At 38.2% G+C, this 72,089-nt stretch overlaps 1 protein-coding gene across 2 annotated transcripts; it reads left to right on the top strand.

Annotated features, from left to right (window-relative positions):
* Positions 1–18,333: 18,333 nt before the first annotated feature.
* Positions 18,334–28,474, top strand: ZBTB14 (zinc finger and BTB domain containing 14). 2 transcript variants are annotated; one of them, XM_036757670.1, is made up of 4 exons: positions 19,510–19,561; positions 20,370–20,423; positions 23,503–23,587; positions 25,490–28,474. In XM_036757670.1, the coding sequence occupies exons 3-4, from the start codon at positions 23,585–23,587 to the stop codon at positions 26,831–26,833; spliced, it is 1,347 nt and encodes a 448-aa protein (XP_036613565.1). In that variant the 5' UTR covers positions 19,510–19,561; positions 20,370–20,423; positions 23,503–23,584; the 3' UTR covers positions 26,834–28,474. The 2 variants fall into 2 exon arrangements, with proteins under 2 accessions (XP_036613487.1, XP_036613565.1); XM_036757592.1 differs by lacking the exons at positions 19,510–19,561; positions 20,370–20,423 and adding an exon at positions 18,334–18,382.
* Positions 28,475–72,089: the final 43,615 nt, after the last annotated feature.

The raw sequence follows: 72,089 nt of genomic DNA on the forward strand, positions 1-72,089 counted from the left end.
CATCATTGGCTTTACTTTTCTATTCTCTTTTCCCTTCGTGTTTTTTCCTCTTTTCAATCTTCCTATTCATTTCACAGAAATATAGAATCCTAAAGTTGGGAAGAAACATTTACTCCAACTCTCGTTCTTGACCTTCCTTTGTCTATTACTCTTGCTCTCACGATTGGCCATCAATAGGTCCCAAGTCAAACACCACTTGGTCATCTTTGGGCCCTGATTGACTTAGAGTGAACGTAAATACCATATTTCACCACATAATTGTTGCTGATTTTATGCCAATTTTTTTTTTGCAAAAAAGTGGGGTGCAACCATTATGGGAAGCTTTAAAAAATTTTTGTACCAGTATTACCATATATGTTGTTAATGCAATGGGAAGATCTTTCCCATCCATTAATAGGCTTATGTGACCTGCTTGAGTCACATGGAAGCCTGAATCACATGAGCCTGTGGTGGGAGGAGCTTGTCGACCAGGTGGAGCAGGAAGGGGTGTAGCAGGAAGTGGGAGAGAGGCAGAGCTGGGAGAGAGACATTGGGAGTTGTAGCTTGGAGAAAGAGGAGGCAGGCAGGGAGAACAGCAGCTAGCTTGAGTGAGAGAGGGAGTGATTTTGCTTAAGGGAGTTTGTGGCAGAGGGAAGGCTTGGGGATAGTGGCGCCCCCTGCATTGATAATGTATATAGATTTCTTTGTTGCTATGATGGATTTGGCTTTCTGGTATTGGAATAAATGTTTTGGTTCTGTCTTCCATGGAGAGAGTCTGCTATATCTTGTGATTAAAACCTGGGAATTCGCCTGCATATGCATAGCAGTTGCTGTGGGTATCGTGTTGGGGATGTACCATATCATGTGAATTACTCATGGCAGCATCACCTGCCTGCCACCTCCCCTTGCACCTATGGCTCTTCATTGGGTCGAGTGACAATACCATTAATACTGCAGTGCTCTAAACAAACCAGACAAGTTGGCTTTCAGAAATAATACTGATAATTTTTGCACAAGAGATAAATGCTCATACATATGCCACTGGTGAATACATTGCTGCCCTGTTTACCTTTTAAATGCATGATGAGCAGAATCATACCAGGAGATGATTACATGATGAAAGGTTATAAGCCAATTTTTGGACTGAAAAAATAGGGTGCAGCAATTATGCAGTGGCAATGATTATGTGGTAAAGTACAGTAGGAATTGTTTCTGTTTTGGCTAGAAGTACTAAGGGTCTTCCCCTCCCAGTTTGATTTTTTTTCTAGACTAGATTAAAGAGGCCATTCTTTGCCTCATTTTTTCACCTAGCCTTAATCACTTAATGGGAGTTGCCTCAGTCAAACTGAGACCTGCTAAAGACCTTACCTTTAAAAGGCCAAGTTTTCCCACTGCATCTGGGGCCATCTCCAGTCCTCCTGATGTGTATCTGGCCACTGGATCCAGATGGCTCCAAAGGAGAAAGTGAGGATGGTGACTTTGCACAGCTCTCCTTCACTTAACCAATTTACTTGCAAGTCGTGGCATCACCTCCATGATGTCACAGTCCTCTTTGAGAATGAAGGACAACCAACAACAAGAAGAATCCCTAAGTTGAGAAGAAACATTTACTCCTACTCTCATTCTTGACCTTCCTTTTTCTATTATGTAGATTAAACACTATCATCTTATTCCAGACAGCTAACTCTTACTACAGGTTTCTTGTTGGATCTTTTTTATTGGTTTTTTGAAGCTTCGTCTAAAATATTTTTGTATGGAAATATGATTGGACCCTATTAAAAATTTAGGAAGAAGAATTGGTGTGGCATGTAAGGGATTGGAATGGATTATCAAGTTTAGGATACAAGTGGAAATTTAGTGATTATATGTAGGCCTAGAAATTTGAGAAATTAATTTTTGTAAAAACATTTTTGAGAAAAAGTATGAAGTTGGTGACATGGCTTCTCTTTAGGCTCAATACACAGATAGAAAAATACAAAAGAGAAATGAGTGAAATGTACCTGTTTTATGCAAGCTATTCCTAAAATCATATCTGCTTTATAGATGTGACCACCTTATAAGATCTAAGACAAACATACTTTTACCTAATTCCACAGTGTATCTCATATGGAACATGTCACATTCTATTCTGTATTATGGTTCATTGTTGTCCTTCATTTCACAAAAGGACTAAAAAGACATCACTAGGCTAGAGTCAAGTTACTGTGTATCTGATTGTGGCTGATCAGACCAATATGAGCTTGGAATGCTCTACCACAGGTTGGGCACAAATAGTCCATGTGAACATTTGGGGTGGATTCTCTAAATTTGCACATGTCAAGTTTCTTTTGAGCTACTTCAGTTCTGCTTTTCTCATCAAGCACAGTATGATGAGGGTATGCCATGCTGAGCATTCCTGTGCCAGTGTCTCCCAAGTCACACAACCGATTCCAAAGTTCTTAAGAGAGACCTTGAAAGTATCCAAATGATTTGTGTAATGTCTTATTTTTTAAACTAGATTGTAAACACCCAGAGGGTAGGGATTGTGACTGATTCATCTTTGTGTTCCCAATAGCATCTCACGCAGTATCTAGTACATAAGACACAATTAAATGTTTTTGTAAAGACATTGATTTTCTATTTGCAACTTGGGATTTATGAGAAATATGTGCTATTAGTTTTTAGTTTAATATTTTTCTTTAATCTTGTGTTGGTAAGCAAAATGGGCTCTTAGCACTCAGTTCAACCAAGTGCCCTTGAAGAATTTGGCTTTTGTTTCCTTTGATTAATTCAGTGTCTTTCTTTGAGTCTTACTAGGTGCTAAGTCCCAGGCCCAAACCCCCTATTGGGTGCTAAGCCTATGTGGATGTGAAGCTCCCAGTATCCTAAGGGGAGGTGCTAACTCCAGAGCCAATCATAGCAGCCTAAGTTCTGGTCATTCAGATGACATTTGATGATGTCTGAAATGGTATAAGGGAAGACAGAGCCATTTGCTCAGGGCTCTCACTCTTGGTGGCGCGCTGATGCGGAGACTCCTGGCAGCTTTAGCTAAGAGCCCTCCAACTCGTAAACCTAGATGCTGGGACTTTGTTAAACTCTAGTAGCTATGTATTAGGATTTGAACAGACAAGATCTGTTTTTTGATGTTTGTAGTTTGTTTGTATTTTGCTCTGAAGTTCAGGGTGCTGGCTTTTCACCCTGAACTAAGTGAGTGATATTTGTATTCTGGGTTAAAGTAAGCTTGTCAACCCCTTAACGTTGCTTTCCTTAGTAAAGCAGATCAAAAGAACCTGGGCTTTTGCAGCGTACTGGTAGCATGCTTGTTGTTGGGCTTGTGTTAGTCTTTCACCCACACAACAGCTGCTAGCCAGATTGTTGAAACAAATCTTTCCTTAAATGATTGAAATATTGGATCTATAGGAGCCACATATCTGATTCATTCCACAGAAAGATAGTTTTTGAAAATAAATAATTATTGACATAATGTTTCAATAGCATCAAATAAGGGAATCATAAACGAAAAAAAATTAGCAGTTAGGTGGCACAGTGGATGGATAGAGTACTTGGTCTGGAATCAGAAAGACTCATCTCCTGAGTTCAAATCTGGCCTCAGACACTTACTAGCTGTGTGATCCTGGGAAAGTCACCTAATCCTGTTTGCCTCAGTTTCCTCATCTGGAAAATGAGTTGGAGAAGGAAAAGGCAAATCATTCCAGTGTCTTTGCCAAGGAGACCCCAAATGGGGTCATGAAGAGTCAGACACAGCTAAATATGAGAGAAAATTTTAACATTTAATTTAATCTGTTTTCCCATTGCCATATTCTGCAGTCTAACATCACATTTATTATTCTGGATTCATGTTATCCCATTTATCACTGGGAGATACTGGAATTTATATCCTTTTATTTCACTGAAAATGTTTTGTCTTGATGTTTTTTATTTACTTAAAAGTGCTACAAGATAAGGGTTCTTTCTTAGTTGTATTTCTCACTTTGGAGTTTGGTAATTTTAAATGAAAAAAAAAGTGTTAGGAAAAAACAATCATCTAAGTCCATTCTGCATTATCCTGAATTGTATGATATCAAGAAAATAAGGGAGAACTTTTTGAACTAAAGGATTTCTAAATAGCCCATGCAAATATTAAAGGATTATAGAATATAAAAGCTTTATAAATACTGACTCATGTATTATGAAGTGCTTCATGATTTAGAAATAATTTTTTCCAACACCCTGTGAGGTATAGCTAGTGAGTATTGTTTTTGTTGTTCAGTCATGTCTGACTCTTCATGACCCCATCTGGGGTTTTCTTGGCAAAGATACTAGAGTGGTTTGCCATTTACTTTTCCAGCTTATTTTAAATGTGAGGCAACTGAAGTAACAAGGTTAAGTGACTTGCCCAGAATTACACAGCTAGTAAAAGTCTGAGGTCAGATTTGAACTCAGGAAGATGAGTCTTCCTGACTCTAGTCCACTCATTCTATCCATAGCTGCCCAATGAGAGTGCTACTAACCCCATTTTATAGATGAGGAAACTGAAGCTCAGAGAGGTTAAATGATTTATTCAAGCTTAATCAGACTAGAACTCAGGTCTATTCTGACCTCAAGTTCATTCTCTTTCCTGTACAACACATTGCTTCATCACTATACCATCGCTTATGAAAATGGTAAAACCAGGGCTTGGACAGAGCCAATAACTCCCTACTGAGCAAACTTTGCAGCGGATAGAACACTGGGCTGGGAATTAGGAAGCCTCATCTTCATGTGTTCAAAGCTGGCCTCATACGCTTGTTAGCTGTGTGATCCCGGGCTAGTCACTTAACCTTGTTTGCCTCAGTTTCCTTATCTGTAAAATGAGCTGGAGAAAGAAATGACAAACCACTCCAGTATCTTTGCAAAGAAAAGCCAAAATGGAGTCATGGAGAATCAGACACGACTGAAAAGGTGACTGAACAATAACAATTTCATTTGCCTCCTAAAAATTGGAATCAGTTTCATCTTTAGATAAGGCCACCTGAGCTTGAGGAAGGAAACAGTTCATTTGGAAGATGATCTTTGTCTATTTGTCTATGGAAATGAAAACTGAAACTTGGGTTTGGATACAAAATGTTATAAGGGAGAAGAAAGCTAAACTGATTAGACTGATATGGCTTGGGCTGCTTCAAATGGCCATGACGAGTTGTCAGTCTCACTTAATTGAAATCAGATTCTTCTGATGAGGAATTTAAATCCTATTTTAGTAGTTAAGTTTAAACATGGCAGAAATGGAAATCACAAAACTGAAGTCTTATAATGGAGAAAATGGTGAAAAAGACATTTTAGCTCATTAAAGCCCTAGGAAAGTGAATCTCAAGTTTGTGTACCAATTTTACCTTGAATAATGAAAAACAGATGTTGCCATGCTTTGCTAAGACGTTTGGTAAATTACCATTAAGTTTCTGAAGCAAATAGATGACAAGATTCTACATGAGATAAATACCCTACAGTGAACTATGAACCAAGTGCCATTAAACTTCAAAGAAAATAAACATTATAGACTAGTTATTACAATTCTGATGACAGCTTCACGGAGCCAGCCAGAGAATGATGCATAAGTAGATTGAATCATAGAAAAAGGAATTTTACTTTAGCGGGATTTTGGTGTGTATTTCTAAAGGAGTTAAAATAGAAGATTGAATTTGGAATTCAAGTTGCAAAATCAGAAGCTGTCACTGCTTAGAGGCGTGTTGGTACATCGAGCCTGGAATTTCATGAATAATCTAAAGTGGGCAGCTAGATGTGGCAGTGGAAAGAGACCTGGGCTTGGAATCAGGAAGACTCATCTTCCTTAATTCAAATCTGACCTCAGACATTTAATGATTGTGTGACCCTGGGCAAGTCATTTAATGCTGTTTGCCTCAGTTTCCTCATCTGCAAGATGAGCTGGAGAAGGAAATGGCAAACTACTCCAGCATCTTTGCCAAGAAAACTCCAAATGGAACTGGTTATGAAGAGTTGGACATAACTGAAAAATGACTAAACAACAATAAAGTGTCTAAACTGCCTCTGATGCCCCAAAGTAGGCAAAGAATAATCAAAATGTATCAAGGAATAATACAGGTGAAATACTATCCTATATACCAAGAGTATTTAAATAAATAAAAATTTGAAGGAATGAATCTTGGCTTCTTCAATACAACACAAACAGAACCAAATGAGTGAAAATTAGTAAAATAATGAAATTTTGGATCTAGAGGACATCTTTTCTCAAGGAAAATAAACCACATATCTTCTGTAAAATGAAGGGGTTAAAGGAGGTGAGAGATAAACTCTGTGATCCCGCCCAATTCCAAAATTCAATGAATAACTGAATCTTCCAATTAGAGTGACTCTTAGTGGTAATGCAGTCAGTTGGATTAGAGTTTGTTTGTGATTAAGGTATGTAGCTGAACTTGACTAGGCAATAATCTCATTGTATGTTGCTCTGGTTGTCCTATATCTAGATCATTATGGAATATTCCATCTAAATGCCACACTTTAGTAATAATAACAATGGTAATTGGTTAGGTAGCACTCTAAAGCTTGACAAGAACTTAATGTATCTGATACCATTTAACCACTTTGTAAGGCATAAATTACAGGTATTTTCCTCTCTTACAGATGAAGAAACCATTTCCCTTAAATTGCCTAGGGCCTGAGATTCTGATGTTGAAATATGGGACCAAGTTGGTGCTGTATGTAAACGAAATGCTTTTGCAAGCTTTGGAGATTTCTAAGAACAGTTTCTAAATATGCCTTCATCTTCTGATGCCTTCCAGAATTTCATCAGGTTTTAGTTATCCAAGATTTTCTGGGTCTGTTTTGAAAGAAGTTGTGCTTTACAAACTTAGACTTGCTATTGGACCTGAAGCAATAGACAAAGCCACTCATTTTGCCTAGACAGGGAAAGGTGTAGATTTATTGCTGCTCTGAATGAAAAACTCTACTACACCTTCTAATACCTAGGGTTCATATAGTTACTTTAAAGTTTGCAAAGCACTTCACATGTGTTATTTCAATTGAAGCTTACAACAACCAAGGGGCTATTATAATCCCCATTTTACAGGTGAGGAAACAGAATCTGAGAAAAGTTAAGTGACTTGCCCAGCATCACATAGCCAGTAAATGTGTGAGGCCCATTTCTAAGTCCACAGCTCTTATCTATGGTACCACCTACCTTCTAAACTAGGAGCTTACAAGAGATCTCATAAGATGATGAAAACAAGGAGATGACAAGAGAAATGAAGATTATACTTTTTCTGGGTATTCTTCAGAGATCCTTGCTAATTACCTACATGAGTCTATCAATGAAAAGATGATTCATTGGGCAACCTGGTTTCCCCAGGGCCCCTCTGAGACAGCATGGACAGTGGTTATGTTCAAGGAACCTTCCTAATGTATAGCTCTATCAGGTCACTTGCCTGCTCAAAAAATTTCAGTGGGATCTCCATTGTCTGTGAAGTAACGTTCAAACTTCTTAGCCTGGCCAAGAAGTTCTCCACAATATAGTTTCTCAATATACTCCATCATTTCTCCCCCCTTTTTTATAGCCTCTGTATCTTAAGAAGGTCTGTTCACCGTTCCCTGAACTTCTCTCTTTCTTACACACTTGCATAATTTGTCCATGTCTCTGTTCCTGGAATAGATTGTTTTGACTTATCCCATGCCCATTTCCATATCTACTTCAATTCTTCTTATCCTCTGAGTCCTAGGTGCAGTGTGATCTTCTTCATGAAAATTTTCCTGATTTCCCCAGCCAGAAGCCTCTGTGACTTTTTTGGATTTTGTAAAGCAGGATCAAGGTGTGTGTAGGTGTGTGTGGCAGGGGTGAGGGGCAGGGAGAAGCGTCTTGTCTTGTCCATGTGTTTATATCTTTCTGTGGTGCCAAAGTCTAAGGTCAGGGAATGGGGGATTGAGGAGGGCACATACCAGTTTCCTCCAATACCAGCCAGCCCTTCATCAGCCAACAATGCTATTGGATATTTTGTGGGCAAGGCTCCTCTCCCCAACATGCTTGGATTTCCTGAATCTCCAGGACATGGCCAGAAGACCACAGGATTTTCTTTTATCTTCCTTTCCCCTATTCCCAAATAATATCATTAGGTGTTTTAAAAGAGATATACTATGAAGTATCATATAGAAATATACAGGGTATCCCAGAGGTCTTCGTGCAGTTTTAAGCTATTAAAGCTTTGATATTTAATCTATTAAAGTTTACAACTGCACTAAGGCTTTTGGGACATCCTTATACAATGGAGGTGGGATATCAGTATTATCATAACAGATGAAAAGGATAAGTTAATAGATTTCATATATTCTAATAACTTAATACTGATTCTCATGACACTTTTTCTACTTGAATTCTTTATTGTTTGGCTTTCTTTTGCCTAGTCTTGGTCTTCAAAATACACAATTCTTGTTCCTTTGCCAAGGAGTTGGCTTTATGAGGTAGGGAAGTGTCTGACTTTGCAATTCTCTCCACCTATATTTCACTTCCCACACAGCTTGTTCATTCAAGGCAAAACCAAACCAAACCAACTTCTTGAAAATCTCTCTGTCTCTCTCCCCCTTCTCCCCCATCTCTCTCTCATTTCTTCTCTCCCTCCCTCCCCTACTTACCCCTTTCTCCTCTTTTTATCTCCTCCCCTTCCGCCCTCTTTCTCCCTCCTTGTCCATGCCCCCTTCTCTCTCACCATAGATGACTGGGGATACAAAGACAAAAATGAAAGTCTCTGCCCTCAGGGAGTCTGTATGCTAGTCCGTTAAATTATCAGCTCCTGGAGGACAGAGGGAGTTTTGCCTTTCTTTGTATCCTCAGTGCTTCATATGGTGCCAAGTACATAGTAGGCACATAATAATACGTATTCACTGGATTTCTATTGGAAGAAGGTAAGTATCAAAGTTCATATTGAATATATACAAAATACATATGAAAATAAATATTACCTGGGGTGGGAAAAGAGGCAGGAAGGATACTAGTAGCTGAGGGCACCAAGAAAGACTTTGTGAAGGATCAAGAGGAGGTACTACATTTCATGCACAGGGAACATTATCATAAAAGCTTGGGGACAGAAGATAGTGTACTGGATGAGGAATAGAAAGAATAACAATTTGGCTAAACTGTAGAACATATGAAGAGAGCACAACTCTGATGGGCTGGCCATGTTGTTCAAATGCAAAATGTATGCTTGCTAAAAAGACTATTTATGGAGAACTCACACAGGGCAAGTGCTCACATGGTAGTCAGAAGAAGCAATAGAAGACAGAAGAAGGACACTCTCCAGAACTTTGGAATAGATTGTGTGACATGGGAGACACTGGCACAGGACTGCTCAGCATAGCGTGCCCACATCAGAGAAGGCGCTTTGCTCTATGAGCAAAGCAGAATTGAAACAGCTCAAAGGAAATGCAGGATGAGCAAATTCAGAGTATTTGCCCCAAATGCTCACACGGACTATTTGTGCCCAAACTGTGGTAGAGCATTCTGAGCTCATATTGGTCTGATCAGCCACAGTCCAACACATTAAAACTTGACTCTAGCACAGTGATGTCATTTTGGTCCTCTTCAAGAGCTAAGGACAACAACCAAGTAACCAGAATGAATGAAGAGTAGTAAAGCACAGTAAGACTAGAAAAGTCAGTTGGGACCAGGTTGTAAAGAATTTTAAATACCAAACCGAAGGGTTTTTAATTTGATTGTAAAAAGATAATGCGGAGCCACAAGTTTACCAAAGGTCATGGTCAGACCTATGCTATAGGAAAATCCCTTTGGCAACTGCCTGAAGAAGTGATAGGGATAAACTGATGCAGAATAAAGTAAGCTCAGCTAGTAAAACAATGTACACAACGGCTATAACAACATGAATGAAAGACAACAAACACAAAACAATGAAAAGCGAATGTCACAGAATTACAAAGAATAAACATGACCCAAATAAGCATGGTCCACCCCACCCCGGTGGACCTTCCTTACTCCCTCACTCCTTTGTACAGGTGGAAGGTCTATTATGTGGAGTATTACATGTATTTTCAGTCTTTTAAAAAATACATTGGTTGTTTGCTGATTGTTTTCCTCTTCCTTTTTTTCTTAAGAAAAAATTGTTACACTGGATAGCTCTAGGGAGAGGGATGCTAGGAGAAATTTAAGTGATGTAACAATAAAAGATATCAATAACACTTTTTTATTGGGCTGGAGAGGGGAGAAACTTGAGACAGATGGACCAATTATATTATTGCAACAGTCTAGGTGAGAGGTGATGATGGCTTGGATGGTAGTAAGTAAAGGGCTAGATTGGAAGTCAAGAAGACACTAACACATAAATAGAATAAGGTGGGGTGGAATGGAGAGGGGTGGTTGCATATGAAAGAAAGTGGAATCCTAGCCCCTTTATACCTTTTCTGTCTTCTTATACTCTTGTTCCTTTCATAACTTTATGATGCAACTACACTGGACTACTTACTATTCCTCAGACTCGACACTCTTATCTCCCATTTCTGTGTCTTTGCACTGGCTAGCCCCCAAGCCTGGACTTCTCTGCCTTTAGTTGCCCTTAAGTTTTCCCTTTCTTCATTTAGTTCAAATTCCTCCTTCTTCAGGAGACTTTCCCAGCCCCTCCCAACTACTATTAACTTCACAATTGATATTACTTTCCATCTAATTGAATATACTTGGCTATTTAAATATTATCTCCCTCCTTACAATTCAAGCTCCTCCAGGGTAATAACTGTTTATACCTTCTGTTACATCACCAGTGATTAGCCCGGTGTCTGGCACATAGTAAGCAGTTATTAAATGCATGTTGATTTAGCATCTAATTGTAAGGGTTAAAGGAGAATGAAAAGCTGAACATGTTTCGGGTTTTGAACCTGGGTAACTGGGAGGATGCTGGTACCCTCAACAAGAAAGCTGGAAGTTTGGAATAGAGCCACTTCTACTGGAAAGACACATGAACTCTGTTTTAGATAAGTTGAGTTTGAAATGCCTAAGGGACATCTAGTTAGAAATGTCCAATAGGCACTTGGTGATGCAGACCATCTCTTAGGAGGGACTGGGGTTGTGTGTGTGTGTATACACACATGTATATACACATATATGTGTATACATACAGATTATAGCTGCACACACACACACACACACATGAGAAAGAAGTAGTATACATGGAAGTAACTCTAACCAGATAACATTATCTAGGGAGGCTTCACAGATGAGGTGAATTTGAGGTAGGATTTTGAAGGAAAAGAGAGTTCATAAAGGACATTCTAGGAAGAGGAAATTGTATATGAGATCACCAAGATCTATGTACAGTAACAAACAGTAAAAAAGCAAGTGTATAGGCCTAGAGTGGAAAGTGTGAGCTTGGGTAGAGAAATAGGTGCTATTAGCATCGTTGGGGGCTGTCAGAGGGCCCTAACACTATTCATAGTATCATAGATTTATAATCAGTCAAGTATTTGTTGAGTATTTGCTACCTAGCATTATGTAGGTGCATTGAGTTGTTCATCCTTAGTACTGGAAGAGGACCAATGACATCACAATGTTGGGGTGAAGGTACAGTGATCAACTGTGGCCGATCAGTCCAATACCAGTTAGGAAGGCTTTACCACAGGTTGCACACAAATAGTCCATTTGTCTATTTGGGTTGGAGATGTCTCCAGCTTTGTGCATCTCACATTTCCTTTGTACTACTGTGATTCTGCTTTGCTCATAAAGCACGACACCTTCTTTGATGCCAGCTTGCCATGCTGGAGAGTACCATGGAGCATATGGAAGTATAAGGCATGGATTCTGGCTTTTATTGAAATTTATTTAGGGAAGGAGATAAATGGGATTCAGAAAAGACAATGTTTCATATATTCAATTATTAGTCAGATAATTTCAGATGAGAATAGAATGTAGTAAGATGCAGACTGATACAGCACAGAAATATACAAAGAAATTAGAAAAGAAATAAATGTGGACCACAATTATCAGGAAAGCCTTCCATGGAGGAGGCAGGGTTTGCTTGATCTTGAGGGATAGGTAAACTAAGGGGAGCAGTTGGAATCTGATTAGTAGTGATTAATAATGATAGCTTACATTTATATAGTACTTTAAAGTTTATGAAGCACTTTATATAAAGTCATTTGATCCTCACAACAGCTCTGGGTAGTAGGTCCTATTATCCATATTTTACTGATGGAGAAACTCAATCTTAGAAGTTAAATGGCTTGATTCACAGAGCTAGAAAGTGTCTGAGGCTGGATTCAAACGAGAATTTCAACACTCTGCCCTGTGCCATGCCTTTCTGATAAACTGAGTCGTGAATTTAATTTATGTTGAATATTAAAAAATTTGTTAGCAGTTGTCGAAAACAAAGTAGCTTTGGAGTTGCTCTGAGCCTTGTGAAAAAGGTGATGAATTGTAGGCATGTTTAGGCCAGAAAGCTGCTCTTTTGTAAAAAATAAATAAGTAAAACAAAATTCTGACTCTAATGAAGATATTACTCACTCACTATCAATAGGTCTAGTTTTATGACTAGTTTTCCCATTCATGATAGGTTTATGCTGATTCGTCCGTTTTCTCTCAAATGGACTCTCATGAAACCAGTAGCATGTAGTATAGATCCATAAGGGGTGGGACCCCTAAGGCTTTGTCCTTCAATGAGAAATTTAGAAGGTGCTAACATCATACTAAAATGATGTTCTTCCCCTTGGAATTTATTGGCAGTCTGTCTTATGAGGAGGACTTCAGCAGCTTAGAAACTTTATGGTATGTATTCCAGGAATTGTTTCTTCCCTAGTTGTCATACCCTTGTTCCTCCCCTCTTCCTCTTCTTTTCCCACCTATTCTCTTCAGCTGTGGCCAGTCATCAGGTAGGATAGAAACACCATGGTATCAAGTGAGGTAGACTTCCTTTCCATCAGCAGTTGTACTTGAGGTGAGCCCTCCAAACTTATTCCAGGAGCAGACATTACTAGTTATAGCTCAAGCATAGACTCTCTCTCTCTCTCTCTCTCTCTCTCTCTCTCTCTCTCTCTCTCTCTCTCTCTCTATATATATATATATATATATATATATATATATGTATATATATATACATATATATATATATACATACATATATATATACATATATATATACATACATATATATATTCCCTTAAAAATAAGTTTTATTGATACTTTTGGTTTGGATATCATAGTCATTTTTGCAAACAGCCATTTAACCCTCCCTTAAAATAAAGAAAAATTCAGCAAAAATGCCCAATACAATGAAAATTTCTGATCTGCCCTTGGAGCTTCCTACCTCTTGACTATGAGAAGTGTGTATTTCATTTCTTTTGCTTGGTACCTTAATTATTTTTTCATTTATTCAGTTTGATTCCCTTTTTGTGATCTATTACAGTTTTTTATTATAGTCATTATGTATCACATTCATTATGTATATGATTATTATGATCAGTATATATATATATATATTTTCTTTTGCAGCTACATATTTTTCTGTCTATTAGGTCATGTAACCCATCCCTTGTTTTTCTGAATTCTTCATATTCAAATTTTATGTTGCACAGTAATATTCTTTACATTCATATTGCACATGTTTTTCAGCTATTCCCCCAAATGATGACCACCCATTGTTTCCAGTTCTTTTCTGATGCAAAGAATATTAGTCTGAACTTATTTTGGTATACAGTTTGTTTCTGTTTCTTTTGGAGCATCTGTCTAAAGTGGGGTTGCTAAATGAAAGAATATGTACAATTTTTGTCATTTTTCTTGCATAATTCCAAACTGATATCATTTATACCACATCACATTTCAGCCAATAGTGTATTAGTGTGCCTGCCATTTACCTGCCAGTTTGCAGAGGGTAAGATGAAATTTCCAGTCCAAGAGACAACTGGAGAAGTACATTTTGTAATTGTCCAAGAGACAACTGGAGAAGTACATTTTGTAATTAGAGAACAGAACAAAGCTAACCAGCTCAAAGATTGCATAGAACCTGGGAACCTAACCTCATTAGCACCATACAACAGTCAGCAAAGTTAATCAGGGAACTATTTTATACACTAGAAAAGGCAAAGTCTAGGGAATCCAAGACATAATTTTAAGGATCAGGGAAGACTACCAAATGATATAATTGATTCTACTAAAGCTGAGATGTCAAAACAGAGATTAATGGGCCCTGTAGATTTTTTTTTTCAAAGCATGTTAAAGCCTGTGGGAAGAGACAAGAGGTAAGATGAGGTATAGCAAATACCTATCTGAATCAAGCCTTGTTTTATTAAGATAGGCATCAGTGGTGTGGTACATAGAGAGCTGGCCTCAAAGCCAGGAAGACATGAGTTCACGTTCTGTCTCTGATAGAGCTGTCAGTATATTAGGCAACTTTAAGACTTAAAATTCTAGATGTAATGAGTTTCACTACTCAGGGTTTCCTAATACCAAAAAATTAGAGTTCAGTCCCTGTCCCTAATTCCTCATTAAATTAGTTACTATATTTTGTAGGATGACTACCATTATGTAGTCATCTATTAGAGGCTAGTTTGAACATGGTAGGCACTTATTTATTGAATGAATAGGAGAGGAAGCACATAGAAGGAGACTTTGGAGTCAGGAGGGCCTGGTTCAAATACTGCCTTAGTCATCAACTAGCTGCATAACCTTGGGCAAATCAATTAACCTCTTGTAATATCAATTAACTTGGGACTTTTCTACTGTTTTAGAATGCTAAACTAATTAAGTGTCTTTGAGTCTTACTAGGTGCTAAACCCCAGGCCCAATGCCCTAATTACTAGGTGCTAAGCCAATGTGGGTATGAAGCCCCCAGGTCCCTAAGGGGAGTTGCTAAGACCAGAGCCAATAGTAGACGCCTAAGTTCTGGTCTCTCAGATGACATTGGATGACACCCAAAGACTGTATAAAAAGAGAGAACAGAGCTATTTGCTGGGGGCTTTCACTCTTGAAGGAGTGTCCATGTGGACACTCTGGGCAGCTGTAGTTAAAAACCCTCCAGCTTGTGAACCCAATGTTGATGCCTTCTTGGTAACTATGAATTATATTTGGTCTGTTTATAACGTATCTTTGTAATTTGTTTGTATTTGCTCTGAAGTTCAGGGTGCTGGCTTTTCCCCCTGAACCAAGAGAATGATATATGTACATGTTGGATTAAAGTAAGATTGTTAACCCCTTAATGATGGTTTCCTTAGTAAAGCAGATCGAAAGAACTTGTGCTGGCAGCGTTCTTGTTGTTGGCTTGTGTTGGTTTTTCACCCCCACAGCAGCTGCTAGCCAAATTGTTGCAACACCTCTCAGGTCTTCAGTTTGCTCATCTTTAAAATGAGGGAGATGGATAGCCTTGAATGTCTTTTCTAGCTCTATTTCCATGATCCTATGAATTTATATGATGTATGGAAGTGGGAAAGGAGTAGTAAAGAGACATCAACTCAGTAACCATAGTGTTCAAGGTTTGGTTACCATAGGTTACTATAATTGCATTTTTTTTTTATATTTTTAGGCGCATATGTCTAGAGATATCTCCAGACGTATAAACAGCCAATGAAAAGATTTCCTCTGCCCAATCTAATTGCATCCAAAGGGATTTTCCTTGTAGAATTAATGTTTCTAATACATGATCCACTAATTTTTTCCTAAAGCAGATTTAGGCAAAAAACAACCTGCCCTCCAACCTCTATCTGGGTTTTAATTTTCATGAGTGAAAAAGTAAAATAATAATTTCCATGGAATACATATTAGATTTTTTAATTCGATCACTAATAAACAATCTCATTGATGTTAATTTTCTTTGGTGTTAAGTAGTATTATGGATGGAACATATTGCACAGAATTTTCAGTAGATCTGTGGGATGCATTCCATCTGTATGATACAGACTAGTCCATATGCACCTACCTTTATACTGTTGTGTTGTTGCTTTGTTGTTTTGCATTTGCTTTTGCATGTGCTCCCTCACTTTCTATTAGTGTACTATATTTTTTATTCTGGTTGTGGCCATCGAATAATTATTTTATTTTAATGTGGCCCTAAGATAACCTAAGGTTGGACAGCCCTGATCTAGAGCATAGCTAAGAAAATAAGAATTCACTACTGTACAATTCATATATACTTCCTATAATTTAGGTAAGATCTCATGTGGATGACATTAGAGTTAGTATGTAGAAGGGACAGCAACAGTAACAATCCATAGCAATTATTCTTTTTACAAAAATGTTCCAGGAATTATTTTCCACCCATTTTTTGGGTTAGGAAAGACAATCTAATTTTACCCAGGCTTTTTATTGTGGGCTCAACTAAGAGTATCCAGAATGATAACAATGACAGTATCATAGCTCTGCCCTAGCAAGGTAACATTAGGAATTCTGTAGAGGCCAGGGGGTTACATTTTAGGAAAGATATTGACAAGTTTGTACTTTGTCTTGAGGGCAGTGACCAGGAATGTGAGGAGACTTTATTCAACTCAATAACTGTCTTAAGAACACGGGATGTTTAGTCTGGAAAAGAAGAGGGGCTAAAATAAAATTTATGTATTGGAAGAGCTGTCATATAGAAACAGCCAGAGTGCAAAGCTAGGGACAATGCTGGAAACTGCAAAGAAGTAAAGGATGCGTCTATGCAAAAGGATACACATTCTATCCAAGAAGAGTTGCCTCTTCTTGTTAGTTTCCTGTAGCTAGAGTCCGAGTGGAGGCCTTATAAACTAATTCCCCAAAGCCTGCAAAAGTGATTCCCTTTCAGGAACAGCTAAGTGGGCAAGGAGATAAAATCCTGGTCAGGAAGAGCCAGAATTCAAATCCAGTCTGACACTTACTAGCTGTGTGACCCTGTGGAGGTCACTTAATCCCAGTTTGCCTCGGTTCCCCCATCTGTAAAATGTGGATAATAGCACCTGACTCCCAGAGCTGTTGTGAGGATCAAATAAGATAATTGTAAAGTGCCTGGCACACAGTAAGTGCTTTATAAATATTTTATATTAAGTATGGGTTGGACTGATAATCTCTGAAGCCTTTCTCAATTCAGATTCTTGAATTCCGAGGGTATTTTCGTGACAGCGGACAGCTCCTAAAGGCGGACGACTCCATATTCACTACTTTGGGGGAGAAGGGAGCAGTATTTAATGGGAAAAGACTTTGTATTCGTTGGTTTTGGAAGCTCAACGAATTCTTTTGACAAATTTCTGGAAATCTGATGATGACCCTGGGAATGGGGTGGGGGCCACGGAGTGGAGAACAGTGCGTACCGAATAGACACCTGCAATAGAATCCTACCTCCCCTCTACTATACTTAGAATGCTCGTGGGCTCTACTTAAGTAGAAATGACTCCCATCCTCTTCTCTGTGATGCTCAAGGTTGGCCCCAGAACTGCTGATGCCCGACTTGGATTTCGAGCTCCCAAATAGTGTTAATTAAATATGCTTATACTTTAGACAACTCTTACAATAATCATTTAAATGCATGGCAGAATAGGTTAAAAAAAATGATTCAATTTGGTTCCTGGTCATCAAAAGTGCCCGCTCCTCCACAGAAGGAGACACCATGACGGGGGCCAAAACCCGTCCTTGTTGGCGGGGAGAAACGCGAGCTTCGGGTACGAAAAGGCCAAAGCCGCAGACCCGCGCCCCAGACCGCGCGCGCGCCCCTGGGGCTCGAACTCCCTCCCGCGTGCACGGGGAGCGGGTTCCACGCACACGCACGGGGCCGCCTGCTTTTTCGCGTTGCCGGCGCATTGCCGGGGCCCGGGCGCGCGAATCCCCGGCCGGAGCAGACAAGCGGCGTACGGCGCGAGCCCAGAAAGCGCATGGCCGCCAGCGGAGTTGGCTGGAAGGGGAAGCACCAGCTTCACTCGCCCCATACCCGCGCGCCTTCCTCGTTCGCGGGCCCCGCCCCCAACCTTTCCGGCTTATCCCCACCCACCTCCCGCGCGCGGCGCGCCGCTAACTTAGCGGCGCGCGTGCGTGCGCGTGCGCAGGCGAGGACCTAGGAAGTGGAGGGGGTCTAATAGACTCGGTAGAGTTCCTGTTTTTAACCCTTTGACGACCGAACGCTAACAGCTCCTTAGGTTTACGTGCCTGCGCAAGGCGGCGGCGCGCCCTCTCCTAGCCCGCACCGCGCATGCACGGGAGGTGTGGGGGGGAGGTGAACGGGGGGATGGTGGTGGGGGTGTTCACGGCCAGCTCGGCATTCTGTGCTCGTGCAGAAATAGGAGGACAGCCATCGCCACGGACGTGCACAGTTTCCCCCTCCCCCCCACCCCGTACCCTCCCCCAACTCCAAAAAAAACACGCTAATCCCCCCCTCAAAAAAAAAAACACTGCCCATCCAGCCACCCTAATATCCCTGAGCCCACCTCTCCGCGCCCAGGCCTGTGTGTGTAGGAAGGACCGGCAAAGGTCCGTGGCGGTGCTGGGCTGCAGGTAAGCGCGGGCTGGGCGGCGGGGCCTGGGGCCGAGGGGTGCGGGGAGAGCAGCGGGGACGCGGATGGGGGGCCGGGCGGCGGGCTGGCGGGTGCAGCGCCGCGGTGGGGGCGGCCCGGCTGAAGCGCGTGCCCGTCCCGGGATGTGCAAGCGGCTCGCGGCTCCGGGCCCGGGCCCAGCCAGGGCCGGGCGCGGCTCTCGCGGGGCTGCAGCGGGGCGGACGAGCGGGCGGCGGCGCCGGCGCGCGCTCTCGCTCCAGTCCCCGCTCGGGGAGAGTTCATGGCCGCCGCCGCCGCTCGCTCCGTCGCAGTGCATCGGGACAGGAAACACGGGCGGGCCTGAACACTGGGGGCCGACGTCCCGATTCGCCCCCACTGCGGTCTTATGGTCCCCGCACTCGTTTGTTTGACTGCGGCTGCCGGGCTGGGGGAGCCTGAGTTGGCTGCTGGAATGGCTGAGCCAGGCGGAACGCCCCTCCCCCGCGGCGGAGGGAGATGTGCTCGGAGCCGGGCGGGCGGGTGCCTGTTTCCCCTGCCGCGCGCGAGGCCGCTCCCCGCTCCTCGACCCCCCCCCCCTCCCGGCCGCGGAGAGGGAGGGGGGGACCCGGCGCGAGCCGGACGGGGAGTGCGCGGGGCGCGAGCTCTCGGCTGGGCTCGCGGGCAGGCGGCCCCGCGCGCCACTGGCTGACGCTGCGGCTGCTTCGCATGCACCTCAGCCGGGCTGGATGCGCCGCTGCCGTCGTCCCCCAGCCCTGCTCCCAGACTCGCAGTGTACGGTGAATTCGACTTCTTTTGCTCTTGTGCAATGGCCGTGGCGACGCGAAGAGACATTCCCCCCCCCCCACCCCGCCAAAAAAAAAATCAAACTTATGCCACATTATTTAGCGGAAGTTATGAACTCGATACACGGTTTTCCGTGAGCCGGAAAAGACTTCTGTTTCAAAACGAATGCAAACGGCCTTATTCAGCTCTGCACTCTCTCACTGGTTCTGGGGAGGGGGGGTGGAGTTAGACCCAAACCTAAACTAGTTTTTGAGGTCTCTTAAGCTTGCCGGGGTCCCCTACTTTGAGGTCTCGCTGCTGTAGGGTGACAGGGTGGGGAGTGGTGGGGAAGACTTTGGTCAGCGGAACAGAACTTCACTCCTGGGGCCTAGGACGCTGCTGCAGCCGCTTGCTTTCTGTAAGTTGAGATACTTCCCTACTTTCCCTTCCCCTCAGTGGGTAACTAACTACAGTTGGGAAATTCAGAATGAGCTGAGCTAAGAACTGTAGCAAGAGAAGGTCTGAACTTGTTAGTTCTCATTACTAGTGAGGAATTGGAACCACCAAACTTTTTTTCATCTCATCTCTGCAACATCCTTTGCCCAGGCTCCTAGTCCTGTTCTGGAGTGAATGATCAGTGAGTGAGTGCCCACCAGCTACGCACTGGCTGGTACAACTTTTAGAACTGTGAAATCTTAGGATCATAGAGGAACTGGAAGGGCCAAGGGCATCTAGTCTAAGCCTCTCATAGATGAAAAAGAAATTAAGTGCCTTATGTCACACCTGTAGTGTCAGAGATGAGATTTGAACTGAGGTCCTGTTTTCTTTCCTCCAACACCTATTGCTTGCTCATTGGATTCAAAACTTTTATAGAACACCAATACTTAATATGCAAATTGTATCAATAAGAAACAACAGTTCGGTATCTGTAGCCATTTTCTAAAACCACACTTGTGATTTCATCTGTGTAGAGTGCTCAGGGAAGAACTTCCCTTCATCCGTGAAGAGTTGCACTTTCCACCTTAGAGCTACCTGAGGAAAAGGCCTTGCTATTGCTACCCCAAGTCCAGTTTATGTTACAGGTGACATTTGAACTCCCTGACTCCAAGGTCAGCTTTATGTGCAAGGCCATGTCTAAATAATTAAGGGACATTAGTTATAGGATGATAGATTTGGAGTTGGAAGGGGCCTTAGAGGTTATTGAGTCCAATCTTCTCATTTTACAGGTAAGGAAACTGAGCCCCGGAGTGGTTGTGACTTGTCCGAAGTCATTGAGCCAGGTATTGAATGAGATGTTGAGCTGGAAAGGACCTTAGAGGCTATCCTGTGTCTGGTCTAGATGCTGTATTGTATTGATGAGGAAACTGAGGGCCAGGGAGATTAACTTGCCCCATGTCACACAGATGCTATCAGATATAGGGGATGGGACCACATTCTCTGATTCCAGAGCTGCTGTACTTTCCACTCTATAATACTGAGTAATTACACATTCTTTGTGAATTTCTCAGAATCTGACTAGCTGTAAAATGTGGAGCTGGAAGGAAACCTAGGGATTATTTTGTCAAACCCTAGTCCCAGAATTAGAAGGGACCTTAAGAGTTCATTTAATCCAACCCATACTCTCCTGTGACAAGTGAAAAAACAGTTATAGAGAGGTGGAATAAAATCATGCAGCAAGTTAGTGGCAGAGCTTAGATTAGAAAAAAGGTATCCCACCTCAAAGTCCACAGACATTGCAAAAATTAGCTGAATGAAAAGAGGACAAACATCGCTATATCCTCTTCCCTGTGTTGGAGTTACTGGCTGCTCTGGCCCTACTTGTTTCTGTTCCACTTTAAAAGATATTATATGTGCTTATATATTTCTGGAAAGGATATCTGCCATCTGGTTTGTCAGGCATTGATAGTAAGGGCTCTGAGCCTCGACAATCAAGGGGCACCTGACTTGTCATAGGATTTTAAGCTGAAAGTAGCTTCAGAAAGGATGATACTTAACATCTCCCCACCAACCCCCTTTTTTGCCAGCCTTCAGTGGCCTCAAATTCCTTTCAAGCAGGAGTTCTTAACCCTTCTGTGTTATGAACTCCTTCAGCAGTCTAGTGAAGCCTAAGGACCTCTTGGAAGAACATTTTTAAATGAAGATGATTACAAAGGAAACCAGTTATATTGAAATGCTGGTATTGAGGTGTTTGGTCTTTTTTAAATTCCATAGACCCCAGGCCTAAGAACTCTTGCTTTAAAGGGGCATTTCTCCTTTGGAAGTGAGACGAAATGCAATTTCCATTGATTTTTGGGATTATAGGCTTTTCAGAGCTGGGAAGGGTTTGTGGTATAGGTGATTAGGTCATATTTTTTCATCAGGGAAGAGGGTGTTCAAATTGGTGAGGATGAAATGGGTTAGATAAATGTCAGTATTTCATGTTTTTGCCTTCAATAGACATGGGCCTTTTTCTGTTTGTTAGTAGTAGAGGTTCTGTCAGTGGGAATATTCCAGTTTAGTTGAATTACATGGTTTATAGCTCAATTCCACCCAAACATTTATTCAGCACTTTGTGCTATGTGCAGGGCAGTACCAATCAACTAGGTGGTGTGAGACTGGAAGTCAGCAGAGAGATTGGGGCAAAAAAGGTAGATTTGACAATCATCAGGCTAGAGATGTTCTTTAAATCCATGGGAGCTGATGAGGTCACCAAGTGAAATAGTATAGAGAGAGAAGAGAAGAGGGTCCTGTGGAAAATCTGTGGTTTCAGAGGGCATGATCTGGGTGAGAATTCAAGGAAGGAGACTAAGGAGCAGCCAGATGAGTAGGAAGAGTGCCAGGAGACAGCAGTGTCATGAAAACCTAGAGAGAAGAGAATGTCAAGGAGAACAGTGTCAGAAGTTTTGGAGATGTTGAGGAGAGTGGGTTGAAACAAAGGCCATTGGAATTGGCAATTAAGAGATCATTGGTAACTTTGGAGAGAGCAGTTTTGGTGGAATGATGAGATTGGATGCAAGGCGTTTAAGAAGGGAGTCAGAGGAGAGAAAGTGGAGGCACTAATTGTAAATAGCCTTTTAAAGTTTAGTCACAAAAAGCAAAAAGAGATAGAGGAAGATAGGAAGGATCAAGTTCTGGTTTTTTCAGGATGAAGGATTTTGGGAATGAGTTTTACAGCCTTGATAAGTAGGAGTATCTTCGACTTTTTGCATCTGGGCCCTTAAGTGGTTGGATGAGCCAGACAAGCTGGAAGGTGCCTTTGAATCTGCCATTGAGGCAGGAGACAAACAAACCTTGCTTCTACAAAATCATGACCAGTGTAAATCAGGTTCACTTTGGTACTGGAAACTGAAATACTAGATTCATCTTCCCCCCTACTCCCCACCCCGAACTACCCCCGCAAAAAAACAAAACTAAAAACTGGAGGAAGATCCAAAGTTGGTAAATAAGAGCCAAGGGAAAAAACATTATTTTGATTGTGAGAGCATCAAAGAGGAGGGTACTTGAAGATATAAATAGAAAAATTTCTAGTGAAGACTTGTTCTTTGAAATTGAACCCTGGTCATTTAGTGCTGTGTTAGAACAAACGTAGCAAATTCTTCAATAAGGTAGGGATCTATTACATTCCTTAGACACAAACTTTTGAAGAAAAAGTTTGGAATATATTTATTATATTAAAAATTCTAAAGCTCTGACTAGAGGTTGAAATCATTTGTCTTATGGGAGAGTCGTGCTTTTTTTATCTTTAAAATGCAATTTTAAAAAATCTTGAGTTGTCTACCTAGATTAGGGATGGGGAACCTACGGCCTTGAGGCTGCAAGTGGCCCTCTAGGTCCTGATGTGCAGCCCTTTGACTGAATCCAAACTTCACAGAACAATTTCTCCCACCCCTCTTAATTAAAGGGTTTGTTCTGTAAGACTTGGACTTAGTCAAGGACCTAGAAGGCCATTTGTGGCTTCCAGGTTGAAGATTCCCTACTCCTGATTATAGATAAAACACGAAAGCTTACCTGCCTGCTTAAATCAGGGTTGAACTCCCTACCACCTATCCTTGAGGTTCCTATTGCTGCCTCTAATACTGTATCCCTTTTCCATTTAGACTCAGAGTTGCTTGAAGTCCCTGTACTCCTGTAGTGATTCCATATTCTTTCCTCATTGTTATTTTTCCTTTGAAACTGTCCTAAACATGGATAGACCTTATTCCTTCCCTCAATAATGTCTTAATAGGCTAAACCCATCAAATTTGTGTGTGTGTGTGTGTGTGTGTGTGTGTGTGTGTGTGTGTGTATGTGTATATATTTTCCCCTTAAGAAACGTAATCACAGTATTCTTTGTTTAAAATTTAAGAGCTTGATTATTCTCTATTTCTTTTTCTCTTTCAGGTTTGGAGTATCACTGATCAGAATTATTCTGATCTGAAGAATTTGGTGTTTTAAATCATTAAGATAATTGCCTAAATTGTTCATGGTAAATATGACATTTAATAGTTTTCAGTGAAATTTCAGTAAATTAATTTGATGTTTGCTTTTAAAAAAAAGCATGTTTCAGATATAGATCATGCATTGATCTATATCATGCTTTTGGTTCAGTTTAAAGAAAGTATAATTGCCTCCTCATACTGATTCTGAGAAGATTAAAAGGAAATCAGAATGGATTTGAAGAGAATAAATTCAAGAGACAACATAAAAATCACAGGGCTTAATAAAAAATACCTTGTTATAATGCAGAGTATATTTAATTCTAGCCTTAAGCTTCTAGGGATACATCCAGAAAAGTAGTATTTTGGTAATTATAAAGCCTAAGACAAACATCTCTTACTTATTCTACACTTTTTTGTTATATTTCAGTCACACTTTTATCTAAATGTCAGATGTTTCAGCATATACCCAAGAAGCACCATCTATATTCCAAGCCTTCGTCTGGTCCCTGGCGATCTTTTAGTCTGCCCCAGGGTTATTTTAGACTCCTATCCTTCCCAGGCTTTTTAGCAATATCCTAGAATTTTCTTTATTCTGGAAGCCAATACCCCACAATTTAGTCTGGAAGCCAATACCCCACAATTATGGCCCTCTTCAGTGTATTTGAGCAGTAATTTTCTCCTTTTACCATGGAGTTAATATCTAGTTAACATCCAGTTAAAATCATTGAGTATCAATTGCTCAACTGCTGGCTCTTCAGTGATGTTATATAGATACAAACAAGAGCCTTTATTCAGCAAGCCCAAGATCCCATCCTTAGTCCTTGAATCTGTTATTTTAATATTCCATATACTGAGGTGCCTGGATTCATACTCTCATTAGTGAATAAATGATTGAATTAAAAAAACGTTTAATAAATGTCTGTTAGGTGCCCAGCACTCAGCTACTTCCTGGCAATACAAATATTTTTTTAAAAGGAGGTAGTCCCTGACTTCAGGGAACTTAAATTCTAATTTTTGTTGTTAAGTTGTATTTGACTCTTTGTAGCCCCATTTGGGGTTTTCTTGGCAAAGATACTGGAGTGGTTTGCCATTTCCTTCTCCAGCTCATTTTCTAGGTGAGGAAACTGAGTCAAACAGGGTTAAATGACTTGCCTAAGATCATACAACTAGTAAGTGTCTGAGGCTGGATTTGAACTCAGGTTTTCCTGATTCCAGGCCTTGGGCTTTACCCACCAAGCCACCTAGCTGCCCCTTACTTTCTTCTTTTTTTTTAATTTTAATTTTTTCTTTTTTTTGAGGAGGGAAAGGCAGGGCAATTGGGGTTAAGTGACTTGCCCAAGGTCACACAACTAGTAAGTGTATCAAGTGTCTGAGGCCAGATTTGAACTCAGGTCCTCCTGACTCCAGGGCCAGTGTTCTACTCACTGCACCACCTAGCTGCCCCAGCCCCTTACTTTCTGATAAGGTAAGACAAATACATAAAGGGTAGAGTTCACCAGGGAAGGGAATTTTATTCCCCAGATGATGAAAGTTGGGGAGAGACAGGGTTTGAAAAGAGAATTAAGAATTCCAAGACTGTAGATAATGAAATGATCTGAGGGAATCTGAAGCTTGATCTTGCTGCCTAGGGTGGGGCCAAGGAGAGAGAGTAGGCTAGGTGGGCTACTCATTGACCAGTCATTGGGTTGGTCTCTAAGATATGAGCTCCAAAGATGGTGGATTAACTTTATAGTTAGCCAAATTCCTAATAAATGGGAAAGTGGAATAAAAAAATAGTTTAGTTATCCTTTCTTTGCTCTCTCAAAACAGCCTCTTACATTGATTGTAACAGGTCTTCTAGGCTTAAAAAAAAAAAGACAAACCTCTAGTTAACATTTATCTCATTATATCATGTCCTGGTTGTTTCATTCATTGGTAATCTTTAGACTTTGCTTTTCTTTTTTCTATAGGAGTTTTTCATCAGTATGTCTGAAACCATTAAATATAATGATGATGATCATAAAACTCTGTTTCTGAAAACATTAAATGAACAACGTCTGGAAGGAGAATTTTGTGATATTGCTATCGTGGTAGAAGATGTGAAGTTCAGGGCACATAGATGTGTGCTTGCTGCATGCAGTACCTACTTCAAAAAGCTTTTCAAGAAGCTGGAGGTGGATAGTTCATCTGTAATAGAAATAGATTTCCTTCGTTCTGACATATTTGAGGAGGTTTTGAACTACATGTATACTGCAAAGATTTCTGTAAAAAAAGAAGACGTAAACTTGATGATGTCATCGGGTCAGATTCTTGGTATCCGGTTTTTAGATAAACTTTGCTCTCAGAAGCGAGACGTATCTAGTCCTGAAGAAAACAACACTCAGGCAAAAAACAAGTATTGCTTGAAAATAAACCGCCCCATTGGAGATTCCACTGACAATCAGGATGATGAAGTAGAAGAAATTGGAGATCAGGATGACAGTCCTTCTGATGACACAGTAGAAGGAACTCCCCCAAGTCAGGAAGATGGTAAGTCACCCACTACCACACTTAGGGTTCAAGAAGCAATCTTAAAGGAGTTGGGGAGTGAAGAAGTTCGAAAAGTAAATTGCTATGGCCAGGAAGTAGAATCTATGGACACCTCAGAGTCAAAGGACTTGGGGTCCCAGACTCCTCAAGGTTTAACATTTAATGATGGCATAAGTGAAGTGAAAGACGAACAGACCCCTGGCTGGACAACAGCTGCCAGTGACATGAAATTTGAGTATTTACTCTATGGTCACCGGGAACAGATTGCCTGTCAAGCATGTGGAAAGACATTTTCAGATGAGGCCCGCTTGAGAAAGCATGAAAAGCTCCATACAGCAGATAGGCCATTTGTTTGTGAAATGTGTACCAAAGGCTTTACCACACAGGCCCACCTGAAAGAACACCTGAAAATCCACACTGGATATAAGCCTTATAGCTGTGAAGTGTGTGGGAAGTCGTTTATCCGTGCCCCGGACTTAAAAAAGCACGAAAGAGTTCATAGTAATGAGAGACCTTTTGCATGTCACATGTGTGACAAAGCCTTCAAACACAAGTCCCATCTGAAAGATCATGAAAGAAGACACAGAGGGGAAAAGCCTTTTGTTTGTAGCTCCTGTACAAAAGCATTTGCTAAGGCATCTGACCTCAAGCGCCATGAGAACAATATGCACAGTGAGAGGAAACAGGTCCCCACTAGTGCCATCCAGAGTGAGACTGAACAGTTGCAGGCAGCTGCTATGGCGGCTGAGGCGGAGCAACAGCTTGAGACTATAGCTTGTAGTTAGGTGCAATCAGAGATCAGAGGAAATCGTAAATATTGATCCCCAGGAGTCAGTTACTGCATATACTTTGAGATTAAATTGGTCAAAAATGAATTTCTCAAGACTGGTCCCTGTATTTTTGTGAAAACTTGTGAAGAGTTATTATCATTGAACTGAAGACGGTGCTTCTTGGTTAGATGCTTTAAAAACTTATCAAGGAAATGTTTCTTCAGAATTCTGACCAAATGGTTTTACTGTCGCACGTAGCAAATCGTAGTAGTAGTGCCAGTTTGCTGTTCATTTTTAAAATGGTTTTAATTTGAGAACTCTTGTGTAAGTCATAGAAGTAAAAAAAAAAAACTTCATTTTTAATTCTTGTATTCCTATTGCACTTGGAGTATATTATACAGAATGAATGATGGGGTACATTGATTTCTTAATCAACTCTTTGTGACTGCTGGTCAAAGCAAATTTTTATTCCATAGATAAACAACAATGGGAACCCTTATCAAGTACCATCCCTATTTAGAGTGCCATGCTAGCTTTTGGGGAGAGATACACAGTTTACATGAGACATGGTCCCAAGTACAAAATATTTAGAAGCAGAAAATGCTTGATGAATGATTGACCATGAGTTGAGCAATCAAAACATATCAGTAGAAGTCATGAAAGAACAAATTGATATTAACATTTGGTTTATTTGTTTTGCAAGTTTTTCCCCCTGTATTTGGTGAAATCCAGGTGTTGATTGCCTTGTGGGCAAGGGTTCTTCATCACTTTGTTGCTCCTCATTCACTTAACCTGACTTTCCTCCCCACTCTATATACATTGAATTAGATTGTACAGCAGGCTGTACAGTCTGTTTGGTTTATCAGTATGGCCAGATAGTAAGCACTTGTCATCTTGAGGCCAAGTCCTTTATAGCCTTCCCATTTTGAGGTGTCTCTTGCTATGTGAATTTTTCTTGTTTTGAAATGTCATTTTCAAAGTAGGGGAATGTTATGACGGATGGTGGCAGCTGGAGATAGGATTGTGACTCTTAGAGATAAGTATTTTGTGTGAATACTTAATTGCCTACCAACATTCATCAGATTCAATAATTGCAATTGATTTCAAAATTGGATTTTTTAAAAAAATTAAAGAACAAGACTGTTTAATATTAAGTTGGTAACATTTGAAAGAAGAGTGTTAACTAAATGCACTTCTTCACATACATTTGTATAGCTCATCAGACTTACATAAATCTGTTGAACTCTGCAGGACATGATTTATCCAGTCAAGAAACCACAAAGTTGCAGCATATGTAAATTAATAATTAGAAAAAAGTCTTTTTATGTTAGGTGTGTAAATAGTATAGAATTTTCAGTGTTACATATTTCTAGTAAATATGGACAGAGCTGCACTTTTTTTTTGCACATTTGATTAGAATACATTTTAAGTCTGCAACAAACATTTATGACCAACATAAAAGCTGCCGGACTCATTATTTCTGTTTGCTTCACAATTGCTTGCATTTCTACTTAGAAATTAAGAATGCCTTTTTGTAGCTGTTAAACCGATTCTAATGATGAACTTTGTTTCACTTTCAGTGTATATGATTCATTTGACCACTTCGTTAAAAATTCTTTAAAATTCCATCAATAGCTTGGAATACCTTCCGTAATAAAACATTAATTATTTTAGAATATTTAAACATCTAGGAAATTACCATAATTTTTATTTCTAATTTTGTGTTGCTGTTTTTTTTTAAACTTAAAATAATTTCCTTTCTTAGCTTGTAATAGCACCAGTCATAGGATAGATTAAAAAAAAACAGATTCAGTTCATAAAACTTTGTTGAGTATTATGGGTGGAAATTGTTTATGTATTTATTGGCAAAACATTTTATTTTGTTTTTAAAGTAGTTGAATTTATTTACACACAAATGTTTATTCTCTACTAAAAGTGGCCCTACCATATTTTCCAAATGTGTTTCTAATAATAAAAACTAACGTTTATATGGCACTTTAAGGTTTGCAAAGCACTTTACATACATTGTCTCATTTGAGCCTCACAAACACCTTGTGAGGTAGGTGCTATTATTCTCATTTTATAGATATGGAAACAGATTGAAAGGTCATAGGAACGTAGGTGTAGAACTGGGAAAATACTGGAGCCTACTGAGTTCCAATCCTTCATTTTACAGATGATGAAGCCTGCCTAGTGATTAAGTGATTTGCCCAGGGTGAGACACAGTGTCTGAGGCAGCTTTTGAACTCGGTTCTTTTTTACTCTAGGTCTAATGCTCTATCCATGACATGGTGCTGTTCTCATCGTCTATATGAATCATTTGTAACTGAGCAGCAGACAACTAGTCTAAGATCTTTTTCATGCAGGGTAAAAATAAAATGAATTCTCAACTACAACTTTTATATGAAGTTATTCGAGGACAGTCTTTTCCTGTATTTAAACAAAAGATGTTTGCCATTTCAGTTTCAGTTTTTCAGAAACATAGGTTGGGTTCTATTACCATTGCGATGTATTTTGCCTCTCCACATATTCTGAGAAGAAAATACATTTTTTCCTAAACACTATCACTACTTACTACACTATACTTGGTTATGTTTTTCCCTCCGGCTTTATGACAGAATTTGGACTGGCTGGAGAAAATGAACTAGGCAACAAATGGAACACCAGATTTGAAGTCAGAAGACCTACATACAAATGCCAACTTCTCCCCTAGCAGTACTACAGTACACTAGACATTTAATGTTTCTTAACCTGTTTCCTAAATTTTAAAATAAGAATTGTATCTTCCCTGCCCTATCTTACAGGGTTGTTGTGTGAAAAAGAAGATAAAATGTACGTATAAGTATTTAAGTTCTATATATTGAAAGAACCCTTATTGCTTGAGCACTCTCGAGTGAGACAGATTGGAAAGGAGGAAATAGGAGAGCTAGTGTCCTTAAGCTCCTCCTTTCTTGAGTAGATTGTCTCTTAGTTCTAGACCAGGCTAAAGATTGATAGATTGTTTCAATGCACCAACCAGAGTTTATGTGACTAATGAGTTGGACATAGCTGTCTAGTCTTGCTATCCCTGATGCTGTGTCTTGGGATTTGGAGCTGGAAGGAATCTCAGAGATCTAATCATTCTTCTGGAACAGGTCTGCACAAACTGTGGCCTGTGGGCTGCTTACAGCCCCTTGCAGCATGCCAAAGGATTTCAGGCAACATGCAAAAAATGTAGAGGAAAGCTTCCTTTGCATGGAGAGGAAATCCTTTGGCATGCCACAGGTTGTGCAGGCCTGTTCTAGAACTTGAGGAATTTCCAAGCAAAAGATTTTTAGGAGATGTAGATCCTTACTTTGTTTCTGCTTAAATGTGTGGCCTTGGGCACATGGTTTACTCTCTCATGGTCTTCGTTACCTCAGCTGTGTAGTGAAGACTTCGAGTGGCAGTGTTCAAGATCTCTACTTAGCTGCTGATTAATTTTGACACTTTAGTAAATAGGAGTAAGAATATCTATTAGGTTTCTGAGGTTGACAACCAGATGATACCTAAATAAATTTCCCTTCAACTGGTTTTAAAGTAAAAATGTTAAGGAAAAGGATAGAGGGTGGGGGTTGGACTTAATAAGATTTGGAGCTGGAATGTTTTGAGATCTAGCCCAACTCATTTATCTTAACAGATGAAGTAAAACTGCAGGAGTTCCAGATTTACATTCAGTTCAGTGGAAAGAACATTGAATCTAGCAGAGGACTTGGGTTCATATCCCTACTTGTTGACAATTACTACATTTGTAACCTTGGGCAAGTCAGCTTCACAGGGCCTTCCTTAGTTTTCTCATCTGTTAAATACCAAGTTTGAACTAGCTGCCTTCCAGCTCTAGACTTAGATACTAGGTAGTAGCTTGACCCCAAATCTGACTCAATTCAGTGCTCCTTCTACATCACCATACTGCCTTTTTAACTGCAAATTCAGGCAACTCCCAGTTTACAAATGTATTACTGTATATCCATTTGTAAGCCAGTTTGGATGATTGAATAAAAAAAGTTTCCTTAGAAATGGTTAGCGCACAAAAATTGAATTCATAGTCTAGCTGATTCAGTGTTAAGAATGATAAACCCAAGTTATGGATCCTGACAGTAAGGGACAACACAATTAGCAAAATTTTGATATTGGCAAAATTTGTCCATTGCATCATTACAATATGCTCCCTATGCTATAATTAATCTCATGCTACCCTAAACTTTGAACTGTAGTACCACATTCTACCTTGTGCTGTTTATCTAAATGTTCTATGGTATACATGTTTTTTTAATTAGATTTTGTTGGTAACATTTTTAAGTTCCAAACTACCTCCCTCCTTCCCCACCCCGAACTAGAGAAAGCCACCATTTGATGCAGATAAGTAGATGTAAAACCATACTGTGCATACTTTTATTTTTCAGTTCTTTGGAGGTGGATAGCATCTTCCTTCAATAGGTCCATTATAGTTGACTTGAGTATTTCTAGTACTCAGAATAGCTTAGTTGTTCAAAATTAATTGTTCTTTGAATGATATTGTTACTGTATACAAAGTTCTTTTGGTTCTGCTCACTTCACTTTTCATTATTTCATGCAAGGCTTTCCATTCTTTTCTAAAATCAACCAGCTCATCATTTCTTAAGGCACAGTAGTATTCCATCACAACCATATACCACAACTTGTTTAGCCAATTCCCCAATTGCTGGGCATCCCCTCAATTCTTTACCATCACTCTGTGGTATAAAATTACTTGCCCTTTTCTGAAACAATTCCTGATAGTTACTTGAAGCTAATCTCAGTTGAGTTTTAAGAGGAAAACAGTCTAATCTGATTAGAACAATTAACACCAATATGCGGATGGCCAATAACTCCATTTTCCGGAAGGTGTGTGTGTGTATGTATGTGTATATATATTATATATGCATATATAATATATATAAATACATATGAGATTCATATGAATCTCATCTATGGGATTTTCAGACAATGAGAGGAAATTAAATGTTGTATGGCTGAGGGAGGAAGGATAGTCTGATTCTAAAAGTGCCCCTGAGATTAGGTTTCCTCCAAATTCCTGCTTTTTATAGCATTCTCTGCTTATGAGCCCATTTTTTTGATCCTCTGAGTAACCCTATGAGGTAAATACAAAATCTATAATAATTATACGTATTTTATAGGTGAAGAAACAGACTTCAGCAAGGTTGTCACAACTGGTGACAAGTTTTTCTGGATTCCAGTCCAACATTTCTTCCACCACATGATGCAGCCTGCAGTGATGGTTCACACTGTAGAGGAAACGAAGCTTGTTTGTTGCTAGGTTGTTGTAAGTCCAGTGGTGATCAGAATAATAACATCCACTATTTATGTCCTTGGATATGAATAACTTCTAAAAATAGTCGGTATGAAATGGCTCTATCAGATTATATATATCTGGACACCTCAATATTAAAATTTTTTGATAGTGTGAATTTTTTTCTTTAGATTCTGCAGATACAGATTTAGAACTGCAGATAAAAAAAAATCCAGGTAGAAGTATTGATAGTTTCCTGAGATCAACTTATTTTCTGCATTGTACTAAGTTAAAGAATTTTAGATCCTTTCCTCCCTAATAGCTTATCATTGACAGCAATACATTTCATTGTTTTGAATTCTTGGTCTTAATTTGAAAAAAAAAATCTGGTGCTATAAATAAATACGACTCTGTGTTAGTGATATTATTTGGTGAATATTTGACTGGTAAATAATAACAGTCTTAGGGCCATAAGATTACTGATATCGAGCCAGAAGCATCCGTAGAGGTTTAATATTGAACCATTTTTAAATAATTTGTAATAAATGGAAATACTCCACCAAACAAATGCAAGTGAGTTGCTCCCTTTCTAAACATTCTCTTGAAATAAATGGAATACTGTCATTCAGTTTTAGTTTAGTGGCTGAGCTCTTAATATAAAATAATGAAACTTTCATTAATTAAAATGTTTTAGGAAAAAGGGGATAGATCTGTTGGTTAGTTTAGTTTCCTGGTTAACTTGAAGGTTGAGAAAATCCTTATTCTCTGGTTTTTGAAATTCTGAAATGTCAGTACCCTTTCTTCTTTTGGTGAATACATCCTAATTAAAAGGTTTTTTTTAAAAAGCATTTTTTTTAAATGATTGAGGAATTGGTGGTGCCTCTGGTAATTCTGAACATCGGTTATGATTGTATCAGATAGAAAATAAAAGAAATTGGGCTAAATGTGTATTAGCCTCAGGAGAGATCACAGAAGTTATTTTTTTAAAAATCCATCTTTTGATTCAGCTTGATCAAGAATGATTTTCCTCTCAGTGATGTCAAGAGCAAAAGGGAAAAAAAAAACATTTGGTTTTGCTCCTATTAAATTTTGAAGTCCTTAATACAGTGGTAGATCCCAATAAAATACGCTGTCTAGCAATTTTAGATGTTCTCTTAGTATCTAATCTGGCTCTGAATTTATTAATGCAAGACAACCATCCGTTTTATTGTTTTTTAGTACAGAGTTGGAAAGAACTCCAGAGATTTAGACTACCTCCCTTGTTATGCATGTCAGTCAATAAACAGTAAATGACGACTCTGTGCCAGGGAAACTGCCTATTAGTGACTTACCCGAGGTAACACAAATGGGAAAAAAAAACAACTTCTTTAGGTTAGCTGGAAATATTAATAAATAATATTTCTCTCATTTAAAAGCCATTTCCAGTCTTGATTATGTATAAAAGGAAGAACAAAGGCTAAAGTCCTAGGAAATTGATCAAAGATGATCAAACTTAACTCCTGTCTGGATAAGATAAAGATCATTGCCTTCCCATAATTGCTTCCAACACCTGGCTGAGGGCATAGTCCTCTTTATCATTCAAGGATTAAGATACTGATTTTAGGAAAGAAGCCCTTTTTGTCCTTGATGGGAGTGGTCAAAGAAGGAATTGAATAATGACTTCTGTATTTTCCCCGTCTTTTTCTTGTTCAATACTGCTATAAATGATACTGCAAATCATCTTGGGGCAGAGGGCATGAAGGGACCATGCCAGTTTGCCTATCTCTCACTAAACTGGAAATGAATATAGAATAATAAAAAATAAAATGGATTCTGGCATATGTGCCTAAAGTGCAGAATTCACTACTCATGGTTTTTCTTTGATAGAAGTAAAATAGGAGCCTAATTAATCGACTCACTGGAACACTGGCCTAAATCTGTCTCCAAATTAAGGTGTGAAATTACTTTAAAATATTTCCCCCTCTTGCTAATGACATTCCTATACATAAATGTCAGAGGGTTAATTGAAGGGAGTCTTTACTTCCATTTCCTGCTTGACAGTGCAAATAAGTGGTTGGTCTCCTTGTAGGTACTTGGGTTTAATGATTTAAGAAGAGTTTTTTTTTTTTTAAATGGAACCAACCCAGTGAATGCTTCTCTTTATGCACATCACCTTATTTTTTTCCTCCTTTTCAACTATTCTTTTGGGGTTTTCTTTTCTCATGTTACTCCTTAGATGTTTTGTCACAAAGACCTTCTCAATGTGTCCCTTCTCAGCCTCTACAGTTGTGTTCTCTTTTGATCAAACCATATTCTATGCATCCTCAGTTGTCTTCTCTTTGCCTTTGGCTTCATGTTAAATCTCTCAGATAAATAGAAATCTCCATCTTCCCCAATCCCTCCACCCCCACACCCCATCGTCTATCTACCATTAATGCAGGAGTATGCTAACATTTAACTCTTGAAATGGAGTTAGAGATCATAATGACCCAGAGATGGGGTGGCTCCTGGAGTGGTGACCATGGTAAAATGAAGTCAAGTGAACAGAACTGCTGTTGAAGAAACAAAACATACAATGGTGGATTTAGGCACAAAAGATGTGAACCTAGTCTGACTCATTTGATGGGGAGGTAAAAAAGTCTGGTAGTGGTAGCACATTTCCCAATCTTCACTGAGCAATACTGGTGAATTTATCAGTAGTTTTGATCAAATAAAGCAATTTAAATTACTTAGGTAAAGCTTAAGTCCCCTTTGGCTTCTTATTTCAGGAATATAATAAATAGGATTCAGCCAGACAAACCACATCCTAAGGAGAAGAAATGGCCCTGAACCCCAACTAATAAAGATTAATAAAAAGAAAATAATTCTCATAACAAAAGCAAAGGGTTTGTATGTTTGGAGATGTAGGGCTTAAGGCTGAAGAGGTAGGTTGGGGCCTGATTGTCCTGAACACTAGGATAAGGAATTTATTTGTGGTAGGTTCCCCCCACATCCCATTCTAACCCTATTGTTACCTTTGGGACATGTTAATCTCCCCTTTTCAATTAGTCCATTATAAATTTGAATCTTAACTTAGCTTTTAATATATAACTGAGACTAGATAGGTCTGTTTCCTAAAAGGATTCTGGGTTAAGGATTTCAAATACAAGCAGAAAAGATAGTGCCTGACTCCAAGGAGTTTACATTCTAATGGAAGAAAACAACATAAAAAAAGAGACTGGGAGGGAGTGGTAATGAAGGTACTTGGCTGGAGCATAGTAGACAAAGTCCAGTGAACCAGGAGTGAAGCCTGGAATGGCATAGACTTGGCTGTCCTGGGCTTTCTCCTTAAAACAGAGATTCTGGGAGGAACCAGCCAATCAGAGGGAGAATCTGAAGGGACAGAGGATACTTCTAATGTGAACAGCTGAGATATCTCCCTGTTTTCTCCATGGTGATGGAGAATAAACCAATGTTCCTCCTGTCATCTTTTCTTCACATTCTGGAACAAGATACATACAGGATTGTATATAAACAAGGTGTATACAGATTGGTGGGGGTAGATTCACAGAGAAGGAGGACTGGGAAAGACTTCTTTAAAAAGATGGGACTTGAGCTGTGTCTTGAAGGAAGCCAGGGAAGCCAGGAGGCAAAGATGGGGAAAAGCACTCCAGACTAGAAAAATAGGAAGGTAGGAAGGTAGGAAGGTGGCAGATTATGAAGGGCTTTAAAAGTCCTGTCTTTCTACCCCTCCCCCAAATTACCACTTCCAAGATCATCCTCTACCATCATGACTCAGCAAATTCTCCTTTGAGATTCATTCAATCTATATGTACCATCCATTCAAAATTCTGTTGTTCAATCACATCCAACTCTGTGAGTCCATTTGGGGTTTTCTTGGCAAAGATACTGGAGAGGTTCACCTCATTTTACAGATGTAGAAACTGAGGCAAACAAGGTTAAGTGATGTTTCAACAATCCAGCTAGCAGCTGTTGTGGGGGTGAAAGACCAACACAAGCCCAACAACAAGCATTCTATCAACACACTGCAAAAGTCCAGGTTCTTTTGATCTGCTTTACTAAGGAAAGCAAAATTAAGGGCTTAACAAGCTTACTTTAATCTGGCATACAAATACTATTCACTTAATTCAGGGGAAAAAGCCAGCATCATGAACTTCAGAGCAAAATACAAACAAATTACAAACATCAACAGACAGACCTTGTCTGTTTCAAATCCCAATACATAGTTACCAGAGTTTAACAAAGTCCCAGCAGCTGGGTTTATGAGCTGGAGGGCTCTTAGCTACAGCTGCCAGGAGTCTCCACATCAGCACGCCACCAACAGTGAGAGCCCTGAGCAAATGGCTCTGTCTTCCTTTTTTTTTTAATACAGTTTCAGATGTCATCAAACCTCATCTGAGCGACCAGAACTTAGGCTCCTATATGATTGGCTCTGGAGTTAGCACCTCCCCTTAGGACCCTGGGAGCTTCACACCCACATAGACTTAGCACCTAGTAATTAGGGGTTTGGGGCAAACTTAGGAGCAAAGATCTAATCAGGCCTCCCTTAGTTAACCCCACCTGGGGCCCCACCTTGGTTACCAATTCACACCCACAGAGGTTTAGCACCTAATTGGGATTTGGGCCTAGGGCTTAGCACCTAGTAAGACTCAAAGACACTTAATTAATCATTTTAAAACATTAAGAAAGTCCCAACTTAATTGATATTACAAGTGACTTGCCCAGCATCACACAGCTAGTAAGTGTCTGAGGTCAGATTTGAACTCAGGAAGATGAGTCTTTCTGACTCCAGACCTGGTGCTCTGCTCTATCTACTACACCACCTAGCTGCCCATAAATTTTGGTAGCTGTTATCTCTACTAACCTCCAGGAAAATCCCCATTCTTTCCACAATGAGTTCAGCACCTGGTTCAAAGTCTTTTTGGCCTCTCCTCTTGCTCTCATACTTGGAAACTTCAACATACACATAGATGCTTCCTGAAATACTCTTCATCCTTCCAGTTCTTCCACTTATTCATGACCCATGACCTGTTCATTCACTCCACCTCTGACACACACAGTCATATCTTTTTTTTTGGAGGGGTGAAGGCAGGGCAATTGGGGTTAAGTGACTTGCCCAAGGTCACACAGCCTGTAAAGTGTCTGAGGTCAAATTTGAACTCAGTCAGGTCTTCCTGACTCTAAGGCCAGTGCTCTACTCACTGTGCCAGCAGCTGCCCCACAGTCATACGTTTGATTTTGTCATCGCCCCGGCAAATGCTCCACTTCCATGTTCACAAACTGAGATTCCCTTATCTGATCACAATCTGCAGTCTTTCCACCTCTCTACCTCTATTCTTTGTTCTTACTGTGACCTCCAATGCCTCCATCCTTCACCTCTTTCCCTGCACTGCTTTCAATCTTCTCCCTTTCTGTTCATGACCTCTTGGTAAATCAATTATTCTCCTCTATCTGCTTCTCTCAAGTCCTTGCTTCCTTATCTTCCTTATGCTTTGCTAAGCCTCAGACCTGGATCACCCACACTAATTACTCTCCTCTTTCCTTTACAGAAACTGCTGAATAGAACCGGAGAAAAATTACAAAACTGTGATAACTAGATCTGCTACGAATTTGTTACATAATCTCAGTTGGGCTCTCATTGTGGCAAGGCAATCCTTTTACATCTCCCTAATTAATTTACTATTCTACTCACCAAAGTGGCTCTTCTAAATCTTTTCATTCCTTCTCAAGCCTACCATTTCCTCCTCTCCTCCCTTTTGTGGCTAAGTACCTTGAGAAGGCTGTCTATAATAGATATCTCCCCTTCTTTTCCTTTCACTCACTTAACTCCCTTCAATTTGACTTTAAACCTCATCAACAACTGAAATGACTCTCTCTACAGTTACTGATATCTGAACTCCTAAACCTAATGGCTTTTGCTCAGCCCGTATCCTTGTTGACTTCTCTGTAGCCTTCAACACTGTTGATCACTCTCTTCTCCTTGATACTCTTCCTCTCTAGATTTTGTGACTCTACTACCTTATGGTTCTCCTCCTACCTATTTGACTGCTCCTTCTCAGACTCCTTTGCTGGATGTTCATTGAGGTCACACCTGCTCACTGTGAGGGCTCTTCCAGGAATCTGTCCTGAACCTTTTCTTCATCCTCTGTACTCTTTCACTTAGTTATTTAATCAGGTCCCATGGATTCTCTGTGCAGATGATTTTTCAAATCTACATGTCTAGCACTTACCTCTCTTTAGACTTCAAGTCTTGCATCTTCAATTGCCTATTGAACATCTTGAACTATATGTCTCATAGACATTTTAAGCTCAACTTGTCCCTAAGACTGAATTCATAATTTCTCTGCCCCCACCTCCCAATTCTCCTCACTTCCTAACTTTCTTATTACTGACAAGAGTATCAACATTTCTGTAACCCAGGCTAGGAACTTAGGTGTCATCCTCAACTCCTTGCTTTTTTTCTCTTCTTTTATCTGAACTGTTGCCAAGTTCTGTTAATTTTACCTTTATAACATCTCTTATATTCACCCCATTTTCTCCTTTGACACTGCCACCAGCCTGGTTCAGGCCCTCAAGACTGACACCATTGTCTCTCCACTCAGTTGTTATATCACTCTCTATGTAATAAATTCCTGTGAATCCTTATCTCTTTCAGGATAAGTCAGTCAATAAGTATTTATTATACACCTACTATGTGCCTGGCAATGTGTTAAGTGTAGGAAATACAAAGAAATATAAAAGAACAACTCCTGCTTTCAAGGAGCTCAGTGTAATGAGAGAGATATGTAAACATCGATGTACAAACAAGTTATATACTGGATAAATTGAAAATAATCAACATAGGGAAGGCACTAGAATTAAGAGGGATTGGGAAAGATTTCCTCAAGTAGCTAGGATTTTAGATGGGACTTGAAACAAGGGAAGCCAGGAGTCTGAAATGAGGAGGGAGAACATCCCAGGTGTGGGTGACAGCCAATAAAGATTCCTGGAGTTCAGAGATGGATTATCTTGTCTGATGTTTGACATTCAAAGCCCTTCATAAGCCCCTTCCCCCCTTCACCATTCCAGTCTTACACCTCACACCCACATTCTGTGAGATCCAGTGACACTGGCTTTCTTGCTGTTCTTCGTACAAGAAACCCTGTTCTGGGCATTTTTACTGGTTCTCTTCCCATGCCTGGAGTTCTCTTCTTCCTCATCTCTGCTTCTTGGCTTCCCTGGCTCCTTTAAATCCCAGATAAAATTCCATTTTCTACATGAAACCTTTCTGGATCTCCCTTAATTCTAGTACTTTTTTTGGAGATTTTTTATTTTTAGTTTACAACACTCAGTTTTACATAATTTTGAGTTCCAGATTTTCTTCTCCCCCTCCCCGCCCAAGATGGCATGGAATCCAATATGTCTTCTATGTATAACTTTGCATCGAACTTATTTACACACTAGTCAAGTTGTAAAGAAGAATTATGACCAATGGAATGAATCATGAGAAAGAAGAAACAGAACCAAAAAAAATCCAAAAACAAAAACAAAAGAGAAAAAAAGAAACAAAGGAAAAAAAAAGGAGAGCCAACAGTGTGCCTCAATCTTCATTCAGACTCCATAGTTCTTTTTCTGGATGTAGATAACTCTCTCCATCATGGGTCCTTTGGAGTTGTCTTTGCACCTTGTATTGCTGAGAAGAGCAAGGTCTATCAGGGTTAGTCATAGCAGAATCCATATATCTGTGGTTGTGTATAATGTTCTCCTGGTTCTGCTCCGCTATCTTGTAGGTTTTTCCAGGTTATTATGAAGTCCATATCATCCCCATTTCTTATAGCACAATAGTATTCCATTACCTTCATATACCACAACTTGTTCATCCATTCCCCAATTGATGGGCATCCCCTTGATTTCCAGTTCTTTGCTACTACAAAAAGAGCCTCTATAAATATTTTTGTACATATGGGTCCTTTTCCCACTTGTGTGATCTCTTTGGGACACAACCCTAGAAGTGTTATTGCTGGGTCAAAGGGTATGAATATTTTTGTAGCCTTTTGGGCATAGTTCCAAATTGCTCTCCAGAATGGCTAGATCAGTTCACAACTCCACCAGCAGTGTAACAATGCTCCAATTTTCCCACAACCTCTCCAGCATTTATCATTTTCCTGTTTTGTCATTTTAGCCAATTTGACAGGAGAGATGTAGTACCTAAGAGTTCTTTTAATTTGCATTTCTCTAGTCAGTAGTGATTTCAAGCATTTTTTCATATGCCTATAGATATCTTTAATTTCTTCCTCTGAAAACTGCCTGTTCATATCCTTTGACCATTTCTCAATTGGGGAATGAATTGTATTCCTATAAATTTGGCTCAGTTCCCTGTATATTTTAGAAATAAGACCTTTATCAGAGACACTGGTTGTAAAGATTTTCTCCCAATTTTATGCTTCCCTCCTAATCTTTGTTGTATTGGCTTTTTTATACAAAAACATTTCAGTTTAACATAATCAAAATTATCTACTTTGCATTTTGTAATGCTCTCTCTCTTGTTGTGTCTTTTCCACAATAGGTAAACTATTCCTTGCTCTCCCAAATTGCTTATAGTATTAGCCTTTATTCCTAAATCGTGAACCCATTTTGACTTTATTTTGGTATATGGTGTAAGATATTGATCTATGCCTAGTTTCTGCCCTACCATTTTCCAATTTTCCCAGCAGTTTTTGTGAAATAGTGAATTCTTAGCCCAGAAGCTGGATTCTTTGGGTTTATCAAAGAATAGATTGCTATAGTCACTGACTTCTACATCTTGTGTACCTATCTTATTCCACTCCACAACTCTTTTTCTTAGCCAGTACCATGTAGTTTTGATGACTGCTGCTTTATAGTACAGTTGAATATCTGGCATGGCTAGGCCACCTTCCCTAGCATTTCTTTTCATTAATACCCTAGACATTCTAGACCTCTTGTTCTTCCAGATGAATTTTGTTATTATTTTATCCAGCTCTGTAAAATGAGTTTTTGGTAGTTTGATTGGTATGGCACTGAATAGATAGATTAATTTAGGTAAAATTGTCATTTTTATTATATTAGCTCAGCTTAACCATGAGCAACTGATATTTTTCCATTTATTTAGATCTGACTTGATTTGCATGAAAAGTGTTTCATGATTACATTCATATTGGCCCTGGGTTTGTCTTGGCAGATAGACCCCCAAATATTTTATAGTGTCTACAGTAACTTTGAATGGAATTAGTCTTTCTATGTCTTGCTGTTGGGCTTTGTTAGTAATAAATAGGAATGCCGAGGCTTTATATGGGTTTATTTTATATCCTGCAACTTTGCTAAAGTTGTTTATTATTTCAAGTAGTTTTTTGCTTGATTCTCTAGGATTCCCTAAGTAAATCATCATATCATCTGTAAAAAGTAATAATTTAGTTTCTTCTTTGCCTATTCTAATTCCTTCAACTTCTTTTTCTTCTCTTATTGCTACAGCTAACGTTTCTAGTACCAAATTGAATAGTAGGGGTGATAGTGGACATCCTTGTTTCACCCCGATCTTATTGGGAATGCATCTAGCTTATCCCCATTACAAGTAATGCTTGTTTATCGTTTTAGGGAGATGCCATTTATAATTTTAAGGAAGACTCCATTTTGTATTTGAAGATCAAATTTTCCATTGAGTTCTGGCCTTTTCATCAGGAAGGTCTGGAATTCCCTTATTTCATTGAATGTCCATCTCCTTGCCTGAAAAATTATGCTCAGTTTTGCTGGGTACTTGATCCTTGGTTGTAGTGCCAGCTCCTTTGCCCTTTGGAATATCATATTCCAATTTCTCCTGTCATTTAATGTAGAAGCTGAAAGATTCTGCGTGATCCTGACTATAGTTCCACAATATTTGAATTGTTTCTTTTTGGCTGCTTGCAGTATTTTCTCCTTGGCTTTGTAATTCTGAAATTTGGCTATAATATTTCTTGGTGTTTTCAATTTGGGATCTCTTTCGGGGGTGATTGGTGGATTCTTTCAATGACTATTTTACCCTCTGGTTCTAGGACCTCTGGGCAATTATCTTTGATAATTTCTTCGAAGATACTGTCAAGGCTCTTTTTTTCATTGTGGATTTCCAGTAGACCAATAATTCTTAAAATGTCTCTCCTGGATCTATTTTCCAGGTCAGCTGTTTTTCCAATCAGATATTTCACATTTTCTTCTATTTTTTCATTCTTTACATTTTGTTTTACTACTTCTTGATGCCTCATAGAGTCATTAGCCTCCACTTGCTCAATTCTAATTTTTAATGAGTTGCTGTCTTCATTTTGCTTTTGAGTCTCCTTTTCCAATTGGTTGATTTCACCTCTCCAAGTGTCATTTTCACTATTTAGATTCTGAATCTCCATAGCCATTTTGGCAAACTTATTTTTTAAGGACTTGATTTCATCAGTGTTTTTTTTCCCCATTTTTTCTTTTACCTCCCTAATTTGGTTTTTAAAATCCTCCTTTAGCTCTTCCAGTAATGCTTTTTGGGCTTGAGACCAGTTAACATTCCCTTTGGAGGTATCAGATGAAGGTATAGTGTCAATGTTAACCTCTTCAAAATTGGTATTTTGATCATGCCTGCCTCCATAAAAAGAATCAATAGTCCTCAGTTTTTTCATGTTCTTCATATTGGTTAGCTTTTTCCTGGCTTTACAGTGAATTTCTGCTTTTGGGGCTCAGGACTCTCTGTCCCAGGTTTCTCGTTCTGGGGATTTTGAGTCTAGTTACTGGCTTTGCGTATTATAGCTTTTAGTTTCCTGAGGTGTTAGGGAGGGGTCTGGCTGCCTGAAATCTCCTCTTCCCCTGGGGCTGCTCTCCAGCACTCTTGCTCTTCAGCAATGGTCTCAGCTGTTTATTGTTTGTGTTGGTGTCTGCCACTTCCCCTGGGGGTGCAAGGGTATATCTGGGCTCCTGGTGTTGACCCCTGCTGGCCCTGCCCCTCTGGGACTCAGGAACTTCCACTGCTCGGCCACTGAAGCCCCACTTCTGTCTCCTCTATTCCAGTATTTTTTTTTCCCAAGGAATTCTCTGGGTCAGGGGCGGGGGGAGGGATTAGAGCCGTTTATCTGGCTATTATGTCTCCCTGAAGTTCCAGAAGACGTGTTTCAAACCTTTGGGCTGCAAGCCTCAGGAGTTGATGTCTCACGGCTGGTGACATTGTGCTGCTGCCTGTTGTCACTTCTATAGACTCCCATCCTGTGTTGAGAGGCCTGGGGATCTCCGCTGTTTTCGGGCACCCAGCTTTCTCCCAGTCTGGGTCTCTGGCTGGTTTCCACAGCTGCTTCTGCTTTGGTGCTGTCTGGTGTAGCTCCACATGCTGAGTGCTCTCCCAGCCTACAGATCCATCCCGTTGACCTTTTGGACTCTCCTGGCTTGGAAATTTGCCCCACTCAGACTGCTAGTGGCTTCTAACTCTGAATTCTAGTACTTTTTGTTAATCGTTTCCAATTTAACCTGCACATAGCTTGTTTATAAATAATTGTATGTTGTTTCTCCTACTAGATTGTGAGCTCTTTGTGAGCAGTAGCAGTCTTTGTGCCTTTCTTTATATCCCTAGCTCTTAGCACAGTCCCTGGCACATAGTAGGTGCTTGAATGGCATGGTCAAGGTGTTGTATTAAAAAGAATAGTTAAGTGTTAGGATGTAGTATACACTGTTAGAGAGACTGGAGTTACAGAGGGCAGTTATGTAGTTATCTTATTAATAATGGCTTGAGCAAGGGTAGTGGCAGTGGGACTCGATTGGCATAAATGGATGTGAGGGATATTGCAAAGGAAGGTTACATAAGACTTGGTGACTGGAAGGCAAGAGATAGTGAGAAGTTAAATATGACTCAGATTTTGAATCTCAAAGACTGAAAGTTGGTTTGGAAGACAGAGAAAAGAGTGGTTCATTTTTAGACAGTTAGATGGAAGTGATTTTGAAAGATCTAAGTGGTTGAAAATACATGATGAATATGTACCAAATGGTATAGCATCTAAATTTTAAAAGAAGTTAAATAAGTTATACAAAGAAATTGACAGTAAAACTATACTAGTGGGGGACCTCAACTTTATCCCTTAAAAATTAGATAAATTTAATAAACAAAAAAAACCAAGAAGTTATGGGGATGAATACAAGTTAGATATAATAGGCCTCTGAAGAAAATTTAATGGGAATAGAAAGAAATATAAAACTGAACAAGTATTAAGGCATAAAAAAACCTTACAACCAAATGCAGAAAAACAGAAATGTTAAATATATCCTTTTCAGATGGTAATGCAATAAAAATTACATTCAATAAAGTGCAGTACAAAAACACATTAAAATTAATTGGAAAATAAATCTAATCCTAAATATAAGTGGGTCAAAGAACAAATCACAAAACCAAAGAGAATTACAACAGTGAGACAACACACCAAAATTTATGGAATGTAGCCAAAGCAATACGTAGGAGAAAATCTCCATTAAAAAAGTCCCCAGGGCCACATGGATTCACAAACAAATTCTACCTAACATTTAAAGCACAATTAATCCCAATACTTTATAAACTATTTAGAAAAATAGGTGAAAAAGGAATCCTAACAAATTCATTTTGTGACACAAATATGGTGCTGATACCTAAACCAGGAAGAGCTAAAACAGAGAAAGAAAACTCTAGACCAATTCCCCTAATGAATATTAATGTAAAATTTTTTAAATAAAATACAAGCAAGGAGATTACAGCAACATAACAATGATCATAAATCAGGTGGGTTTGATACTGGGAATGCAAGAATGGTTCAATATTGAGAAAACTATCAGCATACTTGACCATATCAATAACAAAACCAAGAGAAATCATATGATTATCTTAATAGATGCAGAAAAAGCTTTTGACAAAATACAATACCAATTTATGTTAAAAAAAAAACACTAGAGAGCATAGGAATAAATGGAGCTTTCCTTAAAATGATAAGTATTATGTATCTAAAACCATCAGCAGGTATTATCTGTGATGAGGATAAGCTAGAAACCTTCCCAATAACATCAGGAGTGAAGCAAGGATGCCCATTACTACTACTATTATTCCATATTGAACTAGATATGTTAGCAATAGCAATAAGACAAGAAAAGGAAATTGAATAATTTAGAATAACAATTGAGGAAACAAAATTTTCACTCTTTGAGATCCTATGATGTTATACTTAGAGAATCAACTAAAAACTAGTTGAAATACTTAACAACTTTAGCAAAGTTGCAGGATACAAAATAAACCCACATAAATCATCTGCATTTCTTTATATTACCAACAAAGTCCAGCTGCAAGAGATAGAAAAATTCTATTTAAAAAAACTGTAGACAATATAAAATACTTGGGAGTCTACCTGTCAAGACAAACCCAGGATTTATATGAACAAAATTATAAAGTACTTTTAACACAAATAAATTCAGATCTAAACAATTGGAAAAATATCAATTGCTCATGGGTAGGTTGAGCCAATATAATAAAAATGACAATTCTGCCTAAATTAATCTACTTATTCAGTGCCATGCTAATGAAAATACCAAAAATTATTTTATAGAGCTAGAAAAAATAACAAAATTCATCTGGAAGAACAAAAGGTCAAGACTATCAAGGGAATTAATGAAAAAAAAGTAAAGAAAGGTGGCCGGATCTCAAACTGTCTTATAAAGTGGTAATCATTAAAGCAATCTAGTACTGGCTAAGAAATAGAGTGGTGGATCAATGGAATAGATTAGACACACAATACATTATAGTTAATGACCATGGTAATTTAATGTTTGATAAACCCAAAGATCCAAACTTTTGAAACAAAAACTCATTCTTTGACAAAAATCACTGGGAAAACTAGATAACAGTTTGGCAGAAACTAGATATATTCCAGCATCTCATATCAAATACCAAGAGAAAGTCAAAATGAGTATATGATTTAGACATAAAAGGTGATACCATAAGAAAACTAGGGGAGCATGGAAGAGTTTACCTGTCAGTTCTATGGATAAAGGAATAATTTAGGACCAAACAAGAGATAGAGAGCATTATGAAATGTAAAATGGATAATTTTGGTTGTATTAAATTAAAAAGGTTTTGCACAAACAAAAACAATACAACCAAAATTAGAAGGAAAGCAGAAAACTGGGGGAAAATTTTTACAACAAAAATCATATGGAGACATGCTCTAAATCATTATTGATTAGGGAAATGCAAATGAAAACAACACTGAGGTACTACCTCATGCCTATCAGATTGGCTATATATGACGAAAAAGGAAAATGATAAATGTTGGAGGGGATATGGGAAAACTGGGACACCAATGTACTATTGGTAGAATTGTAAACTGATCTAACCATTTTGGAGAGCAATTGAAACTACGCCCAAAGCACTATAAAACTGTGCATATCCTTTAATCCAGCAATTAAAATACTATGTCTATATCCCAAAGAGATTTTAAAAGGGAGAAGGACAGGGGGAAAGGACCTATTTGTACAAAAATTTTTTAGCCACTCTTTTTGTGGTGGCTAACATTTGAAAATTGGGGGCATGCACATCAACGGGGGAGTAGCTGAACAATTTCTGTATATGATTGTAATGGTGTATTGTTTTTCTATAAGTTATAACAAGCAAGATGATTTCAGAAAAAACCTGGAAAGCTTTATATGAACTGATGTAAAGTGAGAAGCAGAATATTGTACACAGTAATAGCAATATTGTATGATGAAGAACTGTGAATGACTTATCAGCAATACAATGATCCAAGATATTCCCAAAGGACTCATGAAGAAAAATACTATCTACCTCCAGAGAAAGAACTGACTGTGCCTAATACAGACCAAAGAATACTGTTTTTTTACTTTCCTTCCTTCCTTCCTTCCTCCCTCCTTTTCTCACTCCCTCCCTCCCTTCCTCCTTTCTTTCCTACCTCTCTCCCTTCCTCCTTTCCTTCCTTTCTTCCTTCATTCTTTTCTTCCTTCCTTCCTTCCTTCCTTGCTTCCTTCCTTCCTTCCTTCCTCCCTACCTTCCTTCCTCCCTTCCTTCATTTCTTCCTTCCTCCCTCCCTCCTTTCTTCCTTCCTCCCTCCCTCCTTTCCTCCTTTCTTTCTTTCTCTTTCTTTCTTTCTTTCTTTCTTTCTTTCTTTCTTTCTTTCTTTCTTTCTTTCTTTCATTTCTTCCACAAAAATGACTAATATGGAAACTTGTTCTACATGATTGCACATGAATAATTTATATCAGATTACTTACAAGCTCAGAGTGAGTGGAGGGGAACGAGTGATAGAATTTGGAACTCAAAACTTAAAAATGAATGAATGTTAAAATTGTTTTTACATGCAAATGGGAAAAATATATATTTTTTTTAAAGAAGGAGGATGGGAAGATAAAATGGGAGAGGGAATAGTTACAGGCAAAATAAAATTCTAGATCCTGAAGGGAGAAATACAATGAGAAAAAAGGAAAAGAACTAGAATCTAAAGAGGGCCCCCATCAACTGGGGCATAGTTGAAAAAAATATGGCAAGTGGATATAATGGAATATTATTGTACCATAAGAAATCACAAAAGAGATGATTTTATAGAATCTTGAGTAGGATTAAATGATGCAGAATGAAATGAGGAGAAGCAAGAGGACAATTTATGCAAGGAAAACAATACTATAAAGAAAAACAACTTTGAAAGATGTAACATTAATCAATGCAATGACCAATCATATCTCTAAAAGAAATAAGAAGAAGTCTTTTACCTCTCTCTTGATAGAGCAGTAGAGCACTCAGGGTAGAGATATACATTTTTGAACGTGGTCATTTGCTCAACTAAATTTATTTGAGAAAATCTGGGGTGGATTGAGTAAATAAAATGTCTCTTGAATGATAAGATATCCTAAGACTTTAGTGAGGTGAAAAGTTTCAATCAAAGACTTTAGTTTAAATCCGTTAATTATAGGCTTAAGATCAAGTGGAAAAAGTCCTTATAACTGAGGTGATAGTACATAGGAAAAATGTTCAAATAGGCTGAGGAAAGTTGTTCTCCCTAGATGTCTTTTATAAAATGTCATATTAGTAAAGAACCAGAGTTAGCCCATAGATTAGATCTAGTACATTGTTCCAGTAAAAAACCTGAAGGTTTTTACTTTTGGCAGTAAGGTACTTCTATTTAGGTATCCTTCATACCCCTCCCCCCACCAACATAATTTTGGCAGGAGGAGGACCTGGTGAGCTTCAAAGGGTCAGGAGAATTTGGGGCTTCCCATCTTCATATTGATGTCCTAATGGTGACTGTGGATCAGCTAACAGCTGTGTCAGCATTGGCCAGGTATAGAATAGGAACTCTGCTCATCATTAGGAGTCAGAGTGGGAACCTCAGATCATGTTATATTTATTATAAGGGAATTTATCTTTTTCTTTTAAAATTAGATTTGGGAAGAGATGGGGGTAGAAATAATGATGCCAAAAAAGGAGGACAATTGAATTTTTTAAAAAATGCGCAGAAGGAAGTCCAAAAGGAAACAGGAACAAGCAGGGTGGTATTTAAAGTAATATGTTCAATTATTAAATACTTAAAAAAACAAAGCAGTATGAAATGGAGATTCATAGTTTCATATATAATCCTCTTTTTGTATTCTATGATGCATATGGAACTATACATTTTTGGTGTATAAGTTCAAACTAAAAAATTTTAAAGGAGCTCACTAGAATAGATATGTAATTCTTATCTAGAGGAAAGTAATAGTGAACTTTTTTTGATAATATGCATGTAAGCCCAGGTTCAATAGCCCTTTACATGGAGATTACAAATACTATTACTGTATCTTTAAGAAGGAATAGAATCTTTGGGAAAGTGGTTTTTTATCCGTAATCTTATTATTTCCTTTCATGGCTAGAGGCATATTGTGTGAGGCACAGAGATAATGGAATAAGAGAATGTCTCCTGAGAAGACTGAAGGAGTTAGTGACCAACTGTGAGGAAGATTCAAAAGACATTTTAGGAGGAAGCTGAGTTTAACTTAAGAATGTATCCTATAGAGAGAGTTCTAGAGACATTGTTGCCTTGAGAGAGCTGAATGGTGGGATTGTGCTTGCAGAGTTGAGCAGAACTTTGCAGTTATAGGTGGTGTTGACTTTTATAATAAAGATACACTATTGAAATAGTTATGTATTTAAAATTGTTTTTACATTGCTAACATATTGTATAGCCAGTGACACTGATGTTTATTGAAGCTTGTACGACTGGGAGAAGGGAGAGAAAAAGAGATAGAAGGTAGAATTATTGGAAATGTTTCCTCTAGTTTATTTTATAAACTAGAATGAGATCTCAGAACTAATTGATTAAGTTTTGTGCCTGTATGTTAGTGTATAAAAAATATTGGAACATATACCTTGGATCTTTAGAACCCAGGAGGAGAGGTAATAAGTTAATGAGATAACAAATGGGAGGCCACATCTCTAAACCTACTACATACAATGTACAGATTTTTCATGGGTTATCGGAGCCAAGTAATTCACCATCAGGTAAACAAGTGACCATTTAATTGGCAATGAGCCTCTGTATACTTGACCAGGGTGGTCCTCAGAAAGTTAGTAGTCTCTAGGTAGAACCATACATGAAGCCCTTCCTACATGGTAGACTGCAGAACTTGTGCTCCAGAGGCAGAGCCTTTGAGAAACCAGGGTCACTTCCATGCTAAGACACCGCATCAGAGCAGGACTTCATGGAAAATCACTCAAAAGACAATGGAGAGGCACATGGAGGTCATGAGCAGGCTACCTTACATTAGAAACAGACAGTTATACAGGAGAATCAGTGTCAAAGATGTCATCAGAAAAATGTATGATGGAGCCTTCCTTAAAATGACAGGTAGCATCTACCTAAAACCATCAGCAAGCATTATATTAATGGGAATAAACTAGAAGCATTTCCAATAAGATCAGAGGTGAAACAAGAATGTCCATTATCACTCTTTGCAGATGACATGATGATATACTTAGAGAATCTTAGAGAATCAAGTTAAAAAAAAACTGCTTGAAATAATAAACAACTTTAACAAATTTGGAGGATATAAAATAAACCCACATAAATCACCAGCATTTCTATACATTACTAACAAAGCCCAACAGCAAGAGATAGAAAGAGAAATTCCATCTAAAACTATTTTAGACTTCATAGAATATTTGGAAATCTGCCTGCCAAAACAAACCCAGGGTTTACAATTACAAAACACTTTTCACACAAATAAAGTCAGATCTAAATAATTGGAAAAACATCAGTTGCTCGTGATTAGGCTGAGCTAATATAATAAAAATCACAATTCTACCTAAATTAATTTACTTATGCAGTGCCATACCAATCAAACTACCAAGAAATTATTTTGTAGAGCTAGAAAAAATAATAACAAAATTCATCTGGAAGAAGAAAATGTCCAGAATATCAAGGGAATTAATGAAAAGAAATGCTAGGCCTAGCCATACCAGATCTTAAATTGTATTATAAAGCAGGAATTGACAAAACTACTTGGTACTGGCTAAGAAATAGAGTAATGGATCAGTGGAATAGGTTAGGTATATAAGACACAGTAGTCAATGACTATAGTAACCTACTGTTTGATAAACCCAAAGATCCCAGCTTCTAGGATAAGAACTCACTATTTGACAAAAACTGCTGGGAAAACTGGAAAATGGTAGGGCAGAAATTGGGCATAGACCAACATCTTACACTGTATACCAAAATAAAGTCCAAATGGGTACACAGTTTAGTAATAAAGGCAGATACTATAAGCAAATTAGGAGAGCAAGGAATAGTTTACCTGTCAGATTTATGGAGAACAGAGGAATTTATGACCAAACAAGAGATAGAGAACATTATGAAATGCAAAATGGATAATTTTGATTACATTAAATTGAAAAGTTTTCACACAAACAAAGCCAATATAACCAAGATTAGGAAGGAAGCAGAAAACTGGGAAAGAATTTATACAACCAGTGTCTCTGATAAAGGCCTCTTTTCTAAAATATATAGAGAACTGAGTCAAATTTTCAAGAATACAAGTCATTCCCCAATTGATAAATGGTCAAGAGATATGTACAGTCAGTTTTCAGAGGAAGAAATGAAAGTTATCTATAGTCATATGAAAAAATGCTCTAAATCACTGTTAATTAGAGAAATGCAAATCAAAACAACTCTTAGGTACCACATCACACTTATCAGATTGGCTAACATGACAAAACAGGAAAATTATACATGTTGGAGAAGATGTGGAAAAATTGGAACACTAATTCATTGTTGGTGGAGTTGTGAACTGATCCAACCATTCTAGAGAGCCATTTGGAACTAAGCTCAAAGTGTTGTAAAAATTTGCATACCCTTTGACCCAGCAATACCACTTCTAGAGCTGTATCTCAAAGAGATCATAAAAATAGGGAAAAGACCCACATATACAAAAATATTTATAGCAGCTCTTTTTGTGGTGGCCAAGAACTGGAAATTGAAGGGATGCCCATCAATTGGGGAATGGCTGAACAAGTTGTGGTATGTGAATGTAATGAAATACTATAGTGCTATAAGAAATGATGAGCAGACAGACTTCAGAAAAGCCTGGAAAGACTTATATGAACTGATTCTGAGTGAAGTGAGCAGAACCAAAAGAACATCATGCGCAGTAACAGCCATATTGTACAAAGACTGACTTTGATAGACTTAGGTCTTCTCAGTAGTTCAAGAATCTAAAACAACTCCAAAAGACTGATGATGGAAAATTCCATTCACTTCCAGAGAAAGAAATGTGTAGTCTGAATGCAGATCAAAGAATACTATTTGCTCTCTTTTTTGTTTTATTTTGTTTTTTCTTTCTCATGGTTCCTCACATTTGTTCTAATTCTTCTGTACAACATGACTAATATAAAAATATGTTTGATAAGAATGTATGTGTAAAGCCTATATCAAATTGTGTGCCGTCTGCAGGGTGGGAAGGGAAGGGAGGCAGAGACTTATGGAAGCGAATTTTGAAAACTAAAAATAAATAAATTTTAAAAAAAGAAGAATGTGTGATGGCAAGAAAAAAATCAGTCATGGTGAGAGTAAGTAATTAACTGCAAGACAGCTGCACTGGCATCCACAAATGTCAGCAACATGAAAGGAAATCCCTCAGCTCATTGGGTGGACCCTCTTTGGTGTATTTCTAGGTGGATGAAGATAAGAATCTTGGAGAATGAGAAGCTGTGCCCAGGTTGGAATTTGTATTATTGGAGTGAATACCCACATTGTGGAGATGAGTGAGCTCTTGGAATCATAGAGCATGTAAAATTCATTCTATTTTTGAGATTTCCTGTAGAATAAATATGTATAATACATTTATGGAAATTTTACAGGATTCAGATCTTAATTATTATTATAAATGATTTTAATGCATTAGTCAGTCAGTCAACAAACATTTGTTAAGCACCTACTATGTATGAGACATGATGTTAAGCTCTGGAGATTCAAAGAAAGATAAAAGACAGTCCCTGATCTTGAGCTTCTCAATATTTTAATAAATTGTATCATAATTTTATCTTTGCAAGCTCCTTGAGGGCAGGGCCTATTTTATTATTGTCTTTATGTCCTTAGCACCTAGCAGAGCTCTTAGCACAATAAATGCTGATTCATTATTGATTGATGATATATTACTGGTTAAATATATGATTTTTTGGTATGCTAAGTCTTTAGTGAGGAATTCATCCCCAACTACACCATTGTGACTGTGGGGAATTATGGTCTGCTTTATAATGGTCCCCTCTATGATCCCCACCTTCAGGAAGGCATTGTGGTAAACAATGCCGGTCAATAAGCATTTAGTGTCTCCTATGTGCAGGACACCGCGCTAAGTACTGGGATAGAAGAAGCATACTGATGTTTATACAGTGCTTTAAACTTGGCTAAGTGATTTTACAATCTTATTTCCTTTGGGCCTTGTAGCAACTTCATAAAGCAAGTAAAAGGTACTATTTGTTACTCCTATTTTATAAAGAAACTGAGACTTAGATTTCAAAAGATTCTAAGGTAAGTCTTTCTGATTCCATGTTCAGTCTTCATTGCACTTTGTTTTGCTATCTACATAGGGACTTCACGTATCCATTTCAGTCTTAAGGAACAATTATTGAGTGCATTTTATGTGCAAGATATTGTGCTGTGATACAAATACAAAACTGAAAGTCTCTGTTCTCAAGGAGAAGGAAGAGTTTAAACTTGTACGAACATTCCTGTCAACTCTATCTCATGAGCATGAGTAGACAAATGATTCTCCAATGTAGAAGCTATGCAGTAGAAGTAAGTTGGGAAACTTTGAAAGCTGTATTAAAACTTCTAGGCTAATAATTAGAGCACAGTTTGCAATAAGTGACTCCTATTTGATGCAAATCCTTGCTGATATACTGAAGAATACCTTTCGATATCTTTAAGATATGTGAATGTGAATATTTAAAAGTGAAGTAGTTACTGTGAGTTCTCTGAACACAGGGACTGTCTTTTGCCTTTCTTTGTGTCCCCAGCACTTAGCACAGTGCTTGGCACCTAGTAGGCACTTAATAAATGTTTATTCAATGATTGCCTGGTTGTGCAGCTGAGTTTAGATGTGTTTAATTGTAAAAAATTGTAAGTATAATTAAGGATAATTATTCAAAGATTCATCAAAGCTGATAAATTAGTTTTTATCATTTGTCAATTAGCATATTAATAGCGTTCATTTTGAAATACAAAAAAATGATCTTTGAGATGACAGTTGTACACGGATTGGCTTGTAATTTGAAACAAATTGGCAATAATGAAACTGGTTAAGTGAGAGTGATGACAGCATTCGCTAATTGGAGAAATGATGAATTTAACACAACTGGTCAGTTTCTCTTTATCAGAATTTTAAAAATAAAACCTCTGAATGCTGCTCAATGATTTTCATTTCTCACTTTTGAGAACATGCTTCAAAGTTATTCATTTGGATATAGCATGGCATAATGGATAGAGAGCCAGCCTTAGTTAAGAAGAACCGAGTACAAGTCCTATCTCTTTTATATACTGGCTACATGACTCATGGTTGGTCACTAAACCTCTCAGTTCCTGAGGCAACTTGCTAAAACCTTAATTTAGAAAGGCCAAGGTCACCCACTGCTCCACTGAACTTTGGTTACTGGAGGAGAGAGTGAGGTTGATGACTTTACACAGCTCTGACTCACTTAAATCCAATTCACCTTCAAGTCAAGACATTACCCTCATGATGTCATTGGTCCTTTTCAAGAACGATCACAAACAACCACAGGAATACAAGTATATTTTTCCAATTAATGAATTTTTCCAATTAGTGAATAGTATCATCACTCTCACTTAACCAGTTTCATTATTGCTAATTTATTTCAAATTACAAGCCAATCCATGTACTACTGTCACCTCAAAGATCAATTTTGGTTTTTCAAAATGAACACTATTAATATGCTAATTGACAAATGACAAAAACTAATTTATCAGCTTTGATGAATCTTTGGGTTATTACCCTTAATTATAAGCAGAAGTATTGAAGAGCATGTGCTGATCTGAACTGGTACAGGGATACTCTTCATTGGGAGTTTCCTATAGCAGTGAAATCACAGGTCCAATAAAAAGTCTCTTTTCATTTTAATTTTGATTACATATTGAGCATTTTGCTTATTTTCCATTTGATTACTTTTGAAGTACTTCATAAAATTCTTTGATCTAAATTTCTGGCAAATCATGTGAAAAAGTCTCTCATAACCCAGTGAAGACCCAAAGAGCTCAGTTTATCTCTACTCCTGTCAGCTTGATTTGGCTCCAATCAGACCTCAAGAGTAGTCATTATTAACTACCTATGGACTTGGAGGGCTACCTCTAGAGAAGAGCTCCCAGGGTCTAAGCTTGGCCTTGTGTCTGTGTCTTAGAGAAGGGCAGAGATAGTATGCTTATTAAATTTGCAGACTACAGAAATCTTGCAAGGTTGGAAAACATGCTGGATAGAAGAGTAAGGATCCAAAATTATTCTGGCAAGCTGGCATGTTGTATTGAGTCTAACAAGATGAAACTTAACAGGAATGAGTGCGAAGTCTTACATTTGAGTTCAATAACAACTTCACAAGCAAAACACGTGGGAGGGATAACTAGACAATAGTTCATTTGAAAAAGGTCTGGGGCAAGTCAAGCAAAACAAATTCCCACATTGACCATGTCCAGAAATATGTCTTATTCTTCAACTGGAATCCATTACTCTCTTTCAGGAGGTGGTATTTGAATGAAATTTTACCCCATCCCAGTTAATTGGTTGTTTGTAAGTGCCAAATATGGCCCACTTGATAGAAACAAATGAGACTGAACACATTCACTTGTAGGTCACCTGTAACTTGATTCTTTATATATTTGATCTTATCATCCTGAGTTCTAGGGTAATACAAGGTGTGCTTGGATATTTTCCATATTAAATAATACAATGCATCCTTCCACGTGTCTCTTCCATCCCATTCATTAAATATTATTTACTTAATAACCTAGAGACACCTCTCTCAGACTGTGTCCTCTTTGAGAACACTGACTATTTGGTTTTTGCCTTTCTTTGTATCCCCAGTATTTAGCATAGTGCCTGGCACATACTATGTGCTTAATAAATGCTAGCTGACTCACTGATTCTTCAGAACAAACTGCTCATATAGCTTTATATATTAAGTTTCTTAATCTCCTATGAAAAAATAAGCATTGAAATTATTGAATATATACAATTCATTAACAAAGGAAATCAGTGATAATATAAATAATTATTTACAATTTTTGAGGGGCTTTGAAAAAGGTTAAGGCAGTAAGGTTAACTCACTATAACAGCATGTGACTTCACTTGTAAAAATGGTCCCCAAACCATTTAGTTTCTCTCAAGATAAGTAAAGTTTTTTCTCAATAATTCTCTTTGTAAGATAAAGGTGAAGATAGCTTCATCAAGAGAGATCTCTACCTCCTTCCTCTCTGTCTTCTCCGGCTTCTTCCAAGCCATAACAGGAACATTGTCTCTTCTACAGACTCATTCCCTCAGATCCCCAAAGATCCTCATCAATCAAAAATCAAAAACGCATAGAAGCACCTCATAACAAGACATTTTCTGAACATAACTCCAAAACTTTCAGTGCATACTGACTCCATTCCAATATTCCATTAGGCTCTTAAAAATTAAAGTAACAACATCTGTATATAGAAAAACTAAATGAAAAAAGTGTTACACAGACAAAGACACTGAAGGAGAGAAAAAGTCATCATGCGGCCATGTTGCACACAAGGTCAACTGCCAAGTAGCTCCACCTACGAGCTCTGTTCACCTTATGGTTCTATACATGAGAAATACTGTGTCCTTTCATCTTTACCTATCCCAGTCATCCTCTGTTGACCAGCTGAATTCTAACTTCTCCACATTCCACCTCTTTAGGGATAATTGTAGCTAATAATGTTCTTTGTTAACAGAGCAAGGTGAGAAGAGCATCTGAACTGGGAGGTGGGGCTGGGGTGGCACAAGCAAGCAGCTAGAAGTGTATCAGGTTTTTGTTTTTTATTTTTCTCATGCTGGAGTTCATCCAACCAGCACATAAAGGAACCATCCAACCAGCACAGTAAGGAACAGAGCTCTTGGTCAAGAGAAGAGAAAAAAGTGAGGAATACTTGACAGTACTTTTGGACCATTCCTTCTTGGTATGTCTAGGTCCAAAGTTAGGATAGCCTAATTTTTTCTGCTTTTCATGCCCTCCCATGTCTTCAATGAGAACGCCATGCCAAAGAGAATAGGGAAGCATTGGGGGAAAAGGTAATGCAATAAATAGCAACATTACAAAACCAAACAACTTTGAAAGACTTAAGAAATCTGAATTCTATAGGACTGATGATGAAACGTGCTACCCACCTCTTGACAGAAAAATAAAGGACTGAGTGCTGAGTGGGACATATTTTTTGGACATGGCCAATGTAGCAATTTATTTTGCTTAACTATTTATATTTTTTTACACAGCTTTTGTTTTTCTTTTATTTCATGGGGGATGAGCAGGATAAAAAATGGATTTTAATTAGAAAAAAAGTTTAAAAATCAGTAAAATAAATAGATTTTCACTAAAAACATTTTAAAGAAGAATAAAGTAGCTGTCCTTGTGACATAAACTAAAGCCAAAACCTTTCAGCGTTCTCTATACCCAAGACTACAGATAGCTCACAGCATTGCCCAGCATGCAAGACTTCCTCAGGGACACATAAAATGCAGGCTAAAACATAGATATGCAATGAAAGCTACCTAGAAAAAACAGATTCCCCCTAGAGCCTGTATTTCTTCACTGTAGGGAAGGCTCATCTGGCTCACTTTGTCAGCCTCCTCTTATGACAAATAATTTTGTAACAGTTATGGAAAGAAACAGCTGAACAAATACCAGGGCAAAATTCTACCTCTTCTTGATTTTATCTGCTATTTGTAGGAGTTCTCTAGGTGGTACAGAGGTCAATACTTGTGTTTTAATAGCTGCTACTCTAACAGCTCAGCAGGCCTGGTTTCCTTAATATGATCATATTATCCCCAATATCACATACTTGATAGAGAAGATAAATATACTGTTAAGAATTACATATTTTAGGATTTTATATTTGATCCTGGGGATAATAGGGTGGTACTGGAGTTTATTGAGGAGAACAGTGACATAGACAGACCTGTACTTTAGGAACATCTGGTAACTGATGGACCGGAGTGGTGAGAAACTTGGGATAGTGAGACAAACCAGAAGGCTATTGCAATAGCCCAGGTGTGAGATTCAGAGGCCTGTACCAGTGTGGCTGAAGGAAGAGGAGTGGGAATAGAAAAAAAGATTTTGTGAAGGCAGAAACAATAACACTTGGAAACAGATTGGATGGATTGGATGAGTGCAAGTGAATAATGAAGGATGACACCTAGGCTGTAGGCTTCAGTGACTGGGAGGATGGTGGTGTCCTCAATAGAAATTATGCCTATGGAAATCTTTCCTATTGTCATCTCTTTCCATAAATCTTCACAGAACTCCCCAGTTGCAAGTTACCTCTTCCTTAGATTGTCTTGTTCAGTGTTTCTTTTAGTTTTGATTGGAATCATACATAGCACCTTTATTGTAATATCTTTGCACCTATTAGGGTCACCTTGCCCAAGATAGATGCCTATCAACTGTTGGTTGAAGGGAGGAAAAGGCATGTAGAAAAGGGAGAAAAGTGCATATAGAAAAAAGTATCTGACTCAACAGAACCTTTTTGTTCAGAGAATGCTGGATAGAAATAAAAATATTTGGATGACATTAGGAAAAAAGAATTACGTATTTTAGACCACTTAGAATAACTGCGGATATTCAGAATGGGAGATTTTTAAGCAATGAATAGAAGAACTCTTGAGGGAACTGAATTACATGTAAGATTAACATTCTTACAAGAATGAAATGAATGAATGAATAAATGAAAACAGAAGGTAAAAGAAAGTTGCTGCTAAATGGCTTATAGGTTTCCCTTTGAAGAGTTAGACAAAGTAGCTAGGTGATGATGTCATGTAAGGGATAATAGTGAGGAAATATATAATCAGAAAAATGGTAGTAGTTGGTGATTTGTTGCTTGATATATGAAGTCAGCTATTTATCAACTGGATAATAACCAGAAAGAGGTCTATGATCTTTCTGGGGCAGGTATCCAAGACACAATGCAGAAGTTATCAAAACAGTTCTGGTGATTCACATGCACACACATGACATGGCTCAAAGAAACTCTGAAAAATATTGCCAATGATTATGGATTTTTAGGCAATAAACTGATGACCACAGAGATATAGGCTGTGGTTTCCTCTCTGTTTCCCCCTGAAGGCAAGGAATGCAGAAGAGAAAGATTTATTTGGGAAATGAAGAGCTGCCTTAAAAAAACCTGGTGTTTCAGAATGGAACTTGGATTTTTAGACCACAGCTTAAAATATAAGAGATGACAGATTCCTGGCCAGAGATGGAGAACAAGCAACAAAGGTTTGTAAAATATACTTACAGGGTTTCTGGTAAATCTAACCAAAAGAGCTTTAAGCTAAAAAAAGAATGAGGGAGAAGACAATTTATGTATACCCCCTTCCAAGTTAGACACTATAGAGAGTAGCAACAAGGAAGGAATAAGAACAACTTGAAACACATGGAAGTTCATAGGAAAAATCCATGAAAAGAATCAATAGTAAAATCCATGGCCTCAAACATCTCTTCAGAAAAGTCTAAAATTCAGGCAACCAGAAGAATTAGAGTTGCTAATGCAAGCAGGCAAATTTTACCTTATAGCAATCTCTGAGACTTGATGAGTGATATTCATGATTTAACCATGGGTTAACTATGAGTCCGAATGGGTACACCTTGTTTTAAAGAAGTAATATAGGCAAAAAGGGGAAAGAGGTATGGATGGTTAGTATTGAATGTTAAGAAGGTATACCCAGGATAAAATCCAAGATCCAGAGGTGGAAATCAAGATAGAGAATGTTTGGGAGAGGGTCAATGGAGGGAAAAAGAGAGATTATATTGTTACTGAAGTATACTTCAGACCACTTGAACAGAAAAAGGAACTAGATGAGAAATTTGGGAAACAGTCAGAAGCCTGGCACTAAGGCATTACATAGGAATGCTAGAGGGCTTCAATTATCCAGTTATCTTCTGGAACTGTCTATCAAGAACTCTTTCTACCAAAAATACAGAGCAGCTAGTAGCTTCTCAATTTCCCTCATTGATAATTTTGTCCTTCAAAAGGAGGAGGAGAATCTATTCTGCACCCAATTCTCACTATATGGGAGAAACTTGTTGTTCAATTGGAAATAGTGGGATTCTTGGTAGTAAAGTAGGAGAGATCATTCTCTGCTGGAGTTAATGATATAGAAGGAGAGAAAATCCAGGAATAGTCTGACATGCATTCGAGGTTTCAGGAAAGTAGATTTCAAAACGACAATGACAACAACAACCAACAAGTTGGATAATATGGACTAAAATGCTACAGAAGTCAATCTAGGAGGAAATGCTCAAGAATTAAATTCTGAAGACCAAAAGGTGAAAAATTCCGTTTAAGAGAAAACAATGTGAATGTGTAGGGAACTTCTCAACAACTTAGATTTTAAAAAGAAATATACAGAGAATGGAAGTAAGGACATCTACCAGAGGAACAGTGCCAGGAGAATAAAGCTCAGAGGGAGCTGCAGATGAAGAGGAAAACTAAGGACAACACAAAGGTATTTTTAAAAAATAATCATATTGGAAGAAAAAGGAGGGTCAAAGGAAGAATGGGATCTTTTTAGGGGGAGGTTGGGGTGATGATGACTGAGAGCAGAAAGAAAGCAAAGTGCTTAATTCTTATTTTGATTTTTTTTTTTTGCAAGGAAGTTGACTGGTCATGGTAGAACAAAGATATCTAAAAGGCAGTTAGTGCCCAACTAAGTAAGGAGATAGTAAGAGAACACCTGATTGTGCTTGATGAATTCAAATCACCTGGCCTACACAAAATGTATCCTTAGTTACAGAAAAAACTGGTAGATGTGGTTTCTGAGCCACTATTAGTGCTTGGAAGATTTTGGAAAATGGGAGAGGTATCTTAAGTTTGGAAAAGGTCAAATATTCTTGTTTCAAAACAAAACAAAAATAAAACTGAAGAGAACAAAGCCAGCAAACCATAGACCAGGCAGCTTTACTTTCAATCGTGGGAAGATTCTAGAAAGGAGCATTAAAGAAATAGTAGGCAACATCCAGAAAGGGAAGTCATGTTTACAAAGATCCAGTGCAGTTTCGTTTAGATCAGGTCCTCTGTGAGAACCTTTGGAACAGCTTAGATGAGCATCATACAGAATAGGCAGTTTTGGATCAAGTGTGGTCTATACTGATGGAGGAAATATCCACATCTGTGAGATCATAGATATTTTAAAATATAGAATTATCCTACAGTTGATTGTATTCAATTTAATACTTTATTATGATACCATCTTATATCTCCTCACTTGTTTCAGAGTTATCATTCTTAACTTTCTGACAAGATTTAAGCTATGCCATGAGAGGTACGGTATGATGTATACTTCTGTATCTCACCCACAACATTGGGAATAGTGTTGAAACCAGAGTAAATGCTCAGTCAATAATTGTTGATTTGAATTACAATTACAATTCCAGAGTAGTTAATCATTTTGGTGTGGGTATGCCCTTCAATGATTTTGTAAACACACAATTTTGCTGCTACATGTAATTTAGAAATCTAGCTATTGGAAGCCTTTCAATGTTCTCTTTACTACATCATTTTTCTAAATTCAGTTAATGGTTGTTATTTGGGTGTCATTTGTTCTTCTTTTTGCCCTTTTCTCTCTTTGTTTTTCTTCTTCATCATTATTATTATGTAGTCTAAGATACTCAGTTAACTGATTATAGATACTACATAATTTATTTCTATTTGCTACCGATGACTTTTTATAATTCACCCCTACTCTGATTCTCTCAGTACTCAAGAATTATAAAGTCATCAATAACTCATGGAAATAAATAATTTATTTGAAATATGCTCATTAGTTGGCCTTTTTTTTTTGCACTTTTCTCTTGTCTTCTTTAATTACCCTGATCATTTTGGAATTGCTGCAACTACAAAGGATAGGCAATATATTTTTCATAACTTTTGATGAGATTTTCCTTTGCTTTTCTTTTAAATAGCTCTTTAAAGGAGAGAAACAGAAATGTGCTTTTTATTGGCCTGCTCTTTTCTAGTTTTTAAGATCACTGAAGTTTTCTGACTTGTAGTTTAAACCTCCCATATGTCTTATCTTCCTTTATTAGAATGTCAGCTTTTTGAGAGTAGTGACTACATTGTTTTTCAATTTATATCTCCAATGCTTTGTACATAGTAAGCATTTACTAAATTCTTTTTCTTCATTCATTCATTCATTCATTTTAGTCATCTTGCTATTCTGACAATGGTCTTTGGTAATGAGACAGCATTATAAAGGGTTACCTACATTGAAAAAAAGACCCCAAAATAAATTTGTTTTCTGATTGAGTTGACCAGCCCCCACAGAGGGTACTAATAGGAGGATGAGAAGTTAGGGGTGCCGTGACTACTGAACATCTTACAGGGAAACTTGCTTCTCTGTCTTTCTTGACACTCAGAGCTTCTGTGTGCTCCTAAATAATGGTAATAGGCTAGTTTCAAAATGATCATCAGCTCCATAGTTTCTGTATTTCCCATTAGAAACCATGTAACAGGACTGGTGGAATTGCTTGTAGCATGTCAAACACATGTGGCTATAACGGCTGTCTTTCCTGCATCCCCATCAGCTCAGCTGAGAACTGATTATGTCAGCAGAGGGCAATGGTGAGATGCCCTTGGGATACAGAATGCCAGTGCCCAGCACAAGTAAGCAAACTCAAACCAATTTGCATGCTTTGCTAGTATCATATCTGCCAACCAATTAATGAAGCTGGCTATCCCAGCAGACAACCTGGGAGAGAACAGGGCTTATGGGCTTACCGCACAAAGAGACCAGCCCCACACCAGTGGTATAGCTGTAAATATATACTTATCGATAATGGACCTCCCTTCCTGTTCCTTTACCTTGCTGAGGCAAGGTGAGTCTAGGAGCTATATTTAGCAGAATCACAGATGACTCTGACACAGGTGATCTGATTGGCTACCTTTCTTGGCCCAATAAGAGAGGCTATTATAGGACAAACCCTCTGTGGATCCATAGGCAGGATCATGTCTGCCAGGGAATTTTCTTTGTACATGTCTAGAATTCCTTCCTTAAGTGTCCTTTTATATGTCTGTCCTTAGATGGGCAGATAGGAGATAGATCTTTTGATGTTGCTGAGGGTGTGGTGAACCCAGTATAGGGTTCCTACGAGTCTATGTCTATCTGCAGACAGCAAGAAGGGCCTACAATTTTGACCTGAACTAGTCAGGTTGCTGGGGAAGATAGTCATTGATGAAAATTAGTCCCAGAAGAAGCTAAAAAGACTCCTGTCTCTATTCTCAAGGGACTAGATGTGATGAATTATGAACTTGACCAGGAATGCTGCTACTTTAACTATCATTTTAGAAAAAGAAAAGGTCTTTCAAATATTTTCAATTTGATCTCACACATTCTCTAAGCAGTGATAATACTATTCAGTAGTAAATAGACAGTGGCATTTGGTACAACAGATAATGGAGTAGTTTGATAGAACACTGGACTTAGAGAAAAGAAAACTTGGGCTCAAATCTTGTTTTGGATATTTGCTAGCCGTGTGACCCTGGGCAAGTCACTTAATCTCAGTTTCTTCATTTATTAATTGAGGGGCTAAGACTGATGGCTTGTAAGTTTCTTTCTACATTTAAATCTATGATCCTGTTGCAGAGGTAGATGAAATATTTCGGCAAATTGTTGTCAAGTGTATGTATTATTGTGTTTATTAAAGAGGCTAAGATTCAATCATTCAACAAGTATTAAGTGCTTACTATGCATCAAGGACTGAGCTAGGCACTGAGAATATAAAGAAAAAAATGATATAATTCCTATCCATAAAAATACTCTATGATAACAAGGGAGACAAATGTACAATACACACCCACATGGGCATGTGTCTATGTGTACATATATGTATATACACACATACATATTCATATAGAAATACATTGGTGGGTATGATAAATTTCTTCAAAGCTTTGAAGGACCGTCACCTGGAAGATGGAAGAGAATTATTCTTTATTTCTCAGGGACAGAATTAATAGCAGTGTGTTAGAGGGAAATAGTGTTGGAGTCAATACACTTGAAAAGATTGTACTTCCTGACAATTATCATTCTGAAAAGATAGAATGGCCAGTTTCACAAAATTATGATAATAATAAAGATAATGATTATGATAATTATCATCATTTTTACCACTAGTACTACTACTACACAGTATGTTAAGGTTGACAAAGTGCTTTCCTTCCAGAAACCATGTGAGGTAGTGTAACCAGAATGTACTTTGTTTTCTTTGAATGACTCAGCTTACCTCATTGAGCTTCCCTGGACACTGGGGCTTGCTCTTCCGGGGCAGAAAGCCCAGCGACCATGCCAGGAATCAGAGAACTTCCTGTGTGATGAGTCATGGGGCTGGCTGAGGGGAGGTGTGTTAACCTGGTCTACGCTAGGGGGCGGGGCCAAGTCAAGAACCAATCGGCCCTGGTCGTTCAGGCGGTGCTTGATGATGTCAAAAACTCCATAAGAGGGGAGAGGACAGCTTGAAGATCCTCCTTTCCTTTTCCGGTTGGAGCCAGAGACGCCTACAGCCGAAGCTGAGCTGCCAGTAGCAGAGCTGACTGGAGGCTAGTGGGTAATCTTCTTACCATAGAGGGGAAGCGTGTATACGATTTTGCCTTATACCATCTCACTTCTCTGTGGCCTCCTGGTTACCCTTGTGAGGCGGACTTATTGGGCCTGGAAGCTTTTGATGAAAATATCAAAATGGGGACGCTGGTTTGTGGGCTTGTTACTGTGGAGTGTAAATACATGCTTTAGTTCTCCTGCCTTCTGCCTGGAGAATTCCTTATATCCTGCGGTTCCGGACCTTTTAGGCACATATGAGATTCTCTTTGAAATCATAAATTCTGCCTTCCTAATATAGGTAGATAGTGTAAATTTTTTTTTTCCATTTTCTATATTTAGAAAATAAGACTCAGATAAGGCAGTGGGCTTTCTATTACTAGAGACGGTCAAGCAAAGTATGATGAACATTGGCAGAGTCAGAATTTAAAAGTTTTGATGTTACAGAAGTGATATCCTACATTTCCTGGGACTTTAGACCAGTTGACTTCTAAGGTCCCTTCCAATTTTATAATACAATTATTAATAACAACTTCCAGGTGACATTGAAATGACAATTACTTTGCTTCTCCATAGGGACGATTCTGATACTCACTATCTTCATACAATATAGATTTAGATATATAATATAATATGATATGATATAATGTGATATGATGTGACATTATGTGACATAATATGACATAATGTAACAATGTAACATAATATAACGTAACAATGTAACATAACATAACATATAACATATTTAAATATAGATTTAGATTCTAAACAGACCTCAGGGGCCACTGAGTCCAGTCCCTTTATTTTAAAAATTAGGAAATGGAATTGTTACCCAATTAGTAAGTATTTGGTGGAAGATTAGAAATACCTCAGGACGACTGCAAGTACAGAACTTAAGACACTATATCACCTATGGGTCTTTTTACAAAGAACTAAATTTGAAATAGCTAGTTAACTGGAAAAATTTAGAACAATAAATGAAATCCACAGTTAATGTCTAGATTTTATTTTTAGCTACTGTAGCCAAGTTTATAAGGATTTATACAAAAAATGAGTAAAAGCATAGGTAGTCCAGTCTGAAAATGAAATTATTCTCTGGCTTCATGATAATTCTTTTTTTTTTTTTGAGTTTGGGGAAGACAGCATGCAGCATATACACATCTGAACATATGTGAGCCTGATATTCAAGTAAGGTAAAATGGGAAAAAAGATTTGAATCTAGGCTTCTATCCCCAACTCTGCTGCATACTAGCTGTGTGACCTTGGTTAAGTCACTTGACCTCTCTGATCCTCAGTCTCCTCCTCTTAAAAAATGAGATTAATTAAAAATGAGATATTCTCTAAGCTCCCTTCTAGCTAATGTGTAACATTCTCTGACAAAGTATGCACAACAAATAATGACCTCACACTTCAAAGCATCCCCCAGCCCAAACAAAACAAAACATTAGACATTTTCCCCAGTTCCTCTTCTGGCTTCTTATTCAGGTTCTGCTTGCTTAAATTACACAGAGTTTGTACAAAACAGTTACCTGAACCCTTCTCTCTACTATGCTGCCCATCTGGCTCACATACTCTTTAGGGTCAGGGTAGATAATTATAAGAGCCTATGAAGGTAATCTTCTTAAAATGTATATTAGAAAAGAGCATCAACCCACAATTTGTAATTCCATAGATGAGCATAAATACTATATAGTAACCAACCAATAAAGGCTTATGAAGAGCAAATTATTCCAGTCCAAAATAATTTCTTTCCTATGTGAAAAAAAGTCTACATGATTACAGACCATGCTCAAGTAGGATATTTTCAATATGAACAAATCCATTTTATCACAGTTAGCTCATTCTATCTGTGGCTTTAACTCTACATTAAGCGATTAAGTTTCTACATTTGATATATTCACAACTAGTTTCCATATTGCTTGCATAATCATTCTTTTTTATTTCCTAAAGGCCTAGTTATTAAAGTGAATTTTCTTGCTTGGGTCCTGATCCTCTCTCTAATCTTGTCTGTCTTCTGGATTTTCTCTTCTTGTTGAGCTGTAAATGACTCTTAAAGCAACAGAATGTAAGCTCCTTGAGATGGGGGATTGTCTTTTTTGTATCCCCGGCACTCAACATAGTATCTGACCCATAGTAGTGCTTAATAAATGTTGATTTATTGATTCATTCATTGTGATGGAGCCTATTTTGGAGAAAGTGCAATAAAAAAGAACAAGAATAATAACAACAATCACGATGCATTGTATTAGTTTGTAAATTCCTTAATGGCAGGGGCTACTATTTATATTTTGCCACTGTGTCCCTAATGTGTAGCACCATACCTGCCACACATAATAGGTGACTAATAAATACTTGCTGAATTGAATTATATTAACTGATAAGTGATGTTGATAGAGAGTTTTGTTGGTAAAACGCTTTTAAAAAATTATGTCGTTTGATCCTCACAACGATCGTAGGAAGCTGAGTCCAATAGGTACATTATCTGTGTTTTATAGAGGAGCAAACTGGGTTTCAGAGAGGTGAAATGACTTGCCCACTGTCACACAGCCACTAAATGTCAGAGGGAGCCTTCACATTGTTTCTCCTGACTCAATGTACAGACCTCTATCTACTACACAAGAATGTTGTTTTTAATGTGTTATTAGAAAGTCGCTGATTTTCTTTTAGACCTGGGATTTTAAAAGACTTGTTGCATTCTTAAGTATAAATTTTTTGTCAGCAAATCAGTCTCAGAGTTAGAGTGGATATTAGAGACAATCTGGTTCATGCCAAATCTAAATAAAATCCTTTCCAAATATACCCAAGAAGTGACTGGTTACCGTATTTCCCCATGTATAAGACGCAACCTTTTTCAAAAAATTGGGGTCTAAAAACTGGGTACGTCTTATACAGTGGTTGTATTTTTTTTCTTGCATTTCTCGCTTTTTCGAGCTTGTTTTTGCATTCATTGTTTTAGATTTTTTTACTTGCATTTACTGCTTTTTCATGCTTGTTGTCTGTGCACACTCATTTTTTCGCATTTGTTACCGGTATATTAGGTTACATTTTGCCACGTTCTGCCCAGAAATGACTCAGAAAAGATTTTTGTACAGTGCTGAATTCAAGTTAAAAGTGATCCAGTTTGCAAAAGTGAATGGAAATCGTGCTGCTGAACGTAAGTTTGGTCCTCCTCCAACTGAGAAAACAATCTGAGACTGGCTATGGGAAGAAGAAACCCCACTGAAAATGCCACGGCAGAAGAAGGCCATGAGAGGCAAGAGTGAAGAAACCAACTATAGGAGAAGTTTGTACCTGGGTGAAAAGATCCTGGGATAATATCAAGATTGAGATGGTTGCCAAGTCATTTAAGAAGTGTGGCATTTCAAATGCCATAGATGGAACTGAGGATGAGGCAATAGATGAAGACAGTGATTCGTCATGAAACACAGATGAGGACAAGCTAATGGATGGGAGTTTTGACAGTGATGAGGAGTTGTATGAATTTTATGATGAATAAAACTCGAGTTCAATAACTTTATGTAATACTTTTTTTTTCAAATTTCAGGCCCCAAAATTAAGATGCATCTTATATATGGGGAAATACGGTAACATTTGCATGAAGACCTCCAGTGACCTGGACGTCACTACCACCCAAAGCAACACATTTTGTGTTTACAAAGCTGTGATTGTTAGGAGAATTTTCATGATATCAAGTCTAAATTTGTTTCTTTGCAAGCTCCCATTCTTCACTTTTAGTTCTTCCTTCTAGGAGCAAGCAGAACAATTCTAATCCTTCTTTCATGTGATAGTCCTTTAAATACTTGAAAACAAAAAAGCCATCATATCCCGTTTTGGTCTTCTTTCATCCAGGCTGGATATTCCTAATTCCTTCCACTGATCTTCACAAGACATACTCAAGACCCTTCACTGCCCCCTCTGCCCCATCAATAATGTGCCTTCTTAAATGTGATTCCCAGATATGAACACCATAATACAGATATAAGTACAGTGGAATTATCCTACCCTAGTTATTTGCACTAAGTCTCTCAAGATAGCCACAGATAATATTAGCTCTTTTGACTACCACATCACATTGAGACTCAAATTGAAAACTCACCAGATTGTTTTCTATCTAGCCATACCTCTCCCAACTTGCCATTGTGAAGCTGATATTTTGGACCTCTGTGTGTAAGACTTCACATTTATCTCCATTAAATTTCATTTTATTAAATTTTCCCCAACATTACCCTGTCAAGAACTTTCTGTACCTTGATATCATCTAAGACGTTGTCTCCGCCTCTCAGGGATAGATTTCTGCCATTGGTAACTTTACAAATATATCATCTCTGACTTTATCCAAGTCTTGAGAAAAATGTGGAACAGTCTAGGGGCCACAGTAGATTGTTAGCATGCTCCAATCATGACCTCCTTTCAAGTTGATGTAAAATGATTAATGACCACTCTTGGATCCAGTTACTCAAAGGCTTTGGAATTCACCTAACTGTATTTTGTTATATGGTCCAACCTTTTTTGGGTGAATGGAAATATATTTTATATATTTAATGATCCAAAGTTGCTCGTTGCTGTGATAGTCTATCTTTGTTTTTTCAGTGCTAATATTCTTCTGGTGATGCTACATGACAGTGAATCATAGGGCAAAAGGGAAAAAAGTATTTCTTATATTGTCCATGATCTCAGTCTGATCATTGCTGTAAAAATCCATCTTTTTTTTTTTTTGCTGTTGTTGTTAGCACTAATATTCTACTGGTGATGCTATATCACAATAAATCATAGGATACCACAATCTCAAAAGAATCAGATGACCCGAAGGGCAATGAAAGACAAATGGATGTAAGTGAGCTGCAGCATATCACCATCAAAGACTCTTACAAGAAAAGGGATTATGCCATTCATGTAATAAGACAGAGGGATAATAGCCTGAGTCTTGCGTTGGTATTTATGAAATATTAAACAAATCAGATGTCTTTATTATTCCTCTTTTTAAAAAATAAATTTACAGAATTAATGGAAAAGAATGCCCCAGGCTATCAATCAGTTATGATCTGTGGCAAGGGAGAGAGTAACCATGCCAATGAAGGTGGTCACAGAAGTATTAAATCAATAAGAAAATATTGTGGGCCAGGCTAAATTAGGCCAGTCCAACTGGCTGAACCAGCTCAGGTTCAAGGTTTAAAATAAAAGAGGATGCTGTATATGATAATATATAATTAAAAACCTTACCTAATAGGAGCTGAAAAAGATACAAGAATAAAATAAAATATTATTCTGCTTTCCCTTCAGAATCAACAGTTTTCCAGATCAAGAAGGCAGTAAGAGCCCCCAGAAGTTTCTATACTGACCCTTGCCCCAGGCTAAGCCTCTTATACTTCCAAATCAGAAAGGGGCTAGTCATCCTACTACACCAGAACAAGCATCAGAAATGTGATGAAATTTGTGCCTTTTTTTTTAAGGGCACACCTATTCTAAGAAAGACAATATACCTGAAAAGACTCTCTTAAATGCCCTCTAAGGAAAGATGAAAGGAATTTGGGTTTAATCAAATGAAAGAAGATTAAGTAGTAACTTTGGAGACAGACTAGTACAATAGAAAGAGCAATGAATTTTGAGTCCCAAGACCTAAATTAAAAATCCCATCAGTGATACTTACTAGCTTGGCAAGTAACTTAATCTCTCGGGGCCTTAGTTTCCTCATTTTTAAAAAGTGAAGGGTTTGAATTAGATGACTCCCAGTGTCCCTTTCAGCTAAAAGTGTGCTGATAACTATTTAACAAGTGGATCTTTGGAGTAAAAAATGTACAGAGGTCACACTTTTTAAGTTTAACCTGCATTATCAACATTTTCTCCATCACTTTCTTTGGTTTGGAAAATCAACAAAACTAAATCAAGCCCCAATTTGTAGCTTTGCCGTCAACTCCAAGGTATAAACACACCCACTTAAAATTTAATAATCACCCTTGAAAGCTAATATGAACTGGCTCTAGCATACCACTGCTTAGCTCTAGGTCTATGATCCTACTACTTCCTTTACATAAAATGCATTTTTTTGGTGAGGGTGATTCTAAGAAGTTGTTCTTCAGATCTGTAGAGGATAAATAAGAGAAATGAGTTCTAAACAGGAAAGATTTAATTTGGCGTTAAGGACAAAATTATTATACTGTAGGATGATAAAATATCAGATTGCGTTACCCAGAGAAGTGTTGTTTTCATCTCTGGATGTCTTCAAGAACTGAATAGAGAGTGGTTGACTTCAGATGATGGTTTTTTTTCCTGTTTTTTTCTTTGCCTAGGTCATTTCATCAGAAACATCCCAGAGTCTACAATTCTATAATATTCATGTAATAGAATTAGAGAATCATGGAATTTTAAAGTTGGACCTTAGAAATTTTTTATTCTAAGCCTTTCCTTTAACAGAGAAAAAATGAAACCCCAAGAGTAGAAGCTGCTTTGTTGGTATATGTGTGTAGGGGGAGTCTACATACCTGTACTTCCCCACTCTGATGAAATCACAGATTCTTTGGTATTTAAATAACAGCAATATATCATAATAATTGTGGATATGGAGATGTTATTGACCCTCATCAATCAGGACTTTGCTGTGATTTTTTCTTCCAGTAGGGGCAATTGGTTGTACTGATGCCTAGGTTTCTTTGTGATCAAAGACATATGTTTTTGAGAAAGTTGGTCAAGGGTAGAAGTTTAGTTTATAGCCTGGAACAGAATTTATCTCTTTGCAAAGCTAACTGACCCATATGGAATTCACCAAAGTTTTTGACATAACTATCTCTAACATATTTTGGCTCCTGCCATTTAAAGATTTCCTTGGAGGGTAATATTATTGTTATTGTCAAGAACTGTCAATATAGAAATGTCAGTTGTTATTGTTGCTATCATTATTTGGAAGAATCTTTAAAATAGGCCTTGTGTTATTTGACTGAGAATAAAAATATGCATATACCTATAAGAAACTGAAGATGGTCAATGATGTAAATTATAGAAAGCAAGCTTTATTTTGTAAACTGGTATGGAATCCCTTAGCCTGAGACCTGGGCCACAGCTTTTTATTCCCTGAGGTTTTTTTTTGCCCCTGGTGCTGATTTCTGCTGCTCTGGATATCACCTTCTGGCCCCTCGGCTCAGTTTCTGCATGTTCTTAACACAAATTTCAGCATTCACATTATCACTCTGACTCTTTTGGGAGCCAGTGGCCTGACTTGATCCTTGGCCCAAGAGCCTTTGGTCTGTGTGATGGACAAGTTCAAACTCAAGCCCAATGCAGGTCTTATCCCTGGTCCTTCCCCAGAGTAAGACTGGGAATAGTAGACCAAAGTTGTCTTATATGAATTTCTGCTCTAGTAGACTTATTTCTAGACGTTTGTAAAGTTATGTGTAGATATCTTAGTATACATCTGATGTTGGCTAGAAAGAGAACCTATGACTGTGCTCCAATCAATTGAGCTAACTGATCCAGACATGGCTAGTTTACCTATGAAATATTGAGAACTGAGTAGAGACAATCTTTTACCTTCACTGACAGAGTCAAAAAGTACAACGGAGACAAAATACAAACACATTGATGACCTGGTTTCTGATCTTATCATTCCACCAAAACTGCTCTCTCCAAAGCTACTCATGATCTCCTAGTCACCAAATCCAACCATCTTTTCTTAATCCTCTTTCTCCTTGACCTCTCTGCAGTCTTTGT

Source organism: Trichosurus vulpecula, chromosome 1 (genome assembly GCF_011100635.1).
Source record: "Trichosurus vulpecula isolate mTriVul1 chromosome 1, mTriVul1.pri, whole genome shotgun sequence".
Classification (NCBI taxonomy): Eukaryota; Metazoa; Chordata; class Mammalia; order Diprotodontia; family Phalangeridae; genus Trichosurus; species Trichosurus vulpecula.